General features: G+C 36.3%; 1 protein-coding gene and 1 long non-coding RNA gene across 3 annotated transcripts; both read right to left on the bottom strand.

The window, feature by feature from the left end:
* Window positions 1-27,465: 27,465 nt before the first annotated feature.
* Window positions 27,466-34,247, bottom strand: LOC139317981 (uncharacterized). The gene is made up of 3 exons (XR_011600485.1): window positions 34,165-34,247; window positions 32,937-33,007; window positions 27,466-27,492 (listed from the first exon to the last, which is right to left on the bottom strand). It is a non-coding gene; the product is annotated as an uncharacterized lncRNA (long non-coding RNA).
* Window position 34,248: 1 nt separating this feature from the next.
* Window positions 34,249-41,084, bottom strand: ADRB1 (adrenoceptor beta 1). 2 transcript variants are annotated; one of them, XM_070945203.1, is made up of 2 exons: window positions 39,679-41,084; window positions 34,249-34,335 (listed from the first exon to the last, which is right to left on the bottom strand). In XM_070945203.1, exons 1-2 carry the CDS (start codon window positions 40,969-40,971, stop codon window positions 34,297-34,299), a joined length of 1,332 nt encoding a protein of 443 aa, XP_070801304.1. In that variant the 5' UTR covers window positions 40,972-41,084; the 3' UTR covers window positions 34,249-34,296. The 2 variants fall into 2 exon arrangements, with proteins under 2 accessions (XP_070801304.1, XP_070801305.1); XM_070945204.1 differs by lacking the exon at window positions 34,249-34,335 and adding an exon at window positions 35,607-35,652 and having other exon boundaries at window positions 39,663-41,084.
* Between the last annotated feature and the right edge of the window lie 31,005 nt (window positions 41,085-72,089).

Below are 72,089 nucleotides of genomic sequence, written 5' to 3'. Positions count from 1 at the left end.
GGGCCAGACTGTCAAGATGGAAAAGTTGGGGACCACTGCCATAGTCCATTAAATAAATGTGAGCAATGCCAAAGTAAAAGAGTACACATGATACACTGAGATGAGGTGGGGGCAATAGGGAATAAGAAAAGGTCAGATTAGAGATCAGCTGCATAATGGGCAAAGAAAAGTTAGGTTAGGGTTAGGGCATTTGCATAATGGGCAAAAAAAGAGTCAGAAGGGACTCTCCCTAACTCCTTTGGCTTTAAAAGTGATGATGGATTATTTGTACTTTCAGACTTGCAAAATTCTGTTAATATCTTCTTACAATAAAGTAGTATTAGCTCATCTGTCCTATCTGCCTGGGAAGGCTAACACATGGGGCCATTATTTCAACATTTAAAGTCCCTCCATAAAACATGAAAGGAATTGTTGACTGAGACAGTTCATGAAATACTCCTCCTCTCAAAAAAAGAACGAATTTCCTCATCTCTCAAACCACTTCTGTTGTCAAAATAAGAACATATTGCCGAGTTAATATCATCAGAATTGCAATTATACTTCATGATACACCTGCTAAGGATTTGTTTTTGCGATTATTTTAATGTTATTGTAGACAACATCATTGCTATGGGAGCTGTTCAGGTGTTAGCATTCCTGAGTAGCAATAGAAGTTGTATATAATCTGTTTTTGATCTCTGCAACCTTCCTTGTCAGAGGATTATTGCGCAGTTAGTCTTTGTTTTAAATCTGCCAGTTCTGAATGTCAGCAACTGAATAAAGAGCTGAACTTCACCTGCTGCAAGCAAGATATCATAAACATTGAAGGTTTAGCGAGTTGATGAAAACTGGTTTGGGATAGATGGAAGGATAGCATGAATGGGATGGTTTATTTAGCCATGGTTCACTGAAAACAACCACAATATTATTTGTTTATGAAAGTTTTGTATCAGTTCAATTCAATCAGTTCAATTCAACAACTGATTCTAAATAGTACAATTAGTCCTCGACTTACAATCACAATTGAGCCATAATTTCTGTTGCTAAATGAGATATTTGCCCCATCTTATTATCTTTCTTGCCATAGTTGTTAAGTGAATCACTGTAGTTGTTAAATTAGTAACACAGTTGTTAACATAAAACTTAAGGGATGCTTTTGTTACGAGATCGAATTGTAAATAGAAGTCAAAATAATTTAGATAAAGATGTTAGTTTAAGATAGAGATATTTAGAAGTAGAATTTGTGTAAAGAGGTTAAATAGGCTAGAGATACCCATGCAGAAAAGTTGTTCTTAGTATTGAAATTTTTATGTTTGTTTTTGGTTGTTTATATTTTTTGTTTTGTGTGTGTGTGTTTTTTTCCTGGTTTGTGTGTGTGTGTGTGTGTGTGTTGTGTGTTTCTTGCTTTTTTGTGTGTATTATGTTTCTTTTTGTACTGTGTATTTTAACCTTTGGAAATTTAATAAATATTATTTTTAAAAAAATTAGTAACACAGTTGTTAAGTGAATCTAGCTTCCTCATTGACTGCTTGTAAGAAGGTCACAAAAGGTGATCACATGATTCCAGGAAAATGCAACTGTCATAAATATGAGTCAGTTGCCAAGTGTCTGAATTGTGATCACATGACCACAGGGATGCTGCAATGGTCATTAGTGTGAAAAATGGTCAGAAGTCCCTTTTTTTAGTGCTGTTGTAACTTTGAAAGGTCACAAAATGAACTGTTGTAAGTCAAGGATTACCTTTATACAAAAAGAATACAAATAGTAACACTATACATAATGAATGCTAGTAAAATAAACAAACCAGTACAAAAGATGCCATCATTCAGAATACATCACCTTTCTTGAAGATCATGAAGGAAAAGGACATTCACAACTCTTGGGGTAACCTGTTTGACTCCATAGGCAAACTCTGTAGGATCTTCTATGGAGAATATGCTTGCTTTGGTGTCCCCACTCACCAGCCAGTGGTGGGTTGCCCCCGGTTCGGACTGGTTCACAAGAACCAGTAGTAAAACTGGCAGGAGGCTACGCCCACCGACCCGGACATCGTCAGGAAATTTCTGTGCATGCACATGCGCAGAAGCATGTGCGTGCGCGTGAGTGAAGCAAGCGAGTGTGCGCGGTCCTGTTGTGAACCGGTAATAAAGGTAAGTAGAACCCACCCCTGTCACTAGCCATATTAATATAAAATCTTCTGTTTGAATGGATTGGTTATTCAGAATGGAACAGGATACCCAGGTCCCAAACAATGTACAAATTCTAGAAGATAGAACACCTTGGATTAAACCTGAAAACATACCAGTGTAGAATTACAGCCAGTGTAGTTCCTGTCATAGTGATGTATTATGACAATAATGGATCTGGGGTATTAACAGATGGGCAATTGCACTTGGGAACAGTTTAATTTGTGGGTCATCTTCAAATCAAGTAAAACATGGGTAGTTTTCAAATCAGGTCAAAAATAGCCTTCCAGTCAAATAAAATGAGTCAGAGAAGTCCAATCAAGAAAAAAAAATATGGCACAAGTCACTGTATTCTGTACTATACTTCCCATTCCAGGAAAACAGGAATGAAAATAGCAGCAGGCTTTTTAGCCCTGTTGCTGATGTTCCTCCATATTTAAACTGTTGATCTCTTACCAACTTCCCACTGGGTTCCATTTGGGTCCAGGGGCATTGTTGATACTCCTGCCCATGGACACAGCTATTTTAACTAGCAGCTCGATTGGTTTCAAAACACTATTCACCTCACTATGTTTGCCTGCCTCACAACTGACAGCATACATCTAAATTCCTTAACAATATAATTTGTTTTTTATGTTAGACTCAACATACTATAATTTACATTGATTTAATCAATTTTATAGCCAGTTTGTAGAGTAAATATACTAAATAAAAATAAATACTGTGTTTCCCCAAAAATAAGACCCTGTCTTATATTTTTTTGAACCCCGAAATAAACTTGGTCTTATTTTCAGGGAGGTCTTATTATTTTGGGGCGCATGGAGGAAACCAGAGGAAATGGCAGGGGCCGGCCTCACATGCATTTAAATATTTTCAGGGAGGGCTTATTTTCAGGGGGGGCTTATTTTAGTGCATGCGCTCAAAAGACTGATTGGGCTTATTATCAGGGGATGCCTTATTTTAGGGGAAATAGGGTAGTAAAATGTCACATCTAAAAAACTAAAATAAATCATCCCACTGGCAACATTTTACAACAAGCTCAGTTTGTAGACACTAAGCTAAGTAACCATGGTTTAGAAGCAAAATACCTGTATTCAATGTCATGTGCATGAATATCTGTCAGTGTACATACATTGATGAGAAGGGGGACAAAAATTTAAAAAATGTTTAATTCTTTGGATGTATACTGGGAACAGCAAGATGACTCAGAGCCTCGTGTTTCCTATATTGCATTAGTTCTGTTTCACGGATTTCCTGTAGGGTACAATTTCTGGCTTCCTTATTTGCTGGGTTATCTGCTTTGCATTTTTTTCACATGCTTTGCCACAGATTCACCGACTGGTTTTCAGATTAGTCACTCATTTCCAATATTTCATTGCCTACAAAACCACGAAATGTTCTTTTAAAACATTGGATAGAAATTTTGAGAAAAATTGTATGCAGAAACTCACAACCTTGAACTTTTCATTCTTGTATTGTGATCCACTTCATGTAGATAAACAAATACACAAGTTGACTGTTGGACATTTCATTATGTAGCAAAGTCTATAGATTATACTATTTTTTTGTGTTCCTTCTGGCATTGGGACAGATGCAGTATATTAGTGCTAGGATCCTGGAAGATGGAAGAATTGGTCCTTTTCCTATGGATGATGGTGATTGTATACAACCATAATGTTCAAACAATCCTAATACATACTTTCCTCTAATGTTTCTTCATCCTGAAATTGGAGTTGATTAAAAACAAGCATGGGAATAATGCAGTATAACTATTTGCCATAGTGCCCATATCTACTTTGTGTGGATGTTTGTAAAGTTATTGGTACAGCCCTACTTCAACTCAAAGTATCCACCCTTGGGAAAATGGAATGGCAAAGATCAATTTCACTAGGATTCTAATATATTTCATTAGAATATTTAAGACTACTTTACAGAAGGAGCAAAACTCAAGGCTCTTATCACACACCATACAAAATATGTCAAGCAACTATTAAATGCAAAAATGTTTGGGTTGCATATAAAGGTCATCTGACATTTGATCACTTTTACAGAGATTTGGAGCGCACATCTGGATCAGCAGACCACCTTTGTGCGCTCCAAATCTCCTAAAATGTCCTCAGTGTTTAGTAGACAAATTGGTTTCTTTTGATTTCAGCTGCATTGTAATTGGAAGTACTGTAAAGCATATTTGTTTTGTCAAATACAAGGAGAGCTGGGTAAATCCTCATATGCAAAACTCCCACCTCATCTTTCTCTGAGCTCTTTAATGCAGCAAAGCTAGTGATGCTTTAAGGGGAAGGGTGGTTTAATAGTTTTCCAATTCCAGTTATATGAGCTGTGGTGATTTTTAATTAATAAATTAATTTATTTATTTATTACTTTTTGCATATATGCAGGGCGTAAGCATGGGAGAGTTAGGACAGGTAGTGGTGATAACAAGTAATAGAGCAATAGAGCCATGATGGTGCAATAGTTAGAATGCAGTATTGCAGGCTTTTATTGTTGCTCTTGATGCAAAACCTGTGGAAGATTGAAACAGGCTTGCTAGATCTCTACCCAGCATTTTGGAATTGACAGAAGTCAGTCTGATCATCTTTAAAGTATTTTTGAAAGTTTGGGAACAGATGTGATAACTCTGTGGAAATAATTTATTTCTCTTCTTTGCTCTCTTATCAGCATTAATGTGTGTAGTCCTCTTCTGGGATTGTAGGCAACTGATGAAATAGACTTTGTTAAACCAAAGCTAAAATTTCCATTGTATATGCTTTGGTAATCTTGAAGGTGCCATAAGATTTTCTACTTGTAATAATCTTCAACAACATAAATAGGAGAACAAGCTAAAATCCAATAAAAAGCTGTTGGATTTCCTCCAAGCAAGATAGGAAATTGATTTTTCTGTTGGAGTCGAACTCTCAAAAAAATCTCAGTGCATTTACTAAAGTGCACTTCTTACAAAGACTTTGGGGAGAATCAGTACAATTAAACCAGTTTAAATTAGGACAATGTTTTGTAAAGCAGGACAAGATTGTTTGGAAAGACTTTAATAGTTGTGTAAAAAAAAAACACAAGAAAAGCTTCTGGTAAGTGTACTTTGTCATGCACACTGTTCAGCAGTGGAAGCTTCTTTGCATATTACAATTGTGATTGCGATGTCTGTGTTCCCAGATATTAACCTTTGAACATTTCAAATGGGGGGGGGGTTGGTGGGTGAGGGTTAGTGATATTATCCATTCTCTCTCTCTCTCTCTCTCTCTCTCTCTCTCTCTCTCTCTCTCTCTCTCTCTCTCTCTCTCTCTCTCCAATGGCTGTGCTGGCCTACATTTGAAGGGCCACACTTTTCCTATTTTCGCTTTAATAGTGACAAGATTGCTGTTTGTTTTGCTAGCTAACTCCTATGTTTTACATTGGAAAAAAAAATCTTTGGGTGCTGAAGTTCCAGTAAAATGCAACTGATAATTACATAGAAGCACTACCAAAATCAAGGCTGGTTATGGTAACATTGAGAACTGAGTTTTATCCATTATCAAACGTAATAGAAAAATAATCTCATTCCAATTGCCCCTCGGTTAAGAAAGTAATGTAGTATTACCTCCATATAGAAAGTAATGGATTTTTTAAATGTTTCTGCATTAGGTTCAGACTTTTGCCATTCATACTTTCCAAAGGGCTACGTTATGGCACAGCAATTATACTTCCTATTAAATTGCACATTCTATTCATTCTGTATTTGCATGAAGATGAGCATAGCATTTACCATTGAGTGTAAGACTACAATAAGAATCTTTATAGCATTAAACCCAAAAGATCTTGCTGGAATTTTATTTAAAGTAGTTTACCAGAAGTTTGAATTAATAGAAATCCTATTTACCCGTTATAATTATGTTGGAGATAATCTTAATTGAAATGCCAATGACAATGATGTCTCTGTAACATTTCAGATTTAATGGCTTCAGCATATCTTAATTATGATTCTTGGATATCTGAAAGTTGAACATGTTATTGCCAGTGGCTGGAATCCAGGTTTGTGTGGTCAGCTTCCACTGATACCAGACAGCAAATAATTCTATTGTCCTGAATCTCCCCTAACAGGTTAGTTCCTTTGTGCCACAAACAGAGCAGGATGGTGCATCATGCGGAAGAACAAACTTATTAAAACACTCCCAGATGGTTCATGATCAGGATGCCCGTGTGATGAGTCAGTACATCTCTTTGCTAAAGATAGATGCAGTTCCACTGAGTTATTATGTAACTAAAACAGAAAGGTCCAGACATTGGAGGAATCAGATTCTGCTATTGGAATATTGCTTTGATAGTATACGGTAGGTTGTGAGGAAGACTAGCTGGATTCAATAGCCAAAGATCAAAAAGAACATTTTTAAAAAGAGGTGGGGGAAACAGTAGAAAACCTTTGACAAGAAGCACAATACAGACCAGGATAAAGATAATTGTGGAAATAATTTTCTGGGTTTGCACAGAAGGGTGGAGTGAAGCTGTGATGATGCCCACTATTTTAGCAATTGCAATTTTTATTATCCGTGTCTAGCAGTTTTCACTGTTCTTTTCCCACATAATTATTATTTTTTAATCAAGTTTTATTGGGTTCCGCCCCACCCTCCCCACATTCACCCACATATTTTTTTAACAGAGTATTGGCCATATCTTATCTTATACAATTTATCAAATTCAAATACATTTTACTCAATTACAATTTTTGCCACAATTTTCTTTCCCCCCCCCTTTTTTTAATCATATGTTAATATTTCTTTCCTTCCTTATATAAACAACATCTTCATTCGTCCTCAAGTTCTAATTTTCTTGCTTATTCATATTTATTCTTTTATTTTTTAACCATTCATTCTTTATCTTAATATATTTATATATGTTCGGGGTTGCCTTTCTTCCATTTCATCTTTTTTGTTGTACAGCAATCTTTTTTCTCAATCCTACCATCTCCCTCTCTTCTTTCCTTCTTACTTTCTTTTTCCCTCCTCTCCTGCTCTTCTCTACTTCTTCTTCCTTTCTCCTTCTCCTCCTTTCTTCCTCTCTGTCTAGCCCTCTCTCCTACTCTGATTTCCCCTCTCTTCCTTCCTCCCCTCTCTTCCATCCATCCGTTTCTCTACTCTCTACTCCTCTTTCATCTCTCTCTATCGCTGTATTCATTTTCAATTTAATATTTTCAACTATGGTGTCCAGGCAACCCCAATCTTTCTCATTTATTAAAAATATTACTCAAAATTCCCCTCCACTTTTTAATTATTAACAAATATTTCAACTTATTGCATTTTTTTCCTTGAAACCTTTGTTAAAATAATCTTCCAAGCCTTGCTTTTTTCCCTTTTCAAGTCTGTCATTTACATCATTTTTCCCACATAATTATGTAGAAGTTGTTCCGTGCACATAATTTACCTCAAGAGTGGACCACCAGATGATCCTACTTTAATTCTGAAACATTAAATTGAATGTTATAATTTGCACTGATCATTTGATCATTGTAGCATCTGAAGGCATTATCTCAGTCTTTATTTATGAGAATGAGTCTATATTAGCTGCTGCTTAAAAGTGTATATTCCCACCTAACATCCTGTTTTAAAACAGCACTGTCAAATGAGAACAAAGAATGGAACAAAGAAAGAAATGGGACATACTCTGTACAGATGTTAGGCTTTATCTGATGCCTAAAGGTATGGGTGATTACTAGCATCAGGAATTAAAAAAAATTTTTTTTGGATTTTTGCAACTCATAGTTTTATTGTGTTAGTGCTCTGTGCAAATAGAGGTGATTACAGCTGACTTTATTTACATATTATACTAAATCAAGATATATGCTCTGGTTTGTTGAACAACTCCAGCTGTTGTTTTTATTATCATAAATCATGACTTCTAGCAACAGCTCTATAATAAAATAGTGCATCCTCTCTATCTTGTAAATAGTTAGCTGGGTCAGATTGGAATTGTAAGTGCCCTTCTTAAAAACAAAATCATCATAGTGAAATATTGTGTTTATGTTTTTTGAGTCTTGCTTTTGATTTTATTTTGGGGGGGGGGGCTATAAATTGCCATGACTCATATGGTTTTGTCAGTGTTTAAATTAAACATACAAATGAACAGAGTGAATTCATAATAATAAATGGGAAACAACTAGATGATCTCTAGGTGGGAGAAAAGAGGATTCCATGCATCACTTTTCTGCTATCTAGCAGCCGTCCAACTTGTTGCAACACTGATATGATAGACATAAAGTGAATATAAAACTATGTTTGGTTTTCTAAAAGATTACACATAATAATTCTCAGAGACTGAAAAGTGTTAACAGCCAAAATGGGTCAAGACTAAAAATTGCTTGTTGAAATACATCAGATCCTCTGTTGAATTTTAATGCTTTCTTCATTTGTAACACATTGTCGCATTTATTAGATTGGAAGTGGGATCCTCATGGAGCACCCTACCTCTGCCAAGTCACCTAAGCCATTGTACAGAAATATTATACCACAGTTGCACACTTTGACTGATTAAAGACAGATTCCTGGTTCAATTAGATCTGTTTCAAGTATTCAGAATAATTGCACTGTCAACATCACAAATAATGGTGGGAATGTAAAGTTGTTTGTCTTTGTTTTGTTTTGTTGCTATAATACACCTTGTGTGTTTGATCAGAGAAACTATATACAAAGGATTGATCTTTACATGTTTGAATCACTCTTCCCCTCTGGATTTAGGAACCAACTGTTGTTTGCCTCAGTTTATATTTCTCTGCAGTAGGAATTAAGTTGCTTAGCTGCTGGTTGTTTGTCTGAAAGACTGGTTTTATAACATGATTTTATATTAGTAACCTTCATAGTAGCCTTTTGTTTTAAAGTTCATGTATCTGGAACTTAAGAGATGGGAGTGGTCGATAAACCCCACAATTCTTCTCACTTCTCTGTGGTTTTACCCCAGCTTCCTTCTTCTTATCTCCTGATTGCACAGCTTCTAGATATTGAGTTGCCCAAGCAAATGGTGAACTCATGCATGCTAGCTGATATTTGTAGCACTAGTAACTGTTTTCATTTCCCTTTAATTGTTTCTATTCTTGCTGCACACCGGTTATCTCATATTTGTTCGATGTTCCTCTCTTGCTCTTAAAATAAAAATTTAGAGCAGATCCAAACCACTTGGTACTTATGAGACCCTTTTGGCTACCATATATACCCTCCCTTGCCATTTGTCATGCTTGCTGGACCTGATAGTTTTAAACTCCAAAAATCTGGGTGTGTGGCACTAAATCACTTAGTCCTATCCAGGACAAAGCAAACACTGAACAGATAAGGAAGTATAGAAAAACTATTTTGAAATAACTATTTTCCTTCAAGTGACTTGTTGCTCAAGTTGAGAAGTCATGTCACGGTTTGATGCTTGGTAAGTTCAGGCAAAGACCTACAGTATTTCCCTTTTTGTGTCAATTGAAAATTGCAGAATTAAATGCTCTAGTTCTTAAATTTCAAGAGGTCTGTGAAATTGAAAAGGGAAAAAATACCATTTGATTGTCATACGGATCAGTTGTAGGAGGCCTGGCTGTTTATTAGTATATCTGAGATTTATTTATTTATTTATTACATGTATTTATATGCTGTCATTCTCCCAAAGAACTCAGGGCGGCGAACACAAGTTAAGAAAGAAGTACAATAAAATCATAATTTAATCCAAATAATTAATTAAGATGGAGATGGTGGTGATGATTGTTGACAGTGGTTTCCTCTCAGACCTCCAGTAAAACACATTTAGGTAATCTGCCAGTTGTCAATTCCTTTCAGCATGGAAAGGAAGTTTTCTGTAACCAGTGATTTTTTTAAAGAATTTCCCACACATTTGCTGAATGTCTATGGAGATTCTCGGACATCCAGGTTATGGTTGTCCCAAGCTGAAGAAGCTTCTTGGATGAGAAGTGAAATGTCTTATAGATCAAAACATTCAGGAAGTCCTAAATCTCGGAGAACTTGGTCCATTTTTCTTGTCTATGCTAGATTAATGAAGTGTTTTGTTCTTGTTTCTGGCACTTGAATAGTCAGGCTATAAGGCAGTTGGCTGTCATTCATAAGCATGAGGGGAAGGATAATTGATATCACATGCATCATGACATCATTCAGATACACCTTAACCATATTTTGTGTCATTTGTGCGATTGAGACACAATGCATATGATACCTCTGCCACCAGATGCCTATGCAGTCCCTAGCAAATAAAGTTTGTCTAAGTAAACTATTTTGAACTTTAAAACCAGTATGAACTTTAAACTCTGTATTTTGAAACCAATATACCTGAGTTATGATTTCTCCCAAGTGCCTTTCTATTCATTATTTTAATTTGGAGGGAGGGGTAAATGACCTCCCTGAATTTTGGCAGCTATTGTCTCCCAGATTCTTTGTGCTGGAAATGCTTACTTTATGGCATGTAAGAGCAGTGTGTGGCTCTGCAGATGTTATCAAATTCCAGTTTCCAAAGGTAAGGGTTCATCCGAGATATGGGCCAACACTATCTGGAAGTAGAATGATATTTCCTTACCTTGTCCCGATGCTAACTGTTTCCAGATGTAGATTCTTTATTAAGGAGTGTCTTTAAACCACTTGAATCTAATATTTATTTCATTGAGGAGTACAACTTTATTATTTCTTTATTCAATTTCCATATTCAATTGTAAGCCACCCAGGGTCAGTCAATGACTCTGGGTGGTTTACAATAAATATATATATATAATCAAAATTCTAAAAACATTTTAAAATGATAAAAAGCAATCATATTTATTATTAAGGAGGTATGTGTTGTCCGCTCTTTATTTGGCATTTTGTGGACTTAGTATTTTAGCTTTCTTTAATGCTAATTGGGTTTAATTTTGCATTTTTATGATCTGGGATGATAGTTGCTTTGAATTTGTTTTATTTAAATGGGAAATACGGTTTGAAGGTAGTAATAAAAATAAAAGAAGAAACAAGAGCAAATTACTTTGATTATACAACAGTTCTTATCACCTAGAACTAAGTTGTCTCTTGATGAAAAGATAAAAAGGCAGGAGATTGTCTCTCGTTCTCTGTGTGTGTGTTTATTGTATTCCCAGTCTTTCTATTTTTTCACTCTGTTTCTTTGCTCTGATTGCTGATTGTCAGCAATGGAATGGCAGGCAGGGAACATTTTGTTCAGGGAAGTTAAACTTTCACACGATCTAAAAACAATTATTACTTATACATTAAACAAAATACAAATTTGAAGAGGACTTGATTGAAGTAGGCACAAAATTCCAAGACAATGTCTACATCCGACTGCAGAGCCATATTCAGGAATGGGAAACTGATTAGGTGCTTGACCAACCAGGGCTGGAACACTTAAATTGAATTCCTACCCTTCCAAAGATTTCGGGCCCATCCCAGGGTATATATGGGTGAGGCATGTCCTGAAAGGAGTTATTGGGGTACAACTGCAAAACGAAGCTATAAATGCTGATTGCAAGCTGGTCCAATTACTATTATCAGATCTTTGCTCTGAATAGGACAGCAGGCGGCTTCATTGCCTTCGCTGTTGAGACAATTTGCCCTAACATGAATTGAATTGCTATGCACCTCAGCAAGGCCATTAATGCTACAAATGCTGTCTGTCACATGGCTGAAAACTCTTAGCACAAGTAGTTCTGAGACACAAAGAAAAAAAAAATCACATTCCTCTAATGCTAGGCTGAATTTCATCAGAGTTACAAAACCCACTTGAAGAAAATATATTTGTGTGCTCTACTAAAAAATAATTCCATGGGGTGATTTGAACATTTCAGAAACCAAATCCATTATCCATTACATTTCTTATATGAAGCCAGTCGAAACAAGCTTCAGGTTTTAAGCAAAATCCATCCTTGATGCAGCAACCAAGTGGATTTTGAATCACACCTCTTGTGGATGGGCCTCTGCAGTAAACAAAGCATCCCTTGCTGGGGTCATTTAAAATCAGTCTGCCAATTTCTTTGGGTGGCTGACCTCTGAAAAAATGCAGCCCTGCAGCTTCAGGGTTGGGAAGGTTTTGAGGAAATGCCTTATCAGAAAATAGACAAGACGCTTGAAGGCAAGAGAAAAAGTTCTCTAGCACTACATACTTTCCATTTCCCCTACCACATTTGGCTGCCAATGGAACAAGAAAACAAAGGAGGTGAATTCTGCCTTTGGATGCAATTTACTAGAGTTCTGAATCCTAGAATCATAGTGTTGCAGATGTTATTTCAGCTACTGAGTCAACCTTCATGTTTGGGGTAAGAATTCTCAAACAATGTTGAGGCCCAAGTTATAAGTTACTGCATGGCTGAAAAGTTTGTCTGGATCACGATGCTTGGAAAATGACAGTTTATTGCATTCACATGCCAGCTTAATTTAACAACTACATTATTTTCTGTTTTTAATTCAAGAAGCTACTGTAGATTCTTTTATCTTTAGAATAATCTTATAAAATAAGTTGAAATACAGTGATTAGGACAAAGTAACTCAGTCAGTTACCAGCAGTCTTGGGATCTGAACATGGACTCCCAGTTTATTTGTCAGTACACAATGAGGTGATACTGTCAGCTGAACAACATAAACACATTTTTAGGAGAGGGGGATGTAAATCTTAAACAATCAGAGATATACAGAGATTGCATGTATTATTCTATGCATATTTAAATCAGTGTGGCAAATTTGTTTTGCTCTGTTTTATACCTATGGTTCAGATAAGGCTATGCTCAGGATCACTCTTGGCTTTTTAATGGCATTGGGCCAGGAAAATAAGGAATATTCTTGGTGCTCTCTGAGCTTGCTTGTTTCTTGCTTGTTTTCTTGCTTGTTTCATTACCCAAACTAGGTAACATCATCAGTGCTAGTCGATGCTAGCACACATGGTAGGGGAGATGAAAAGTACATAGTCCTGGATGGTATTCTTTGGGAAGTAGAAGCAATTTCGTTCTTGTTTGTTTGGCAAATCTATTTTTGAAATTAGAAAATGTCTGGGTGTCTAGTACTCAGTATTAGGGAGGTTTTCAATGACTTTCTGAAGATGTTTTGTGCATGTCTGTATTTGAAAGTGTATAAAAAACATGCTATCATTTTTTTAATACTGCTTTCAGAAAAAGAGATCATGAAGTCACTAAATAATGACAGTGCTTGGTTAGGCCTTAAAATGGTTGGACATGAATAAACAAGGAGAGACCAGTTTTACTGTACAGGTTTCTGCAGGAATGAATGAATGAATGAATGAATGAATGAATGAATGAATGTAGTTCACTATTAAAAATAGGTTCTAAAATGCTTACAGTTGTGTCTCCAATCACTTCCTTTGCTGAGATCCTTAAAAATTCATATTATCTATATCTCCTTCAGTATAATTTTTATTCAAAATTTTAAAGAAGGTAAAATCTAACATGCACCAATAGTTAGTAAGAAAGAAAAAAGGAAAGAAGAATGAACAAAGAAAAAGCAAAAAGGGCAAGAAATGGGAAAAAATATAGAAAAATATGGGGGAAAGTATACAGAAATGACTTACAATGTTTTTTTCACAGAAGTAATAAGTACAGAAACCAAAAGGTGCCTCGTGTCTAAAGGCAATGTTCAGTCCTTGTCATTCAAACCTTAAGCGTAACAAGAATTGAACACTGTTACTTCCTAGCTATATTACTGTGGGTACCTAATCAAGGAAACTTGACTAGGCTACTGTACAATTATATTAGCCAGATAAGAGACTTTGTGGATTTTGTAATCATGTTGCCAGTCAAACTTTTCATATATTCAAAACCTGTCACCAAAATGGCAAAAGAACAAGCAGGTCACCTTGAATGAATGAAATTAGACAGAGTGGATAGACTAACACAGTTGCTTAGATGATCGCAGACATGCACTGCAGACACCCACGCACTATCACATGTGGTACAGATTAAATTTCAGTGGCAAAGAGTCTTTTGGTGACATGCCTGAGATAAGACGACTGATGGATGAACTTCAAATACATCTGAAGAGTTTAGTGTGTGTTTTTTCCCCCTTTCTTTTTTAAAGCACTCTCTTTAGCAATATTTAGAAACTGAGTTTCTTGGAAGTGGGCTTATATAAAAGAACTTGTGCAGGAACAGTGACTGATACTATTCCTCATTGAAACAAAGTTATCCAGGCAGTCAATTAAAAACAATCCTTGACACATTTTACCATGCCAAGAAAATATTTAAGTCCCCATTTCAAAGACAACAACTGGTATACTGGAATAAGTAGCCATTCACAGTAATGAAAAACATATATAATTATGAGACTTAGGCAATACGTTTTGGCACAAGATTTTATGAGCTGTAATCTATATTCAGATGCCTCATTCAACATATAAATATTATAGGAAATTTGACCAGTATATTACAGAGCTTGGTTCTTGCCAGTAATAGGTAGTAGTGCTCCAGGATTTTAAATAGGATTTTTTCCCTCTCTAGTCATACATTGAACCCGGGACCTCTTGATGTCAAAGTTATGATCTATAAGTTTTGGCCCTGCCCCAATCAGTGTCAGTATTGAGAGAAAGAAAAATAAGTTTGCAATCCTCTTCTGGCCCAATTGAAAGTAAATGCCATTTGAACTGAATGAGATTTACTTCTGAGTAGAATTGCACATAGACATTTAAGAGCATCATATTTTTCCCATGGTCTATTGATTTAATAGGAAAACTTTACTGACTTTAAAAATTGGTAAAAAAGAAGGTGAAATAAAAAAATTGGATGGAAATGAGGCTACTAATTTTGGACCAATTGATAGATGATGAAGATTAATCTTTACTTTTTTAAAAAAAACACACACACTATGTGGGTTTTTCCCCTTTATCTTGGACAATGCATGTATTTTTATCTTTGTGTTATTTTTTGGTTTCTCTATCATTGTTGCAAAAGCATTAAAAAAACAAAACAAGCCATTTCAGAGAATTGAGAACACAAGTTGCCAATATTCATTCTCTCTTTCAAGAGGTAGAAATATCTTCCAAAATAAAATATGAATAATGGTACAAAGTTACTGTCTCGTTCTTTTCTAAAAACAGGATATTTTAGAGAGCTAATTCCAATGTAGCATGTTGTGCATTGTCTAATGCAGAAATTGTGATGTGTTTATATTGTGTGTTTTGTTTTGTTTTTTGATAATTCAAGGGTGTCTTCTCATTTTTTCCTTATAACAACAGCCCTGTGGTTAGAGATAATAGAGATAATACCTATTGGTATTAGCCATTTAACTAATATATACATTCCTCTGTGTGTTTGTGTATGATTGTGTGTGTGTGTGTGTGTGTGTGTGTGTGTCTGTCTGTCTGTCTGTCTGTCTGTCTGTCTCACACTCTATCTCACAAACCCAATCATAGTCTCTACTGAACTTTTGTTGAATTCTTATTTCTCTTTGCTGCCACAACAATCACAACCAACAAAGGATGGTTGGATCCTGAGCCAGGATGAGAGGAAGCAGGAAATCAGATGGGCCATCAATTATAAATAGGACTGAAGAAGGGTGGAATCCTGGCTATAATGAAAGAATTATGATAAATAAGCAGAGAAGAGGGAGATATGGAGAGGGAAATATTGGGAGTACAGAGTAAAGTGAACAGTATACAAGTTGAAAATAAAAATAACTTAATGGCACATGGCTGAGTGGATGATAAGGGAAAGACAAAGAAAAAAAATAAGGACTCCTGAACATATCAGATACTAGCTGGATACCTGTTCTTCGCTATGAAACTATGTGATGGGGCTGGATAAATTAACACTTAAAGCTTGAAAATTATTTATTTATTTATTTATTTATTTATTTATTTATTTTATTAGATTTTTATACTGCCCTTCTCCCACTGGACTCAGGGCGGTGAACAGCCAAGAATAAAAACATCACATACAAAATTTAAAATTTTTAAAAAGAATTAAACAAATTTTGGTCCAATAAATTTAAAACACCCCAACTAAAATCAATTAACAATTAAAACCAATCTAACCACCACCTTTAAAGTGCTCCATGACTTAGGACTGGGTTATATACGAGACCGCCTGCTGCCAGCAACAGCCTCCCACTGGCCAATACGCTCCCACAGAGAGGGGCTCCTCAGGGTGCCGTTGACCAGACAATGCCGACTGGCGACACCCACAGGGAGAGCCTTCTCTGTGGGGGCACCAGCCTTCTGGAATGAGCTGCCTCTTGAGATTCGTCTCATCCCCGACCTGCATACTTTTCGCCGCGCCTTGAAGACCCTCTTGTTCTAACAAGCCGGCCTGGCCTAATACGAATTTTAGAATAGGTGTATGTGTGTTTTAATCTATGGGCCAAATTTTTATATATTCAATTTTAAATTGTTTTAAATTTTGTATATTTATATGTGTTTTAATATGGCTGTACACAGCCCTGAGTCCTTCGGGAGAAGGGCGGTATAGAAATCTAATAAATCAAATCAAATCAAATCAAAAATATCTGGGGGGGGTTAAGCCAGCCCAGCTTGATGAAATAAAAAAGTTTTAAGGGCACGGCGAAAAGCACGGAGATCTGGGATCCTACGTATCACTACATATGAGTAGTTTAAAAAGTGACTGTATTATTTCATTAGAGATGGTAAAGTAAGTTACTACCATTAGAGATGGTAAAGTAAGTTTCTATTACAGATGAAGACATTATTGTAAGTGTAACAACAATAAAATAGATGGGTTTAAGCCCTTTAATCCCAGCAGCAACCGTAGCTGTTTTGTCTATGTAGCCAGGCTAATAAGTTGCATAGTATAGACTTTCAATTCGTCCCTCAGATGAATTGCTCAGGATCTCTCTGTAAACAACATTCCTGGTTTTGCTGTCTGGCTAGATGATGACCAGGCTGTCAGGTGAACTGACTTTGGAGCATGCCACATAGAACTGGCCATGGGAGAAACAGTCACTCGTCAGATGCACACCAGCCACTTTCAAAGTCTGTCCCTGTGCCTTATTGATGGTGTAGCACACCGTAACGGGAAAGTGTAGACGTTTGAACTCAAAGTGGTAGTCTGATGGGATCAGAGGAATTTGGGGTATGAAACGGTTTCTCCCTGATTGATGCCTGTGAAAATCGTGGCTTTGATTACGTGTTTGTACGTGTGTGTATGTGTGTGCATCTTCACCTGAAGCCTGGTGCCATTGCACAGTTTCAGATGGGTTAGATTGCATAACAGCATGATTGGAGTGCCAAACTTGAGGTAGAGGACATGAGATGGATATCCTGGTGGGTTGAGAATGTGCAAGAACTCTACAGGGTAATGTACAGCATCCCTGATCTCCATTACTGAGTCAACAGATTCATACTTCATATGTTCAGTGGACAACTTTTCCAGCAGAAAGTTGTTGATGCTGTTGGCTGAGTCATTTGTTGGAGTGAGTATAGCTCTTTCGCTCAGCCATGAACTGCAATCTACTCCAGTCTGATAAATGTTGGGGTATATTCTGTCAGTCAAGCTGATCAGATCTGTCACAACATCGCAAAGATTACTAGATTACTAGATTACTAACCAGAATAGTTATTCTTCCCCCCTCTTCCAAAAGCTTGCAATCACCAATATCAAGTAATAATTTAGAAAACTCTTCTGCCTTCAAATCATGTTGAAGGTGGACATGCATGTTAACTGTCAAGGTCAGGAGTTTGACTTTAGGCCATAAAATGGATGACTTGAGACAGGCCTTGACTTCATCTGCACGTGTCCCTTGTGGCACAACAGGCAAAGTCTGTCTGAAGTCACCAGACAAAAGCATCGTAACAACCTTGTCCCTGTAGTAATCAATCTGAGGTTCATATTTAAAACCAGACAAATACTTACTAGTCCAAGGCATTGACATTTGTGACTGATTAATGTAGGGATTATTAGATGTCTATTGTCTTGGGGCTGAGTTTGATGATACTTGTGTACAGCTTTCCTTACTTGTGTTTTCCTAATCACATCTGTAAATCTTTTTCTGCGTTTTTTGCCTCTTCTCCCTTAACTGGTGTTACAGTAGAAGGAACAGATTCATCTGAACTGAGGAGGAAAATAAGGTGGCGAGGGGGGGCTGGAAATCTGCCTCTGCCTTCCAGCATCCATCAGTATTCATCTGACTAGCATCCTGTCAGTGTGTGAGAGAGTTGAGGGGTGATTTTAGATTCCATGCCAGGTATGGCAATCAAAGACTAGAACCCAGGTAATAATAAGATGCATTCTGAACAGAGTTTCTGAACCTCAACAACATTAAGATGTGATTCCACAATATAATCAATTCAATTCCCAGAATACCCCACCAAGATGATCTATATGTTCTGTGCATTAAAGGCCAATGACCACTTCCATGGAATCAATTGATTCCACAATGGTGTGGTAGGACTCAGAGTAACATGGGTAGAGAAAAGTTTTTTGGGGAAAAGGTGGGATAAAATATTTTGTTTGTTCCTGTTAAATCATATTTATCTTCTGGAAATAAGAGTTGGATGCATTTTATTTTTATATTTAATATGCTACATGACATAAACTTTTTTTCCCGTATTTATATTTCTTAGATAAACCAAGATTCCTCTTTTTTAAAAACATGCATCATGATAATTATGCTATTGTGGGTGACAAAATTAACAATAAAGTTTTGCTATTAATCTAATAAAAATTAAACATAACATTAACAAAATACAAAAACTAATCATTATATTCTTTATCTCTTTTTTAATTAATTGAACAGCAGGAAATAAACTAATAGCTACTTAATTAATTTTTAATGTCACACTGACAGATTTAGGCTCCCATGAGGTTACAAAAAATACATCATTTAGAATAATTTATAATTATTGTTTTGTTTCACGTAGAATCCAGGATGCTGCTGTAAGCAGATCGAAAACCAGCAATTTGCAAGGCAAAATGTCAATTATGTCAGCAACTAATAACTGTTTGATTTCAAGATCTTGAAACTAAGGGCAAGTCCATTGAAATGGGAGAAAAGCTAGAAAAAGGATGGATTTAAATTTTCTGGGCCAGCGTCTTCAACTGGCAGAGGACAACTAACTTTTCAATAGGATTTTGTTCTAGTTTGCAATATAGGTTCTTCTCTGACAATACTGTCTCATGTGACCAAACTCAGTCATCTAAATCTAAGAGGCAAATTAAAGCATGCAAAGTCAGGGGACTGAGATTTTCTTCTGATTCTTGATCCAGGGGGCCTGACAGCTGCCTTCTATCGAGACAGACCCTTGATTAATCTGATTCAACAATGTTGGGTAACTATCACCAATTCTCCAGGGGCTCAGGAGGAGTCATTTGTGATTTAAAAGGAGATACTTAAGACTATACTAGTTTCATGATGCCTGAAGGGTTTTGTTTTTTTTAAAGAATTACTGTATGGAATTACCGGTATTTAAAATATCAGTTATAAATGCAGACAATAAATAGTGTATTCCCCGCAGAGTTCATATTGATCCATTGTTAGTTATGATAGCTTCTCCTACCCAATATATAACTGCACAAATCAAAAAGAAAGTTTTTTAAAAAGTAAGTAATACAAATGTGGAGATACTGTTATTTTCCTCTATTTTTCTGTTAAGGACTGTTTTTGTTAAGAACTGGTAATTGCTTGGATTATAACACAAATGGCTCTTCTATAAATTCTGAATAAATGAAACACTGTGATTCCACAATATATTCTCATTAAGAAACAGTCAAAATCAAGGATATGGTAAATGGTCAAATTTACAGTGATCAAAAGAAAGAGAAAGAGGTCATGGTAAGTTTAGAAAATCATTATCCTCCTTACAGACCATTTATCTAATTTGTGAGGCATTCTGCAGAAGTCACCAGAAAGATTATCAACAGTGAGTGTTGCTGACATGAATATGCCAGCATTAAATTTACTGCTTAAGGAGCCTCCTAATATGAAGACAAAGGAACACTCCAAAACATGTATCCATTTATTATAGTCTGCTTGTTATGTGCGGGGGGGGGGGGAAGTAAAATTGAAAACATATGTTCTATATTTAGCCAAACATATATATGTATGTATATGCATATTTCCTACAAGGAAAGTGCAAATGTATTCTGCTTCCATAGTTCCCCAATCTGGTCCAATAGTTCATACTGTGAATTCAGTATGCAATTCAGTTTTTGGAATGTGCAATCTAATTATTTCTGATTCCTTCAAATTGGAAGAAAGGTAAAACTGAGTTTTACTGAGTTTCTCCTGCTCCTACTAAACCAAGAAGTCCTGGAACTGTTCAAGCACCAGCTCATCTCCCTTCAATGAATGTGTGAATTTATAAATAATAACAACATAGCTCTACCTTGTAAGTGAGCCTTGGGACTATATTGAATAAACTGAGACTTGTGCTTCTCTACTTCTTGATTTTCCCAGTATGGAAGACTGTGTGGAAAAGGGGAACCTAATTGTTCCATCAATCTCCTTTATTTAAAGGTAAGAAGATAGCCTTCAAGCAGTCTTCTTTCTCGATCACGCAACCTATACCTCCATGCTGACAAATGGGGAAGGGTGAAAAAAGGTTTATTATCAGATGCAAAGGACAAGATGATGCACTGAAGCTAACTGGATTGGCAAATAATCTTACCCATAGGACCAATTAGAACAGCAATTTCTATTGTGCCTGAAAATGATAGGCTAAATTAGTTGGGTCTTGCACAGGCCTTGGTGATATGCATAGTCCAGGACGTTGTTAGTATTTGGCACCTCCTGTCTAGACAACTGGATTTCTTGACAATGGTATGGCGGTTCATGTAGCAATGGGTGTCAAAGATAGAAGGAATAAAAAGAGCTGCCTATGTGTCTATCTGGACAGGTTTCAACAGAGCTTCTAAGTCTAATTGAGCATGAAAGTGTGTTAAGCCTTTTTCCATGAAACTGACGCAGTGGCAGAAGAAATGGATAGGGCCAGAGAATTATTTTTGACTGTTAATAAGAGATGAGATGAGTGGCACATAAATCAATCAATCAGATAAATAAATACAGTAGATAAGTCATTCATATTCACGATATGACAAGTTGGGACATGGTATGATGTGAACATTAAATACAGATTTTCAGACTAAGTTATTTTTTTACAGTTTAATTTTTAGGTTTAATTTATAGTGTTCCTACATTCCCCCTTGCTAGAAATAAAGCTATTTATTTATTTATTTGGACTTCTAAATCTCTTCAGTCAGAAGAGACTCTGAATGACTTAAAAACAATGAATCATAAGAACTAAACAGATTATAGAAAAGAGAAAAAACTTAATCCACAAGGCAGAGGAATAACCAGACACAGAACATATTCCAATACTACAACTTGTGTGTGTGTTTATGTGTGTGCATGTATGCATGTGTACTCATAGCAAATCTAATGTCAAGGTCCTCTGGAATAGTTTTAATGGCTTTTCAAAAAAAAAAAAAAAAGGACCAAGCTGGACCAATCTAATGTTGAAAGAAATGCTCTTCCATAGTATAGATGCTATATTTGACAAGGCTTGTCCCCATGATCCTAAAGATAATACTACATAGAGGGATGGACACGGCAAAGGTTCAGTGTGCCAGATCTTATTAAATAAATAGAAACCACTGCGAGTTGGTGATCTAGAGATATCCATGTCCTAGGTCATGTAGAATTTTGAAAATGACAACCAGCACTTGAATTGCACCAAGAAGGTAAATATGACCAGTGTAAATTCCTCAATTATATGTGTTATACCTAGGGACATGCAGCAATATTAATGTGTTCTGATAAAGCTAAAGCTTCTAAGTGGTATTTCAGGGCACCATGTTGCCTTAGCTTGACAAAAAATAACAACAACATGATAAGTGGATATGTTTCAGTTCAGGAAAGTATATGACATTTGCAGAAGATAAAATTGTACAAAGAGCTTTCAAGATATACTGTAAACATCACCTTCTGTTTGAGCAGGGTCTGAGAGTTCAGCAGGATTTCCAGGTTACAAATTACTTTTACCAACCCAGTGTGATCCACCAAGAATCAAACATGATCTCTTATATCAGAAAGCTTCTAAACCACAGTTTCTCTAATTTGCTGGGATTATGCCTCATTTTATTTTTCCACTCCATATTCTTCAAAAACCACAACACAATCTCAATCACTTCTGTTTAGTTCACAATTGAGATATACTACTAAGTATCATCTACTTATCATTTTATATCATCATTACGGAAGCAGAATACAGTTTAGATTGATCATGTGTTCGTATGGTTCAGACAGTACAATCTGAAAGTTGTTTTAAGAAACAATAATTCTGTATATAATCAAATGGTAGCTTTGTTTGGCTATGGGAGGTGGACTTCGGAAATGATTCTGAGCTATAACTTGACACAGTATGTATAAAACTGGTTTATGTGACATACTGAACTATATTTCCTTAAATAAGATGTAGTGGCCTAGCTCATGGATAACATAACCATCATAAATTATGGTTCATTAACCACAATGGTGGTAAAAAAAAAGATGCAGTAAGCAAATAAGTCTCTTAGTTTTGAAATGGATGTACAGAAAAGGACAGAATCACTTAGCTGGAATAAATTCTTGAGGAGGCTGATCTAGGCATATGTGTGATTAGTATACTTTGTTTAATCCTTGATCTATAGGCTTGTTCTCATATCTTTATGTTGCTGTTCCATCGGCAATAACATTTACTATACTATTTTAAAATATTATTTACTAATCCTGAAGCTATATACAACAATTTTCAGTTTGCTTGCATTTGTGTTGTGTTGTAATGTTGTAATGTTGTTTATTTTTCAGAGCCATGTTCATCCAGATTGTTCTGGATGAAACTTGAATAATTTGGGTTGGGATCATCATAGTTCAATAACAAAGCACAACTTTATAATATGTAAAATTAATCTAATGCATCATCTTTGAACTACTGTTGCCAATCAATGAGAACAGTAAGGCAGCAATTTGTCTAGATAGAAGAGAATGACCTTGGTTGTGTTACAATGATCCCTTTAGGCTGATCTTTGGCCTCCAAACTGATCCCTTATTTCCTTACCCATTTACAGCAATCTCCTCATTAATTTGAAACACTCAGTATGCCAGGAGAAATGGATGATGTTAAGCACCTCTGCTCCTATAGTGTTACAGGCAGGATTCCTTCACATTCCTCTTGTAACACGCTCATTACAAGATGATAAACCATCATAGACATTATTTGCATTTGAACTGATTGAATAACATCAGTTAATGAATGCAAATGTTAATTTTGGGAGGGGAACACAATATTTTCATGAAATAAAAGTGCATATTTAGAAATCTTACTATGGAAAACAAATTGTTTTGTATTGTCTACTATAATTTCTGTCACAGATTACCATCGAATGACTACAATTTTTGAAAAGGTTTAAATATGAACCAGGAAGTTCCCGCCCCAGAAAATAGGTACGTCTCTTTATATTGATTTTATCTCCATAATTATCTGCCTTCCATGTCAGCCAAAGCTATAATTTTATTTAAAAATCAAGAGTCAGGAAGAGCTCATATTTGACAAAAAGAATTGGCATAACAATGGTCTCCATGTTTCTCTTCTATCACGAATTCTTCAAAATCTTGAGCAACTTGTTTCTCTTAAGTTAACTTGAAGGCAATTGCAAGAATTCCCTATCAACACGATTAAGTTGGGAAAACCCAAAATTGTAGTAATTTCTTCTTCTTTTAATTAGAGCTCAGTAGACAAAGTGTGGCCTTTCTTCTACTATAAGATTTTATTATCATCATAGCATCTTGTATGATGGAGTTAATCATGTTTTGCTCCCAATAGCTCTTTTCTCTAAGATACTAACAGTGAGTTTGTATGTATCTATCAAACCATGTACAGTATTTTAATTTGCATTTCATCTTGCATTGCAGCCAGTGATGGGTTGCTACCGGTTCTACCTGGATTGGCGAACCGGTAGCAGTGGCGGGAGGCTCCGCCCACCCACACCGGACATTTCTGCGCATGTGCAGAAGCATTGCATGCATTGAGCACACATGAGCGAACCGGTAGTTATGGGTTTTGTAACCCATTACTGATTGCAGTGAATTTCATAAGTCCGTGAGAGATAAATTAAAGTAGCTTTCTCCATCCTAGTGCTTTGTACCTGGTTTTAATACCTGATAATAGTTTAATGGAAACTCATCTGCTTGCTAATACTGTCTCTGACAGTATGATCACTTTGGTGTACTTGTTCTTAGGTAATACATTGACTACATTTTAGATGGTGGCAGAAACTGTGCGTCTGTCTCCTTCTCTCCGCTTACTGCATAAAAACTTTTTGATGTTGACAACACAAGTCAACATTGACTATCATGGGTGGGTAGGTATAGGCATGCATTCTTCACTGCGGAAACTGTTCAAGCTTATTAACAAATATTTCAGTTCTTAGTAATTGCTAGTAGCTTGGACAGATTGGTGCTATCAGATTTCTATTATGTATAAATTACAATCCCCACAATACCATCTGCCTGTTTTTTTGACTGATTTGGCCACTCCTCTGCTATTCTTTTTTTTTTTAAATAGCTTAGCTCCATTACTATGCAATGAGCAATTCTAAAACTGCATGAATTAACTTGTTTGAAGGAGCAACATTCTGTCCTCCTTTTAAAAAGATTTTTTGATGAGATTAGATGCTTACATACCTGAACAAACCCATCTATGAAATTATTATGGCAGTTTTAAAATCTCTGTAATGTTCAAGGATGATATGATACAATCTGTTAAATGTGTGGTATAATGATGGCATCTTCACTAACATGGTATTAGTTAAACAATACTTCATGAACAAAACAATAACTGAAGTTCAGTGTGGCTCAACTAATGTATGCTAGCTTCCTGTATCTCAGTGACATAGCGTAATATCTGAAACAAAACAAAAAGTTTTGTGTGGGAGAGGAGAAGAGGACATGACATGTCTCATCTACCAGCTCTAAGGCGATATCAAGTACATAGCTAAACCATTACATCAGCCCAATACTGCTTTATGTAACATGTCATATTAAACACAGATGTATGTTTTTGCTGGATCAGAGCCTGTAGGTTTTGTTTTGATAAGACTGTGAGTAAAATTGTACTTAGTCCAAAGAGTTCCTGGTTGATGGGGAAATAGGTGGTTGGAAAAATGCACACATACACACACATGTTAACAGTAACCATTTACAAGTAATCCTGTTTATTTAATGATCATTTAAAGTTTCAACAGCACTGAAAAAAAGTGACTTATGACCGTTTTTCACACTTATGACCTTGTACCATCCCCATGGTCACACGACCAACATTCAGACTCTTGGCAACTGACTTGTATTTATGATAAGTGCAGTGTCCCAGGGTCATGTGATCTCCGTCGGATGAACAAAATCAATAGGGAAGCCACATTCACTTAACAGCCATGTTACTAACTTAACAACTGCAGTGATTCATTTAACACCTATGGCAACAGAGATCGTAAAGTGGGGGAAAACTCATTTAACAACCATCTCATTTAGCGATTGTGGTCATAAGGTGGTCAAGGAGTACTTGAACTTGATTCCTGATGTGGATTCTTCTTGCTTCCAGAGAATACGTGCCTGCAATTATATGAGCAAACTATTTAGCTTCTATATTATCAGAGCTACACAACATATGTAAAGTGCTGGAATAAGAAGATCCTTCCCTTGCAACCTACCTATCCTTTATTGCTAGCTTTGCTTAAGAGGTTCATGTTTGTTGAGCTTTTTTATTATATTTTTCTATGATATGATTTTGAATTGTACTCTGCTCTGAAGCCCAGAGAGGTTATATTGCATAGTGGTGTGATTCATGGTGATTCCAGTCTAGACTGCATTCACTGAGAAAAACAATCAAAAGGGAAGGAGCATACTATGAATTGGTAAAATGGATTGTATAACCCTTGAATGTTTCACCATGACACATATTGTTTAAGACAGCATTTCTCAACTTTAGCAACTTTAAGACTATGGACTTCAACTCCTAGAATTCCCTAGATACACATTCCCTAGATACACCAGTTACTATGGTTTTGAAAGGCTGACATAAGGACTAGTAAACTAGATAAAATGCATCATATTTTATCAATGTAAAATTGAAAAAAAGAGGGTGCTGCCTTTGATCCAAACTACTTGGTCTCCTGACCCGAAGGTTTCCCATAAGATCTGGCAGCTGTTTACCAGTGTTTCAGGCAAAAGGATTCCAAGCTTACTTTGAGGTAGCCAAGAAAAAAGATCAGAACTTCTGGAAACAAACAATATGTTCCTTAACAAGTTATAGTTATTCAGTCTTTATTAATATAACTTTTGTCTCTTTTAGACTTGTGCACCTAAACAAGATGTTATAACTGCAGTGTACTGTATGAGATAGCTAATAAGCAGGATTGGTTGATGGTCATAATATGGTTGGTAAGCTTATTTATCTACAGTTTTGAGATCCAATAAGTTACCGTATACTCTGAGTCAAATTAATATTAATTAATGTTAAGGCACCAGTGTAGAAAGAGGGAGACCGAGAGTTTAAATCCTGCCTTAGCCCTTAAAGCCAGCTGGGTAACTGTGGACTAGTCACTTACTCTCAGTCCAACTCGGTTCTCAGGAGAAAATAGGAGAAAGGAATATTGGGTATGCTTGCTGCCGTGAGTTATTTGTAAAAATAATAAAGGTGGCATAATAAACAAGCAAATAAAATAACAATTTTGACATTGTAATACCAAACAAACAAGAACAAAAACACACACTGGAATTTTATGTCTTTATTTGTAGCTTATAGTTTTCTTCTTACAGTGTCGTATACATACTCTGTGCTGCACACCTCATAGGAAAATAACTCTGGGTGAAGTATATGTACACTGAGAGCATGTGCACCAAAGACAAATTCCTTGTGTGTCCAATCACACTTGGCCAATAAAGAATTCTATTCTATTCTATATGGTTGCCATGTGTGCGGGTTCATTTAAAGACTGAAAAAGGTTGGTAATTAGAAGACTGCATTTGTATATGCAAAACAGAAACTCATTAATAGACAAATTATGGCCGTTTTTATAAGCCACCGAGAAAACACTTAACAAATCGTAGAAGCCAGGTTTCCTAAAGCAGTTTTACAGGGTTGTTTAAATGATACCTAAAAAGGAATGGAGAAAACAACTCCATGATTACTTGTGAAATGAATGGGAGATCATTATTTATTTATTACTTATTATGTATTCAGTCCACCCAATAACTGAAATGATTATACAATACATGGCATGAGTCACTATTACTGATTTATACAGTGTGTTGCTTCTGTAGATCCTTGTGGTTAAATAAACATTGGCATCATACTTTGGAAATGACCACACACATTTTTTCCATGGAAGCTATATCTGTAAATGAAAAACAATGTGTGTGAACTTGTTGTTAAGATTACCTGTTTTTAATGAATCAAATCAAGTGTGAAACTTTTTCATAGCATACTTATTGACTATTCATAATTACGTTTTAATAATACAGTTATTTCTAGGATTCTTCAAGCAATTCACAGTACAGTAAATGTTCAATTTTACAGAACCATGTTGAACAGATGTAAAACAGAATAGACACAATTTTACATAAAGTCTTCCTGAAGCAGTCTGGATCACTGATATAATTTAATCTCATAATATAATTTTAGTGACCTCTGGAAGTCTCTCTTTCTAATGTTACCTGGCTTATCTAAATTTTATCTTGCGCATCCAGAGAATGGAGTGCTACTTCATAAGTATGTTTAAAGTTAAATAAATAGTTCAAAATACCCATTTTATTCTTTGTGCATTTATCAGCCTGACCATTGCAATTGTAAGGGAGGACTTTCAATTGTACGTGTTGTCCAGTAACTTGCTTTTGTTTTTAATCTTTATTCACTCTACAGGAGTATCAAAAACCACCAACAGAAAGAGGACCATAAAGGAGAATATTTGTAGGTCAGGGCATGGGATGAGGGGTCCTTGGTGCTCTCTGAGCTTGGATGTTCTGACTAGAGCTGATGATGTTACCTAGTTTGGGTAACAAACATCTTCAAGAAAACAGTCAAGCTCTGAAAGCACCAAGATCCCTAAAGACGACAGAATGTAAGAATAATTTCATTTTATTTTCTTAAATAGAACTCCTCAGTTTTGAGAACTTGGCTAATAGACCATTGATTCAGGGTATGCAGGATAATGCAGCAGCAATTTAAAATTTTCCCTACACATGAACTATTTAGTTCTTTTAAAATAAATCTTCTGAGAAGATGGATTTTCAGCAGTCTGGCCCTATCCACTATGACCAGAGGGAATTCTGGATTCTTTATTTTGGATTTCCATATATGCCAAACCAGTTACTCTGTCTTGACTAAGGGCAGTTTTCAACATGAATTCAGCCATGACAGAATCAGCCACTGCCTGCATTTCCAAGAACTTGCTTAAACTTAACACGTTATTACAGAAAATTCTGAATTCTTCTCTTGAAATTTGAGTGTCTTCAGTGTCTTCATTTCCTTTTCCTTGTGAGTTTGTTTTCTAAACGCTTTCTTCACCCTGGTGTTTACAGAAGGCTTAACCAAATAGATGCAATATAGCAAATTCATGACTGGTTCTTCCAATGTGTTTTTATCCAGCTAAAGGCAGACGTGAAGAATGAAAGGGTCCTTGGGGGAGTATTGTCAGTAGGTGGCAGGAAGGTCATGGTTTCCCCATGCTGTTTTTACAGATTTCTCTCTCTATGAGCTCACATTCCCCTCCCCCATGACCCAGTGCAAGGGGGGTGGGGAATCAAGGTCTCTGCACTAGGCCGGCATTTTAGCAGCTTCACAAGGAGAATTAGACTAAGACCAGAGGAAAAATACTTGGTGAAGCAGTAGGTGTCTTTGCTCTCAAATGGTACTTTCCATTAAAAAGGGGAATGTACTCAGATATCTAATCTTGGATCTTCCTGATAACTCTTATTTCATAATTTAGAGACATTTGGGAGGGCAAAAGGCCAGCTGGCACAAGAAAATAATAATTTAAAGGCAAACATTTGTCTTTCTTCGTGTGTTGTGATTGCTTGGATGGATATCTCTAGTACTGGCATCTACTGCAATGATTGTGATAATATTTCTCCCTCTCCTTTTCAGCTGGCTGAATCAGGCACGCAACTCTGCTCTCTGTATTGTGGGCTGTTTATTTAGCAAAATAAAAGGAACTCTTTTAATAGCACTACTTTGAATGCTGTTCCTGGTTTTTTAAAAGCCAAATTATTATTTATACAAAAGCAAGTATGTATACTTCCTCTTTCTTCCTTCAAGATTTTAGCAGCTTCTGAATGCAAGCCTGTGAGCCATAGTAATCCACAATTCTGTCAGGAGAACTGCTTGCCACCATTTAGGAAGTTCATAATACTATGTTTTTGATGCATTATATGTGAAGAGTTTTGGAAAACTGGATTGTCCAAGAAGAATTGAAATACTAACACTGTGTGTTTGTGTGCCACGATGGCTGTGTGAATGAATTTCATTTCACTTGCTGATGTGACCATAGCAGATCTATTTTTAGATGTCTAATCCTTCCAGTAGAACATGTCTTCTTTTTCTGATTAGTACAAAGCTGGCTGCTACTCAAATGATAATTACATCCCAGCCCATCACCTATCACAAGCCAACAAACAAGATGTTAAGCTATTTTAACTCTTGCATGCCAACCAGCTAATGTTGTTGCTGGTTTTGTACTGAGCCACAGGCAGCTCTGCAGAGATACAAAACGCTTTGAGATAACCATGGTAAAATCAATCACAGCAATTCTCCAAATCAAAACAATAAAAGGATGCCTTTCAACCTCATTTCATGAACTTTATCAGTAGGTTCAGGAAACACATTTAAATGTTATGGACTTGCTATTTTGGAATTATAAACTTACTCTTTTCCTGTAGTGTTTGAGTCCTTAGTGTCACTCTGCTACATAGTAAAAAACTCAATGCAGATTTCTTTGCCTCTGCCTAAAGAGCCTATCTCTCCAACGTGACATGTTAAAAAACAAAGGAGGAAATCCACCCACTTAGTCAGATGAGTAAATGCTTTAAAGTAGGAAAGCTGATTTCCTTAGAAGTTACTAATAAAATCCAAGCTTCAGATGGGGCTTAAAAAGGAATGCATAGAAATAACATAGATATATGGTATGTATTTGTACTTGAAATTATAGCTGTCCCGAGTGAAAAATGTATCTCACCATAAAAATAGCACAGGCTGCTGCAAATGATTGATTGATTGGATTGCACCCCATGGATATCACAAAGGCCAAATTGGCATTCTTTGCATACTGATGTGTGTGGCTTAGCTAGTCATGACTACTATTCCATGACCACTTTGGCAGAATCTGCTCCTGTACTTCCTTGTATATTTTCAGTGTAAAGGTCAATACTTCACCTACGTGTACCCTGAAAATTGGCCATTGCTCTATCTGTTACCATTTAGAATAATTCAATGTGATTTTTTAAAAATCTTATTCAAATAGAAGTAACTTTCAAACCTCTCTTTGTCCAAGAAAGTACATATTTTTTTCATTAAGGAAGATAAAAATATGTGGGCTTGATTCATTCCTAATACAGTTAAGGATTTCTCTGTGGTCTTGTGAATATTATGTAACCTTTCAAAATGGCTTTGTCTTTCTGTGAAAGGATGATCATAGTAATGACAAACTAATGTTAATAACCTTTATGTCAAGTTTGCCATTGATTAAAATGGCACTGGATCTGTAATAAGCAGCTCTGAAACATTCCTCCGGATCATTGGTAGCTAGCAGGTGGCCAGAGCCACCCTTATTCTAACCATTCATGTTCCTGAACCTTCACTGTATGGATGTTGACAAGCTCTTGCTGCTTTCACCAAAAAAGCAAAGGCACTGTCATGCTACTGGTCCAAATTTGTAATGTATATTGCAATGTACATTGTACAAGGATCTACAAAAGGGAATGATGCTACTTTCATTCTTCTGTGTCCCTTGTTCCTCCTTGAAGATATTTCTGCTTCACTACTTTTCTCTTATTCTCAGTAAGGCTGATTTATTGCTTATTACCAGTTTATTTCTAATTAAAGGAATAACGCTTATGTTTTATTTATTTGTTAATAAAAAAAGCTAACTGCAGTTTTGTTTTCTCACATTAGTCGGGTAAACTGCTTCTGAAAGTATAAAACACTTGTCAAAATCCCCCATTTACTCTTACAGGCGATGAAGGATTGTTGGATCAGACTAATCCAAAACACAGAGGCCAAATATATTTTCATGCTCATTCTGGCTGTGCTTACATGGTGTCGGTATGAATAAAGAAACTGGCAAAAATACAGGGGATCATGCATTTAGCAATGACCGAAACCCCTGCCATTCTTCTTCTTCCCATTATCATTCCTGCCACGTGGAATATAACATCAAAGTGGACAAAGTATTTTTGAAGTCTCCTTTGGAATTAAGTTAAAGAAATAGGAAATACAATTGAGGTCTAAAAGGAAGGGCTAGTGATAATAATTTTGACATAATTCTCAAGCTCATCACATATCCTATTAGAATAGGATGGTCAGTGTGAATAGGTTAGGATATAACAAGGTAAAACAGAAAACGCCGCCTCCCCCCACTTGATTAGGAACTAAAAACATAGTCTGAGACAGGAAAATATTCTTATTACAGAGTGCAGAACTATAATGAGCGTATTTTTTACAAAGTTAGAGGCATTCATTATTATAGATGCTTTGGATATTACAGTATTAATCTTTCATTATTAATGGAAGAAAATAGAAGAAGACCTATTAAGGTCAACATATTTCGGCTGCTGTGATTGCTGGTTGTGATTTATTATATTCTTTTATCTCTCATCACTCGGTTAGTTATCCAAACTTCAATCCAAATGTATATGATATTTTTGCACTTTTGACTACAGCTCCTTTGTTAATTTATGTCTGGTTTGCTTCAGAAAAGAGATCTATCATGGATGTTTGGATTCTCTGCCTCACGCTATTCCAGCTGTCCTGCAACTCTTTCTTGGGCATGCTTTTTCATTTTTTAAGAACACGCTGTACTGAAATAATAATCCAGAATAAAGTGTTTGCCAATAATCTTTCCATATTTCCTGTACACATGGAGACAAATGTGTGATAGAATCCATATATTTAATTCTATTTAGTTAACACTGCTTTGAAACTAATGCTAGGCAAATAAAATCAGTCTTAGTTGTACATGTAATACAGGGTATTAAGTTTATTAAGCCTCTGTAATTAAAAGCATAAACCGTAGCTGGACTTTTGCAAATGTCACCTCACAGATGATAACAGGATTAAAGATGCAAGACTGTCTGCACTTACCTGGGAACAAACTCACAAAACCTCCATAGGATTGTGCTGTGAATCATCTTAGGAACAGCTAGTGGGCTGCATTTTGCAGATAAGCATTTTAAAAGACACAGATTCACAGTTTAAATTTGTTAATGGCCATTCTGAATCTTTGAGTAGGTTATAAACAAAATGTTTAAGTTTAAAATAAACTCAAAGAATGTCACTACATTAGGGCATTATTATTATTTTTTATTCAGAAGCCAGGGCTGAGTTTATCAAAAAGTGTTCAACAAACTCATAGCTAAACTAGGCTCATCTTGATGTATAAATTAGTTCATCATGATGAATTAGCAACAGGGAGGAAGGAAATGATGCATGTTTGCTAGAATATCAGTGAAAACTCCAACCAAATAGTTCTGCAAGAGCGTGCATACTCTCCAATTATCTCACTTGCATTTGAGTTATGTACCCTTCCTTGAACGTGTTCAGTGGTTTAGGATATGAGGACTCGCTTACACATTTATTTTCGAAGAACTTATGTTCCATAGACGCCTTCCACATTTTTTTTTCTTCACAGCAACATCAACCTAGTAAGGTAGGGAAAGATTGCTGGTTAATGCATAGCTTGAGTTAAACCAGTGAACTTCATGGCCAAGTCAACAACTGAATTTTAGGTCACCCAATGTGCCACTGCAGAAGATTAATTTATTTTTTTCCAGGAATGGTGTACACTCTATATCATTGTAGCAAACATGCTATTTATTAATCTCTGCATTAATCTTTGGGTTGGAACAAATGGTTTTTACACAATAGATTATACAAATCTGATTAATTCACTATTAGTTTGGATGCAAGTTATATCGTTAGCTGACTGGGAAGCTGTCCATGCAGATACTGTAGATATTGTGAGTTATAATGGATGAGAAATTAACAGGGTGATAATGTTTACATGCATAAACCAATTCCAGAATATAGGCAAATCAGATTGGTAAATGCATACTTATAATCACACTTTCCCAAATTTTGTATTCATTTCAGCATTTTTAAATTGTGCACAAATTTATATTCAACAAAATCTGAGATTCCAAAAATATCAAAAAACAAAACAGAATTATTTCTTGCCATCATATACTTTCTTCATGGGTGAAATTCTCTGTTAATAGTTGGAACAGCAGAATTGTATTTATCAGAGCCAGGTCGTGTATTTGCTAAATTAAAATGACTTTATTAAGAAGTGAACTTGAATACCATATTTAAAAAAAGCCCTACAGCCTGGAATGTATTCAATGAAATTTACTCCAACATGACATAAGTACATAAAAAAGCCTTCAAGTTCAAAGTAAGGATTTTCCATGCCATATTATATTCCATTCCTATGTTACATTTATTGGATTGCACCATTAATCAATTAATCCACTGACACTCATATATTTAAGATTAAATTCTCCTTAATAGACTAATAGTCTTAATATTCATGAGTCATTTGGAAACTTAATAAACTAAATATAAACTTTCAAGAATTTAGAATTTAGTATTGGGGAATTACAGTCAAAAGTAGCACCAAGGGTGGGGCATTTAATGGTCTTATAGGTGTCCCTGACTTACAAATTCCCAGCATGCTGCATGAGATTGCTGGAAATTATAGTTCAGCAATGACTGCAGAGCATCAAATTCCCCAATGCTGATTTAAATAATTCTCCATCACAGCAAAGCACATATTTTACTTAAATGACAAGTGACCTACCTTCACCCAATGTTGTTCATATTGGGCATCCTTAGACAAATGCAAGACCATTCTTTTACAGATTCCATAATGGAGGCTGTGATACGGCTTTGCATAGAAATTAATTTCTGGTGCTTTTATACTTCCTTCTTCTCAAATTGATGATAAGCAAATTCCATGTACTGTAAGTATCTAAGCAAAGGGAAGTGGAAGGAAAGCATGTAACATTAAATGATGCTGAAAAGATCTTAACAGCTGCCTTGAATTGTGGCGTTTCTGATTAAGCATCATCTCTACAGTGCTGTGAAGAAGAAAATATCACACAATAGATATGTAGAACATCAGGGCAAAATGAAAGACATCTAGTTCAGGCCATTTGGTGTTCAGCATTTCTGTTGACTTGAAGCATATAGCTAAACACCAAGCTATGCTTAAGTCAGTGCAAACATGGACCCAGATTGTTGGGGGCAATATGCTGACTCTGTAAACTGCTGAGTTTACAGAGGGCTGTAAAAGCACTGTGAAGCAGTATATAAGTCTAAGTGCTATTACTTGTCTGGAAATATTTCCATATCACCTGTATGTGAAAAACTCTCACATCAAGGGAAAAGCCTAACCACAAAATACACACATGAGAACAGGATGATAGCTTGGTTGAAAAGTCCTTATTGAACTCCAGACATCATCAGGTCTAAAACAATGGAGAGTCGGTAGATACACCCTTGGGATAAGCAACTTCCCCTGTTTCTATTCAGAAAGCAATAAATTTCTGATGCGCCTTCCAACAAAATGCAGTTCTTCATGTGCATTCCGTGATTGTGTTACAGATTTGTGTCATACTCCCTTCCTGGACAGCTGAATTTGCTGTTAAAAATGGTGTTAATACAGTGCGAAAAAGCATCACATGTAAACAAGCAGAGAACTCACATAACCGTAGCAAAAGCTTTATTTTGGTAAGGATGGTATCTGATTATCAACTAATTTTTCTTTTTCTATACTACAGATACAGAAATATTATCTGTAAATAAGATTTCCTTACCTATATTATAATCTTTTCAGAACTTTCTGCCATGGAAATGACATTACAACCATCCAAGTCTAAATGAAGGGAGAGATTCTTCCACTCATGCAAAGCAGTCTTTTGGTTTCCTAAATCTGGTTTCATCCCAAAATATTCCTCTCAGTTCTGAAAGCTTGTAGCAATTTAAGATGAAAGACTCAGTTGGGTAGAAAAATTGGTCTCCAAACCACACCTTGTGGAACTATGGGGCCCTGTGCATCAACAGCTCCAAACTCAAGCTTCAACATAACTAAAATGTCCAGCCAGCAATATAAAATGAATATTTTTGATTTCATGGAATTTTACCCCTCACAAATTCTATCAACACTAATTATTTGGCTTTTAAAAGTTGAACTGTCTACTTCAGCCAATGTGCCTGTATACCTGAAAAGGATAGAAGGTTCCTCAGTGTGCAAACTTCCTTTTTGGCCATGTCATCTCTGGCTAATCTGTGGACATAGGTTTCAATAGATGTATCAAAAGTATGCATATTTGTATTGCTTCTTATCAAAGTACATGAAATAACTGGAAAAGCTTTTGTTATCATTAATCACATTCTATATATCAGCAGAAAACAAGCTTCATTGGCATTTTGCCAGTGCAGTCTCCATAGTTACCAAAATCTATTTCTCTGGACCAACTCTGTGTATTTGCCTGTAAGTGTTGTGTGAATATCATAGCATCCCAAAACTTTGTAGTCCACACAAGTGACTCCAACCTAGCACTGAAGACAAATTTCAGGGCCAAACTTTGATACATGTTAAGCTCTATCCATGGCATTGTGATACTCAGCCACTGCTGAGTGAGGCCCAGATTATTTAGTAGATTTAAAATAGTCCAAGGCAATTTATGAACATCATACCCTGTAAACTGCTTCCCTCCAAACTTGATATAGTTAGTACTTGGAGCCGATGTACCATCCTTCAGTCAGGAAAAAAAAGAGGAATTTTTGAATATGTTGACAATAATCTTCTCTCTTTCTTTCACGGCCCATTATTATCAATAAAAATCACTTCAGTTCTATCAGTTTCTTTCCCCTCCCCCATATTTTAATTTCAGTGTTGAATGAAACTGAAAGCAGCATATAAACTCATGCCAAGAAGCATGATACAAAGCTCATAGCTACACAACTTAATACATAGCATAATGTGTTCCTAATATAATGGAAGACATAAGAATACTTAAGGCTATCTAGAGGAAAATCAAGACCAAAATGGAACCAACAAAAAAAATAGAACCAAGGGCCAACTATTATAAGAAGTAGACAGCACCAATGACATTTCTAATCATCATACTCTCAATTCATAGTGTTGTGTCTACCATATTATCAAAAGCACTGTGTGAAAATCTTTTAAATCAGCCTTATCCACACCAATGACTTTCCAGCATGCAGTTATGACAAATTCTAGAATTTTCAGGCAGAATTCTGATTGGCTCTGCTGATTGGGAATTCTTATCCCAATGCTATTAGAGAGTAGCAGCCTGGTGAAGGCTAATGCAGTAGGTAGCAGTCTGCTTTTTAAAATAAATTGCACTATTGATCCAACATTTTTTTTTACCTGGCTTTCAAAGTCGAACACAATCATAGTTAAAAAGCACAAGCAATTCTTTTATCCTGACTGGTGTGCTCTCTAGTTTTAATGAAACATATTCAACATTGTCTAGATCTCAACAGATTACTCCAGATCATGAATTCAAGACAACAATAAGCTGATGATAGCCCAGTTTCTATTTCTTTTCTCTGGAAATAATTTCTCTTCATAGTTAATAGCCATGAGACCCTTTAGGTGGCAATGATTTCTAATAGCATACAATTTCATTTGAGATTCTGCTGCTTTACTGTTAATGAAAGTGGAGAAATCCTGTCAGGAACAGTATCAATGAATAAGTATCTGAAATTGCGAGATAATCAAACTAGTCTATTCAAAATGTTCATTAAACACAGTGATCACATTGCTAGTAAAGCTGGCATTCACTCACTAGTGAACTTGAAATTATGATGCCAATGGACACATTTTTGAGGGGACAGTTTCTTAGTATCATGAGATTTAAGGTTAAATAACACTTAGTATCATGAGATTTAAGGTTAAATTATCACCAGCTTCTATTTAAAAATAGACAAACAAGCGGCAATAAATTAAGAAACTTCACAATAATTAGTTTGTCTTTCTCAACTGATTTCTATTTTAACGGTGATTTCTGTTCTATTGTACTGCAACTTTTCAAAAGAAGCACAGCAGTAAAGCAGTTAGAAAAGTCCTTATTCTGAACTGATTTAAAATCTTATTATGGATTATCATGTAGCTCAAGTATATCACTAGACATCTGCATGATTTATTGTACGCAAACAATGTATGGCTTGTGCATATCAAAGCACAGTTAATCTCTCCTTCTTAATAGTTCTCAAATGAAATCCACACTGTTTATGTACCATCTCCAGCCATTTCATTCAGTTTTTTCTTATTATCAGACTACATTAAATTGATAAAAGGAACCTATCAGAAAAAAAGTAGTTAATGTAATTATAGGCAAGCTGGAAATGATTTGTTTTTAGCCCTGGAATTTCAGGAGAAGTCAACAGTCTTCAGTGTAACAGGAATGCTGCCTTATTTGGTACAGCAAGCTTATTTTTTTTAAAAGACAATTATGTCAGGAAAAGCCATTAAGTTCATCTGTATTGGTAACATGATCTATATTTCCAGAAAAACAGTCACTGTTTTTAATCAAAAATGGATATAATTCCTGCACTTTTAAAGACACATTGTAAATACACTTACTTGTGCTGCAGTGTTTTTTATTGCACATAGACCAATGACATACAGTAGTAAATGGCACCCAAAGAATATAAATACAATATAAAATGCATGTGCATACAGTCCCTCGGCATACACAGACACACGGACACATAAATGCACAGAAGTAAAAATGAAGAAAGACAATGAAGCACTAAATTCACAAAAGGTTCACATGAATTTCTGGGAGTTAGAGAAGTTACTAATAGAAACTCTTGGGTATGAACATACTTACAGTACCTCCATTAAATCACATAATATTGTTTTAAAAAATAACCATCAGCCAGTGATAGAAATCAAGTTGGAATCTACTTTGTTTTCCAGTGGGTTTGTCTATAAGAATGTGTGTGTTTGTGTGTGTGTGTGACAGAGAAAGAGAGAGAGAAAGATTACAGAGAGAACTTTGTTAATACTGTGCAAAAAGGGGAAAAAATCTCTCATTCTTTTCAAATGTGCAGTCATATTTCTGGTGCTTGTAGCCAAATTTTCTCTTCTATTTTTCAATGTGAACAATTTGTCTATTGAGATACTCCTGACTCTATTTTTATTTTTTTAAAAACTCTTAACTAGCAATACATAAATAAGCTGTTTAATATAAACACATTTTCCCTGTACAATATGCACAGCTTGAGGTAGATGTTTTATAGCCTTACTGCTGATGTCTCATATGATAAGAAAAGCGATATTCCTCACCCCTGACATCACTGGGCAAAAGGACCAAACCCAAAAGAAATTGGATCAAAACAAAATACTCTGCATTTGCAGTATTTCTGATGGATCTTCTTCTTGGATATTAAGGAGCATGTAGGTTTTCAAGGCTACAAAGTAATGAGCACTTAGCTGTATACAGGAACAAGTTTCTTCAAACTTGCTTCCAACTAAACATGCATTGGATGATCAGACTGCGTAACAAAACTCATTAGAAAATGTTTCAATGGCTTATTCCAAAGTGACTTTAAGTATGGTTTCTAAAGTTGTTTCCTGCCTGAAATTCACACCGATGTCAGGAAAGATAAACAGGTGGCCAGCACTTCTTCTTTTCTTTTCAAGGATTGAATAAATTAAAAGCAAAAAAAAAAAAAAAAGGCTACTTGTGCTACTGTCAGACCGATAGTAGTAAAAACAACTAAGGGCGTTATCTCTAGCTCTAAAATTAAACTGTCAGCCAAGGGCTTCTTCCTATTTCCTTCAGTATCAGGACAGCCTGCTTTGCTTTTCCATTAATGTTTGGCTGAACCCTTGCTACAAATTCAGCTTTTCCTGAAACATTTCTTTTACAAATTTCTTGCAACTTGCTTTTGTTCCTTTCCTGGGACACCACTCCCTACTTACCTAACCTGCCCACCGCCACCTGTGCAGCATACAATCCAAAAATAATAATCCAAATGACTTGGAAAATGAATAGTTTCCTTTTTTTCCCAGTGGTTGGTCTCTCTTTTGTTTCCTTCCATTTGTATAAGAGGTATGCTGTATACAAGTTCACCTGCTTTGTACTTCAGGTAAATAACATCTTCTTCCAACTGAGAAAAGTCAGTCTGGAGTTTTGAATATTAGCCAGTCTCCCGATGTATTCCTTTAAGGGTCCTCCCACTCCTATCTATTGTCTTGGCTCCCTTTCTTGCTTTGTAATATGCAACATACCCTCCCATTTCTTTTATCCCACTCACCACATGCCCTTTATACCTTGGACTCTGAATAGGAGATTTTACTGTTCCCTTCCTCCAAGCTGGAGTCACTTCCATCCTGCATACCACCATTGTAATCAGACCATGTCCCTCCAAGAGTACATGGAGCTGTATTTCCCAGGGTACTGATGAAACCTCCAGGGTAATGAGAGAGCTCTCCAGTGCTGGCATGCAACCTCCGGTCTGCTTTTCTAGGACAGCACAACATCCTTTTGAAGGCCTTACGAAAATCAGGGCTCCTGCAGTAAATGATGGGATTGAAGGCAGAGTTGGCGTAGCCCAACCAGTTGAAGAATACAAAGAGCTGGTCTGGTACAAGACCTCTATTAAAGACTTTGACTATATTGACCAGGAAAAACGGTAGCCAACAAAGAGTAAAAACCCCCATGATGATGCCCAAAGTTTTAAGAGCTTTTTGTTCCCTTATAGCTAGAATCCGGGATGTTTTTCTTCTATTAGTTTGGCCATTACCCAAGATAGGCAGGTGCTGGTGGACTGGATGCTGGTGCTGCTGGTGATTATTGTAGAACCTGCCCTCACACCTATCAATCTTCTTCATCTGCTCCTTGGCTTCTCTGTAGACTCTAATGTAGACAAAAATCATAACAAAAAGAGGGATGTAGAAAGAGATGACAGAGGATGCAATAGCATATGCCCTGTTGGTGACAAAGTCACAGCAGTTGGGGTTCTCGTAGCAGTGTCGAGCCTCAGGGGCTTTATCTCTCCACCAATGCATCATGATGGGCAAGAAGGACACCAAGGCAGAAATAGCCCAGACAACACAGACGATGATCTTGGCACGTCTCTTCGTCATGAGGCTCTGGTAGCGGAAGGGTGAAGTAATGGCCAAATAACGGTCAATTGCAATGATGCACAGGGTCTCTATGCTTGCTGTCACACACAAGACGTCCACCGAAATCCAGCATTCACATAGGAAGGAACCCCAGAGCCAAGAACCTCGCACTACTAGGGTGGCACCAAAGGACACCACTACGGAGCCCATCACCAAGTCAGCACAAGCCAGGGAGGTGATGAAGACGTTAGTGAGGGTTTGCAGCCGTTGCGTCCTCCCAATGGCCGCTATCACCAGACCGTTGCCCACCACAATGAAGGTCACCATCAAAGACATCAGGAGGCTCATGCCCACCACCCACTGCTGGGACAACTCTTCCGTTTTCCAGCCAGGTAGATCCAAGTCAGTGGAGAAGTTGAGAGGTCTCAGGCCAGCCTGAGCAGTCAAGTTGGTTCGGTTGGGAGGGCGACCCTCTAAGAAGAGCCATCCCTCTCCCATGGCTGTGCAGCGAGGCAAAAGGGTCAGTTTAGGGCATCCAGGCTGGAGGCATGAAGGCGAAGCGGGTCCCTCTCCACGCCAGCGCCGTCGGAACGGCGACCGACTCGCTTCGAGGCTGCAGCATGTTTGCGAGCGCTCCTCCGGCGGGCTCTGGCGTCCAGGACACCTCCCCGCGGCCCGCGCGTCAGGCGCTCAGCAACCAATGGGCGGCCGGAGTAGCAGCAACCTCGTTACCTCCGGAGCGGGACTCGCCTGGTGACCGAGGGGGCAGAGCCGCGGGACGCCCTTCTCTGAGAGGAATTGGCGCCGCCGCTCTCAAGGACCTCACGACCCCCGCCAAATTCCCGGGGAGCCCTTCGAGCGGTGTCTCTCCCCCTCCGCTCCCGCCCCTCCTGTCCGAGACTGAGCGGCGGGTTAGGGAGTTCAGAGGGAAGCCTTTTCGGAAGGGGCGCGGAGAGGGTCTGCCTGCCGTCTGGCTTCCCACGGAGGAAGGTCCCGTAGGTGGGGCGGCGTTGAAACGTTGCGGCTCTCGGGAAAGGGGCGTGGAGCGGCCTCTTGCGTGTCCTTGGGGCATCTTCTGCTCCCGCGGATCTCTCCTCCTGTCTAGGCAGGGTGGATTAATCAGCTTTTTGCACCTTCTCGTTGCTGAAACTAGACGAGCCGCAACACGCCGTCGCTTTTCCTGCCGTCTCTGGCCAGCGGAACAGCCGCTCCGTAAGAGAATAGCAAGAACGGGGGGGAAGGAGGGGTGGCGTGGGAAGGGGGGGGTGCCGAGAATAGCCGAGGGCAGCGGGCGTTCAAAGTTGCCGCTGCCTCTTCCTAATCCGCGCGTGACTCTCGGGGGGGAAAAAAATGTTGCCGTCTTTTCCAGACAGGACAGCGGTGAGTTGGTTGGTGATGTGTTTGCGGGGCTGGAGAGGAGACTCATTTTCACTACTGCCCCCGGATCATCTTTTCCACTTTCCGCTTTTTGTTTTTTTCCCCTGGGCTGAAGTGCTAAACATAAATTTTCACGTCTTCCAGATCAGTTCGTGGAATGAGGCGATAGGAAAAGCAGCCCCAAGAGTTCTGGAAAGCTCCAAAACGTGTGCTGGGTGTTGGGTTGTTTCTTGCTTGCCAATCAACGATGGTCGAACAGTGAATTTTTGGGGGGTTTCCATTCAGGAACAACGCTGTGTTTACTTTTTTAACTTCTCCAAACTGGTTTCCAGCAGGTGTGTTGGAGATGAAATGAATTTCCCTCCACTTCCTCTGCCATTACTTTTGCCAGCAGTTTTAGTTTTAGATTTGAAACTAGCTGTCCCAAACATTTTACTGCCTGAGGCAATTGAAAGGACAATGGCCTTCTCCATTCCATGCACAGAAGACAACAGCTGCTGTACAGGAAGTCCACACATAGGACAGAAAGAAAGCAGATCACTATTGCCTATTTATTTCTTAGGTGTGTGTCCTGCCCTTCCTCCTAAGGTCAAGGCATTTTTAATGGTGATTTCTTTTGATTCTGATCTTTGACTACAAGTTCTTGCAAAGCAGGCTGAGCTAAGAGATAATAACTGGCTCCGAAATTACTAGTTACCTTTAAATAACTTAAGAATGGACTTGAACCTGGATTTTCCTAGTCCTAGGCCACTGCTCTAACTGTTTGGTAACCATTCATATCCTTATTTTCCATAGAATTAGGTTCCAAGTTGTTCCCTAGAAAGTTTTGCAGAAGACATGGTGTGGTCGAAAGATCATGTTTTCTTCTCTTTGTCTTCTGGCCACTTCATATGGCTTATTATGACAGCACAATTTCATAAAAGACATAACCTCAAGATAATTTTATACATGATATGATAAGCAAGAGAGTAAATGTAAAGATTGAATTATGAATTAATAGTACAATGTATAACACTGTAGTGAGAAAAAGAGCGTGTAGCCTATTTAAGCCTTGTAGCCAATTTAAGCCTGTTAAGCAGTATTCTGGTGCATGAATCGGAATAACCGCATCTGCATGTCACTTCCTCTTTGTTTGCATGCAACTAGACTTCTAGAAAGACAATGATATCCCAGTGATACAATAGCCCATTGAAAAACTTACCAATGCTGTTGGCTTAATTTCTTGTCCATTTTACATGCTAGTCTTTTAATTGTTTAAAACACCAAATGTCCTCAAGGCATCCCACAAAATAATGTAAAAAATATATGTGGCAGTGGCAGTGTACATAGAGAAGTTACTGACAGGAGAGAGTAGGGGAGGGAGGGAGGGAGAGAGAGAGATGTCAAGTTAAAAAAAACCCCGAATTATAGTCAGAATCTGTTGTATTTTCAAGCCTAGACAGCAACCATATTCACAGATCTGTTAATATAATAATGTGTTTTATTTGATCTTGGTTCAATATGTAGAAATCCAGACTTTGTCTCTGTAACCTTGATTTATATTTTGCTATTTTGCAAAAATAAAAATAAAAATAAAAAATACAGTCAACTCTGCATTATTTAATAAACTAGGGTTCACCACCTTATGGCTATTATCCAATGTATAACTCTAATCATTGGCAAAAGAGAAAAATGTCACAATAAATTATCTTTTTCATCAGCCTCGGTTAGAACACCCTCAGAATAATAGAATTACATGTGAATGGAAAGTGAATATACACCAGACTGATATGTTAATAATGAATTAATCGTTCTATATAGATGCCTCCTTAATTTCATTGCCATTCAGAATTCCCAGTATCCTGCTCTTATAACTTTCCCATTTCCAAGTGAATACAGATGGCTGGGAGCCAAAGTAAATGAAATGTGTGACTTTAGTTCCCATGGCTTATTTCTTTAAAAGAAGTAGCAAGAAAGAGAAATATCAAAATAGAGATCATGATACCAAAAAATATTTGTTTAAATTATTCTTTCCATGCTGTGGCTTCAATAATAATACTACCCTCTCTTCCAGATTCCTGTTTATTCCAGGATAATAGCTAACTTTAACATCGGTGCTGTTTTTCTCCTGGAGCAAATAATATCTGAGTGGATGCTTTTAATTACTAGGATTGAAACACTGCACATAACATGAAGATTATTTCTCCATCTGGCTCAGAATCCTAATGCAAGGCAAGGGATCTTTAATCCTTTGTCTGCTACCAAGCCAAGCTGGACTGGGTACCATGCTTGCCTTCTTTATTTTAAAAAAGTAAAGTAGATAGCATTTGTAGTTACTGAATGTGATCTGTATCATGTTGACTTTGTGGATCCAGCTATTTCAGAAGTAAATATACAGGAAAAACTAGACATATTTAAGGCCATGTAAAGAGTCTAGCATATTTTATTCTGAATCAGATCAGTGGATTCTTTGCTGTTCTGTTTTTTTTTTAAAAAAAAAATTCAATTTCACAATACTTCAAACCCTTAAATTCTGCAGGTGATGTTTCCCACTTGGAAACCATATACAGAATCAGGAAAAGAGAATGTAATTGATCCTATCCCAGGCCCCCTTCTGGAAGGTCAGATGTCGTTGTTAAGATCAGGATGAAAATCTGAACTGTGCCTCTATCTGAGGTAGGCAGGAAATACAGTTTTTGGCTGCTGTGCAATTTCTCAGTAGAAGAAAAAAGGAATCCATGTATTCATGGCTGCAGGTAATTCAAACTGAGTGCCTAAATATGTGAGTCCTTCTCAAGATCATATCCCTCTTAAGTTCTTGATGTCAAGATGAGGAAGACGATGAATATTTGAGGAGGGTTATTCCAGTCCTTGCATGCTTCTTGGGGAAGGGAATAGGCATTACAGGCCAGAATGACAAACAACTGTTTTCTCCACAGGCATTCTGGCTGTTACTTCTGGCAGTATTTCCACACATCTGGAGGACACCAGGTTCAAGAAATCTGGCTTAGATTCTAAAATCTCATGACAGAAATGATTCATTTGTCCTCTTTGTTTTTCAGAAAGATTGATTTAGATTTGTACTTTTTAGAAAGGCTTATGATGCTGTTGATTTTTGAGTATTAGGGTTTTTTTAATGGATAGGTTGATTAGACGTGTGAGAACACTTTGGGGATTGCATGAGCTGAAAAATCATGTGTAATAATTATATATAAAATAATAAGATACTTGACATTCTGTTACTTATCTAACATTCTAGCTCCTACGTTACAGTGGACTTAAATAAGAATATATTATTTAGGATTTTATTACTATAAATATTATTATATTATATAATATTACTATAAATATTATTTAGGGTTTTATTACTATAAATAATTACTATTATTTAGGGTTTTATTACTATAAGGCACTATATAATAGTCTTCTCCAGTTGAATGCATCTCCAGATGTGTCAGCATCACAACTTTCAGAAATCTTTGGAGCGATTTTCCAGTGGCTGAGAAGCAGGCCAAGCATATCTGCCTAGTTAGAAAAAACAAGATTATTTGTTTTAAATATATTTATCCTGCTTTTCTAGTTTAAGAAGCCCTAAAATCATGTCAGTCTTATTCACACCACATAACAACTCAGGCAGGAAAATAATAGCCTTCAGGTTTACATACTGTATATCACAAAAACACCAACCAAGATTACAATATTAGCAGGCATTGCTATTCATTTTTGAAATGCTAATGTACAATGGTAATAATGTTTCCATTTTATCTATGGCAAATAGATGGATGGATGGATGGATGGATGGATGGGTGGGTGGGTGGGTGGGTGGATGGATGCATAAATAATAAAATAAAACAATAACTCCCTTCTTACTCCTATTGGTGGTATGCATTTTCCTCAGTCTTGAGTCGTCAACCATAGGCCTAAGGTTGGAGGGTTCTGCCCAGGATGTTAACTTTTCCTAACATGCACTCTTCTGGACAGAGAATTCTGATGTTGTTCCTGAGATATGCTGGAGCCACTTTCCAAGTTTAGGATTTCCCAGCCCCAAGCGACTACTATCACTGCACACACCTGAGCTTTGATTTAACCGCACTGACGTCTTACTCTCTGACAAACTTCTTTCCCCAGTAAGCCAGAAAACTTTGGCTTCCTGTTTTGTCTGAGGTCACTTGAGAGTCTCTGTGATAAAAGAGACCAAAAGAAAATGATAAGATCTAGCCCACAAAGAATCCATTTACAAGAAAGGTCTGCATTGCTGTCTGGATTCAGAAATCTGTTCTGCCTTTCTGGCAAGAGTATTTGAATGTCTGCTTTATCTGTTTTCCCTTATGAAACTTCTAAATAAAGTAGTCATTTCTATTTGAGTCCCTCGGAGTGGCCCTCAGAGTGTCTTCTGACTGAAAATTAGTAACATGGATTTCTGTCATTTTGAGATGAGAAATATGTAAAAAGGACAATGTAAACCCTAATATATATATATTATAGTTAAGAAATAGACACCCTCCAAGTTCCCTTCCCTAATTTTGCCTTATCCATATAATGCATAATATGGCTTTCCATTCCATTTTACGGCCTCAATACTCCCCTCCACATGTGAACTATAGAAAACCATTGAACTCTGAAAATCTTTGTAGTAGATAAAACTAGCACCGTTAGTGGTATAATAACAGTTATTCTGCCTCTACAGCAATTTTGAGCACAGTGTGTTAGCAGGACTGTTATATTGCTGTATAGTTTGGAAGCCCCTTAATGTGTGATTAAGAATAGAACCCTGAAACACTTTTAAACCCAAGACAGAATAATGGCATTTACCAAGCCATCGATAATTTATGAGATGTAATGTTATTGGTAAGGTTCAAACATTTTTTAAACCATGGAATAGTGTATTCATTGTGGATTAGTGATTGGTGTATTTGTTACGCCAAGCAGCTATGTTTTATTCAATAAATTATAATGAAAGAAACCATGACTTAGCATTACACATGAATCTGATTGTTCTGACATCTCCAATTTTTGTTCTACAACTGAAGCATACTTTGAGAAAGCTGCACACACAATAATAATTTTTCACGTAGATGAAGTCATTTTACTAGTATGTACATACTTTGATTGTGCTGGTTGTGCACTATAGAAATTGTTTGGGATGATAATGGTTAAAGAATGCATGTAGCAGCTTTTGTAGTTTGTAGCCCACTTCATTAGATGGCTCAGATGAAGTAGATTCTATTCTATAAAAGTTGAGACCAATTTTTTAACTTATTTAGGTTCTGCAAGACTTTTTTTGTTTCTAATAGCATTAAAAAAATTGTACAGGCTATTTACTTTTTGGTAAGTGACACAAACACACACTGTTAATTTCATCAGCCAAAATTACTTGCTTGTTAATATCCATCTGGAACACTTGTCATTTTAGCTAGATATGAAATGTGAAACATTAGCTTGTCACATCACACAATAAGGTAAAACAGATACTACCTTTTGCAAACACGAAACAAAAACAGACTGCTTTGAAGTCAAGAGGATATTTTCTGTAAAGGATATAAGAAGGAGTTCAGACAGATCTACTGGGTGTAAATTATTACAAATGGAAAAAAACAAAACGGAAGAATAGAATTAAACACAATAAAGATTGTCTTGAGTCTCACTGTATTATATCACCATAGCACTCAATTTTTTTTCTACAAAAATTCTTATAGATTGCCCATAAGGATCTTTCAATAAACTTTAATCTGGGGAAAATTCCCTGTCTGAAAAAACTGTTTGTTAAAATATGTAAATAATATGAAGGCATGCACCAAACATGGAAAGGGATTATGGGATTGTACTAGCTAAACTGGAAGCAACAGGTGTCAGCCACACCTTTTGGCAACGTGAGATTGCTGGGCTACATCTTTTCCTGATATGTGTTGCTGTTGTGTTTGCTCCTATAGGCTCTTACCCATTCTGTACACAAACAGGCATGCATCCTACTGACAAACACTTTTTGGCATGTATGTATCCTTCCAAATATGTGGCAGATTAGAGAGTGAGGATGCAACTCTGTGTTACCAAATACATATTTGTGTAATAGTCTTTTATGTTATTTTTAATTAGGATTCACTGTATGTCTATATGTTTAACCTTGCACTCACCTAGACACCTCCATTATTGAGAATCAGCCAGAGTTTTAATGTTTTTAATGGAAAATAATAGGGTTTTAAAAGTTATATCCTCTAATTGGGTACATCCAATCCATAATGGTATAATCTTACCATTAATTTCTGGTGCCTAATTCCAAGGAATTAACATGTCATATTAGCACAGAATTCAGATATGAATGAGAATGAGGTGATATATGATATATTCATAAATAGTAAGAATGAGATGGTAGTACTAAATCCTAGGAAATAGATGATGGTTGCATCTTGTCAGTGTGTTAGCCTCTCCACTTTGAACACAAATCCCATTTATTTTCTGATTACATATCTCCCCCAATACTCTTTTCCTCTGTTTTTATTACTGTAATCACAGCTTCAGTGCACTGCCAAATATAATGGTGCTATTAGTTTTACTTGCAGCATGCTGCTAGGCAAAAATAAGTATATAAAAAGAGGCTACATGGGATTAAAATGACATTAACTAATCAAATTGCCTTGTGAAATTGACTACCAGGAGAAAGTGATTTGAATCTGTCCTTTACCTCCCTCCCTCCCTCCTGCCTTACATACATACATACATACATACATACATATTAAAAACATGGCATCAAGGCAGTGGACTTGTGAAGGCTCATTGATAGAAAATTGTATTTTCTTTAAAAGAACAAGCAAATATAGCAGATGGACCCAGGAACTACCATGCTATTATTTATCAAAACACATGGGGAATTTCTAATATTGACCTTACACAAGCAGAAAGTCTCATGCTGTATTGTTTCTCAGATATTTGTGAGTAGCAACTGCACTTGGAAATCTCCCTATGCCTACTGTAAATCTATCGTGGTAGATTCTACCATGAAGGTGAACATGTTTGGGGGAGATTCTTTAATTGAAACCTTGAAGCTAGCTTTGCAATGCAAAGTGTAGCAATTGCAGGTGCAACCAATTGCTACTCCCTCTTTAAATACTTTCTGACCGCTTAGTTCCTAATCAGTTTCCACTGTTGAGTTATCTTTACTAGTAGGAAGTTTGTCTAATATTTAACCAAAATCTGCTTCTCTGACGTTTCTACTCACAAAGGCATGTTGTTGGTAGACCTGTCTTAATAAAAAGAGTTTGGAACCCAAGTTCATCCTTTTCTGTTTCTGTAAAGATGACTTTAAATCTCCTTCAAATGATTGTAAACCTCCAAGACTGTCACTGGATGATAACATGCAAGAGGGCCTCAAAGGGCACGTAGGAAGGAACTGAAAGATTTATTTCAAGTCGCTTACCAACTCCCAAACTGATTAAAGTGAAATCCCTCTGGTGCACAAAGCAACAAAACAAATAAGTACATCAAATCCCAAACCAACAACAAAAATTTCACAGTGAAAAATGAACCTGTCAACATCTCATTTATTTCTTCATACTGAGACCAACCCAGTAGCTGAAAAGATGGCTTCTAAGACATTGAGCCAATGTTTAAATCAGCGCACCTGCTCTGCTAAGCTTTTGCTTTGCCAGACCTTAATAAAGTCTGCTTTTTTCCCTCATGTGTTTTTCTTTTAAAAATGTCTTCATGAAATTTGACCTTGACCCAGTAATCCATCCTGAGGCCACTAGGAATGAACACATCAGAACTGGCATCAATCCTTCTTTGTCTGTTTATGTATTTATAACCATAATAGTATTATCCAAAGTTCATGTTTGCCAGTGAATAACAACAATAGCCAGATTTCTTGTTTTGCACATTACATTTATAATCATAAGGATTACAGCATTTAAGATATCCAAGCCTAGAAATTACAAACCAGCATCAGTTTTCTAAGACCATATATCATTTAAATACTTCTTCAGAAAAGAGGAACTCAAAGCTATGATTCAAATGACTGTCTTTGTCTGAAAATATTTCTACCTGCCTAAATATGTGACCATAAAATATCATAGCACAAAAATAATATAGATCAGATTTACTATAAACAGTATATCTGTGGTTATAAAACTACATGCTTATCCATCAGCCTAGTTCAATAATATTGTTAACCATTCAGACTACAGCTTTTCAAAAGTGAGAATGAGCATATGTATAATCTTAGCAATAAAATGCTACAATAGTTTATGTGATGTAGAATAACGTTGCAGATTAAGTAGTAAGTAGAAATGAAAGAAAGAAATCCAAAAGCAAAATGCAATAAATTTATCTACTGTAATTTAATTGAAAAATTATATAACTAATTGTCCTTTGAAATAATTTTACTGTTGAGAGGTTTATAGTAAATTGATCAAAATGAGATTGAAAAGAATCCTATTCAAGTTTTTCTTTCCATGTATTAGAACATAACAAGGTTGCACATTTTAGCTTTCCTGTGGTTGTGTCCCTTGTTCCCCTCAAACTCATTAAAAATACTGTAGCAAAATGTAGCACAAGTTGTGAAACTTCTTGCCAAGAATCATAAGTATGTGATACATCTGAGATACTTTAAGCTCTTGAAATGTTGATTTCAATATGATTTCATAACAATTTGAAGGGCAGTGTGGTGTCATGGTTAAGAGACTGGACTCCAGCAGAGAAATCCACATTCTAGTCTACTTTTGTTACAGAATATAACTTGGATGACTTTGAGCCGGTTGTTCTGTCAGCCCAACTCAATTTTTTTGTGGGGGAAAATTAGGATGAAGAAAAGTATTTTTGGATTTGAGACAGAACATGTAACATGATTGTTCTCCAGGATTAGAATGTACAGAGGATATACTGTAACAGGAGATGAGAAAAGATTTAGAAAAAAGATGTTGGTAAATATTTCCTTTTTCTAGCTTTCTATATTACTATGGAAGCCCATGCAATCACCTGTCATGAAATACTCCATACCTGTTGAACTACAACTTACTTTAAACCTAGTGATGCTAACAGAGTTCATGAATCATTTTAAAACCAATGGCTGATTTTTGTAACATGCAAAAGCAACAAATAGAAAGCAAATTTATCAACATTGGAAAAAGGCAACACATTCAATATTGTGTCTATTTAGCGAACTCTGATCATTAAAGAGATAACAATCCAAGATTTTGGTACATTTGTAGCACAATATTTTTTACCCTCAATGGTGATATAAAAATATAAAAGTCACAAAGAATTTAACCATGTCCCATACTCACCTGTAGTTTGGAAACCCACATGGATGTATGTAGCATTTTAAACATGGAGTTGCTTTTATTCCTTTTTATTTTTTTCTGTTATTTTATGTTCTATAAGTCTCCTATACTGAAAATTCACTACAATAGAACTACTTAGAATATTGACTGTCAAATAACTGTTGATACAGTAAGAGAAATGCCTGTCTGCATCAGAGCATAGCTCACTCTTAACAACCATGTCAGTTTCCAACTTTTTATCAGCAAAATGATAATATAGAGAGCAATCTTTGTGATCCGGGGGCCCTCAAGGCATGATAAACAACAACTTCCATCATCTTTCACAAAAAATAAGTTGCTGAAGAAAATTGTCCCAAATTAAAGCCATAGTTATAAATCCAACATCAAGCATTTTATTACTTCTAGATGTATTTATCTTGTATTTCTACAATCCTTAATTAGCACAATCACTGACTATGCTGTGTAGGGATCTCAGGAATTTAAATCCTCCATACTTGATAGCTATGTTGGGAAAGCTGGTGTAGACAATAATAAGCTGTAATAAATAACTCATGTTTTTTTCATTTTGTAGTATTTTTGTGATGTGCTGAAAGTATAAAGATTCTCAGTCATCCAGGTCATGATTGTCCCAAAGGTGCTTTTTCAAGAAGCAACTGGACTTCCTTTGTTTTTCCTTGAAGATGTTTCACTTCTGATCCAAGAAGCTTCTTCAGTTCAGTTCAGAACTGAGAAACTTCTTTGACGAGAAGCGAAACATTTTCAAAGAAAACTAAGAACAGTCACTTGTCTTTTGAAAAGCACCGATGGGACAACCATGACCTGGATTATTGAGAATCTCCATAGAATGGTCAGACATATGGCAGCCAGGTCCGCAGAAGTAATGGGGATGTGGCAAGCATCTCAGAAGAAACCCTCCCTAGTTTTTTGAAGGAGGATAGATGCTCTTTCAGACTTGTAAGCTTCTGTTAACATAAGTTTACAATAAAATTATTGTACTTCTGTTTATGCTTATAAAATAAATCAGTGTGTGCTTATTGTCTGGACTACCTTACAAAGCTGAAAAGGATCAGCACTTAAGGAAGTTGCTAGAGGTTTAGGGTAAATTTTCAGTCATCTTAAAGCAAACAAATTCTGGCAAATATTTTTGCAATCCATTTTACCAGATGCAATAAAAATCATTCCAATCTATTGTTTATTTGAATTTATTGTTCCAGAATTATGCTAGATCCAAAAAATTAGGACTTTGGACAAATGGTTCTTTCTGATGTTCATTATATCATTATACAGAAGATACTGTGCTATACTAGTTTTTTCTTATTCTGTTTCATGACTCAAGAAAATAGATTTATAGTATACAAATTCATTTTAGCTTCAAAACAACTCTGTAAATTAAATTAGTTTGATAGGCAGGGGCACTGTTTACACTGCCAAAATAGACCAGAGTGCCTTGCCGTTTAAAAAATCTCACTCTGTTAAGGGCCATATTGGGTCATTTGGAGTGAAAATGTGTGGGATGAAGCTGAGAAATAGTTAGGATATTTTTTACAGTCCTATTTCAGTATAGAAAGATGGCTCAAATAAATTCCTAAAACTCATTCCTATTCAGTACATATAAGTATCTGTTCTGCATTTATATGTTGGCTGTTGCTGCTTTTTTGAGGGCTAACTCTAACTCGTTATTAGGAAATTTGAAGAAAAAACAAAAAAAAAGGACAAGAATTTTTCAATACTAGAGGTTTTCCTACAAAACGAAGAAAAAATTACTCTTGTTCTAAGTATCATGGCACAAGTGTTCCCTTCAATTTGCTGGTTACACACGTCACATTTTGCCTATAAGAACATTAAGGACAGCATTGTCCAGTTCAAATTTCTTTGAATGCAAGACAATGATGGAAAAGTAAGGGATTTTTATTTGAAATGTTTCCTTTAGTAAAACTGCAAGCAGGATAAGAATGAATGTGATGAAAAATTCCTGAAAGAGTGTCTAAATGGATTCTCAAAGAGATACCCAAGGTTCTGATAGCCTTAGCTTAATGCCCTCCACATGTGTTGAGCTACAAATTCTTGCCATTTGGGCACTAGGTTGGGGAAGGTAATTCTGTCACAGCTTTCTTCAGATGACATCCTGTCCCACTCAGATGTGCTGATGGACTCATTTTCATTGAACAGTGCCCTCATAATTACTCTGTTTATTCATTAAAATGTTTCACCATTTGCTATTAGGTCTTTTGTTTTTAGGAGTCGTTTTTCCTTAGAGAAATAAACTGATTACATGGAGAATACTGATCTCGTATAATTGTGTTCTCCTCTTTCCTTCTTTCATATTTATCTGGACTGTCTGCCCCCATTCATTTGCTGAGGCATTAAAGGTGACCCCATTCTCATATTCTGATCCATGTTGTCATGACAACACAGGCCTATTTTGTTGTCTACCATTTTACCATGCCCTTGAAACTGAGGTAGCAGAACTATAAATCATGTCAGTCCAAATATCATGTGAATGGGAGTTTGGTGTTCTTCTGACCTGAGCTATTTGCTGTGACTGAAATGTCCATTTGGCCCCTTTCAGTCCATTTCCCAGTTTACATTGTGGGAAAGGGGTGAAGTGGTCATATAATCAAAACACACAATGGTAGCAAAGGCCAGAGTGAACCAGATTAAAGCAGGAAATGACAAAGAAGGAACAGAGGTTGATGTTATCCTCTCAAAAACTGCAAACCTACCTACTCAACCTCTTTTCTTCTGGCTCTTCTTATATGTTCACCAATTTATGAATGATTTGATTGACCCTTTAACAGTTTGTGTCCAATGTAGTGAGAATCTCATGTGGGATGCAGATCTTAAATGTAGACCATTTAATATTCTTAATTTCCTTAGATCAATATATAATTCAAAATTTGGCCGTATATGTGCAAACAAATTCAGTTCCTTGAATTATAAAGAATTAGAGTTCAGATTTAAAACCAATTCTGAGGAAGAATGGAATTCTGTTGTGTCTAGCATGTATCAATTCCCACATAATATGAAATTAAAACAGATACAACAAAGACCTTTACAGCAGATTTTTTTTTCAAACTTGGCAAATTGAAGATGTTCTGACTTCAATTCCCAGAATCCCCCAGTCAGCATGTTATTTGCCAAATTTGAAAAAAAAAATGTTTTAGAACATATTAGATTCTAGCTAAACACCTTATTTGGTATTTCTTTTTATATGTGTTTAAATGAAGCGCAGATGTCCTTTTTGTTTTCAGGTCTTCAGCTAAACTTTTTGTCAAGCTACATTAGGATTTTTTTTCTGTGCTCCATTTTTCTCCTCCCTGTAATGTAGTTTTAAATTATATATCTCCTTTTTTATTTTTAAGGGGCTTCCATGTAATAAAACTAATTCACATTTTGTTACCTTTCACATTTTGGATTTTATATATAAATTATGAAATAGTTGAGAGAATATAACCTTTATAAACTAAATATTTTTATCATAATAATGAATAATAGGCAACTTTTCAATAAATATAAGATTGAGTAATGAATAACTACAACGGCTCTTCTGAGTTCAACTTATATATCTTCTTGACAATATAAATATTACAAATTCAGCAACTATATCAATTTAAGAATTTAATACTTTATTATCTAGAACAACCAAAAAACAATTTCAAAAATGTATTGAAGTTGTTACTCAATCAGAAATAGGTGTTCCACTACATAATTTAAAGGAAGCTTGGGATACCGAATTTGGTAATCCCATACAGAGCAAATTGGCAGAAGTTATAGAAACAGGTGGATTCACTTCAACTTCAAAGCAAGAAAAGCAGTGGAAGATTATGCATTGTTACTTCATTTCTGTTAGTCTGGCACATACATTTCAAAAGTATTCTTCTAAATGATAGAGAGGCCATTAAAAATGACTTTTTTCATTTGTGGTGATCATGCCTACTCTTTTGGTGTAAAATTTTTGGGGAGATAAGCATCATGATTAATCAAAAAATTGAGTGTTTCCCAGAATTAGGCTTACTGTATTATTTACAGTAATAAGCTGTAATAATTTACAATCATAAGCTTAAAATAACTTTAATAATTGTGGAACATTCAAAGCAGTGATGAAATCCTTTTTTTTTTACTACCGGTTCTGTGGGCGTGGCTTGGTGGGCGTTGTGTGGCTTGGTTGGTGTGGCAGGAGAGGGATACTGCAAAATCTCCATTCCCACCCCACTCCAGGGGAAGGATACTGCAAAACCCCCATTCCCTCCCCACTCCTGAGGGAAGTATATTGCAAAATCTCTATTCCCACCCCACTCTGGGGCCAGCCAGAGGTGGTATTTGCCGGTTCTCTGAACTACTCAAAATTTCCGCTACTGGTTCTCTGAACTGCTCAAAATTTTCGCTACTGGTTCTCCAGAACCTGTCAGAACCTGCTGGATTTCACCCCTGATTCCAAGCAATTTTGTTTACCTAGATAGCCTGAAATTCCTCACCATAGTCCTGCATTTGATCCTGTGGTCCATCTCCCATCCCAATAGGAGCAGGTTATCCTAAATAGGGTTGTTGGTTGCTATTGACAGATACAATAAGGCTGGAGAAACATGAACTTGTTTAGCTGTTTAGCTATGAAGCAGGACTATTGAGTTGGATTACAAACATCCAGAAGATGTTTACATGATAAAAGTTTGGGGATTCTGTATCTCTTAGTTAACAATTAAAATCTTTAAAATAATCTTCAATTATCTTGAATTTTTCAACCCAGATTTGACAAAATTTCTTGAAAGTTGATAATAACCCTCTCAAGAAATATTGAAAAAGCCTTCATATAACCATTTTTAACCTACACACAACTCAAACAGTTGTAATCATGATATGGCTTTTAGTTTAATTGATAGATGCAGTCTTGCTACCACTAAACTACCTGTTTCCACTACACAATTTCCCAACAACTTGAAGGCAACTGCTATCACTTTTACTTTATTGGCTTTACAAATGTAAATAAAATTACATCCTATATACCCTACCAATTATTTTTATTTAAAGTCTGTGACTAAAGATTAATGTTTCTGAATTATTCATGCTTCAGGTATCAGGTTGGTTTGGAAATGTTAATTTCAGTTAAGTCTCTCTCAAACCAATGACACATTTTAGTTTCAAGCATTTAAATCCCACTGATTTTAATGGATTAAGATTTTAAGGTTCTCTAGATTGGGGTTATGATTTCATAAAGCTTCATAATCTAATCCAGGAACAATTAAACAACTCCCCCAACCTGCACATAACTTTATCAAAACACTAAATATCCAAGGCTTTCTTCAATCAGGCAGAATTTTCTGAAACTTGAAAATAATATTTTCTTCCTAACCAATATAATTAGATGAGTTAGCTATTTTTGAATGCTAAAACTGAAACAAATATCACATAGGAAGTCTCCAAGAATTATAATGGAACGTTAGAGAGGAAAATGTAAACTAAAAAAAAGTGCCTTTAAGCATGAAAAAAATATATTGCAACATGTACAATAGTAACATATAACATCTCTATATATGTAAGTTTGAAAGTCTTTTTAAATATAATTGTTTATTTCCACTTTATTACTAAAGAAACCAGTTACAGTACTTGACAGGTACCAGCTGATCTTGGAATAATAAAGAATATTTATTTGGTTTTTATACTATTTTTATTACTGTACAAGTAACTCAAAATAACAAATATAGCTGATACTCCTTTTTCCTATTTTCCCCACAACAACAACCCTGTGAGGTGGGTTGGGTAGAGAGAAAATGATTGCCCCAAAGCCACCCAGCCATCTTTCTAGCCTGCCAAAAGCTAGAACTCACCATTTCCTGTTTTCTAGGTCAGCACTTTAGCTATTACACCAGATAGATCAGAGTTGAAAGTTAGGTTGTGGAAGTTGTCTGAGTTTCAAAAATCTATATATATAAAAGCGAAAACCACTCATGCCGTAATCACGAAATCTCCAGAACCGTAAATTTGAAATTTGCCACGTATGTTACTCTTGGCTTCTAGGTGTTCACTAAGAAAGGATTTTTTGAAATGAGCATCAGATCATTAGTATTTCCTATATTATTATTATTAACACACTCTAATGCTAAGGAGTTCTACTCCCCCTCCCCACCTGAAAAGAAATATTCAATTGCAATTGTGTTCCAAATGCAAAACACAAGCAGAGGAATGGAGTTTCACTTTCAGTTTTACTTTCACAGCAGCAAGCAGCTTTACTACAGAATAATTGAGCTAAGCCATGCCCACCTTCCTTCCTGTCTCCTTCTTGCTCACACAGCAAATACTGTTTGAGTTTCCAATCACTCCTCAACTCTCTCACATGCTGACAGGATGTTAGCCAGATGAATACCGATGGATGCTGCGGTCTGGGACATTCTATTCCCCCTCCCCTGCTGTTCCAACTGCATTATATTAACACACTGTGATGCTACGGAGTTACTCATTCTACATTAAGTTTCAGGCTGTAAGTATCAATTTATCAAGTCCGAGCACATAGTTTCATAGTGAAACATGGGTGTCCAGCTAGTAAATAAATAAATCAAAGATCACAAAGAAGTAAGAACATCTAAAATCATAATAATCTCCCTGTTTAACACATAACTATCAATCAATATCCAGAGAAACAACAGATGATACCTGAAAAGCATAACAAGAAGTAGCATGTCAATGATATGTAAAACAATACCCAACATCCTAGTCTGTTCAATTGCTACAAGTCTGTTAGGACAGATAATTATATATTCTACACCTAACGAACATTACTTCTCCAAGATCATAGCATGAAAATGTTACTAGTTGAATAAAGAAAGGTCTACCAATGAAAATCCAAGCCCATAGAAACACTACAACCTACACAACTGATCTTGTCTGATATTGAAATCCAGATAAGGTTGGATCTGGTCAGTACCTGGGTGGAGGACATCAGGAAATACCAAACTGGGAAGAGAAAACAACCACAGCATCCCTCCCCCTCTACATCCTGAAGGAGGCTATCGCAAACCACTTCCGTATTCTTGTCAAGTAATGCTCCAAACCACTTCCATATTCTTGCCAAGTAAATGTATCCATTCAATCACTAGGCGCCCAGATCCATTCAAAGCAACCTTTATTTTATTGAAAAGGACAACAATGTTCCAGAGAACAGCAATATTTAACATTTTCAATTGAAAAAGGAAAGTTAAAGACTGCAAGAAAAAGTTGCTTTTTGGGTGTAGATTTCCCATGCTATCATTCTAAATCTAAAGGCTTCATATCGAAAAATATGCAGCTCTTTGGGAATCCTGGGTTTTTCACAGTAGCTAGTCTGTGAAACTGTCCCTCAAGAGAAAACTTCTAGCTACAGAGTTTACATTCTGTTTTAAGACTATCATGAAAAATACCTCACAGAGGTCTATGTACTGTTTCCTTCATCTTACCCAGCTCTGTGAAAAGTTTTTTATCAACCCTGCTGTTACTTCTTCAATCATCATGAGAATCTAAGCAGGAGTGTCAAACTGGCAGCCTGCAGGCCAGATGTGTCACACACAGACCACGCCCACCCCGGCTCCGCAAAGGCAAAAAATGTTGTGATACGTCACGATATGTCACATGATGCAATTGAGTTTGTCAGCCGTGATCTAAGGAGTGGTTCCAGCCACAAATTCAAGAAGATCCCAAGTTTTACTTTTTACTTTAATGAGACCAAGGGTAGAAAGCTCTATGTGCACTGAAATAGTGACCATATAGATCAGGGCTGGGGAACCATGGATCTTTTATGATTTGTGGACTTCAACTCCCAGTGTTCCTGAGCCAGTCATGCTGATATAAATGTACAGCTAATTTTACACAGATACAAGAATAACTTTCAAGAATGATAAATAAAAACTCAGTGCCTGGAATTTTGGTGCCAAGAGTCTTCTTCAGCATATTTCTCAGCCAACCCAGTGATAATGCATTTTCAGACAAAAAATATGCAAAGCAGAGCCTAGGCAAGAATGCTCAGCCACTGTTGCCTAGCAAAAGAAGCTCACTTCTAGAGGCTTCCATAACATCTTAGACTTCCTTCCTGCTAGTCCAGGCTGATCAAATTCTAGGTTGGTTGCTAATTAGTTCTTCGACTCTGCTAATGCCAAACTGCTTTCGGCGCACCTGTCATCTGTTGGTATTCCCAACAGTCTTGATCTTAACCCATTCTTCCCCTACTGGGTACACTAGGCAATTCCCTTTGTGAGTAGAACTTGTTGGTCAAGTTCTTCTGAACCCAGCTTTGCCAGGAAGACAGGCAGGAAAGTTTTATGCATTTTCCCTTTACATCTTTCTCCTCCTGACTTGAATATTTTAGTTGGTTTTGTTTTCTTAATTGCCGAGCCCATGAGTGATCTTTTTAAACTGAAAATCTTTGCACATTTCCTCATTCCTGAGTAATCTTTCTATCTCATTTTAAAAGTCTCGTTCCTTTTTATCTCCGCAGGTTCTATCTACTCATTCTGACAACTTTCTTTTCTTTTTCCTAGTTGTTTCTTCCAAGTTTGGTTCCCTGGGTCTCTATTTGCCTCTGGGCCGATGTTCCTTTGGCCTAAGACTGTTGCAATCACAATCCCATACCTTTTATATCTTGTTCCAAATTCCAAATTCAGCAGTCTGCAGAAACTTGTTATTATTATCACAATGGGTAAAGGGAAGTTGCTGCATCAAGCTATATGCTCTGCTCTTTTTGTACATACATATAACATGATGATACTTTTGTCATTGTGCCCTATTTGTCTCTCCTTGTGCCTTCCCCTCTTTTCCAGATGGTGCTATCTAAATTAACTTTTTCTTCTCAACTCTTTGAATGAATTTTCCTTGTCCTTTAGAAAGTCTTCAGTTCCAGGTTCCATTTTGCCCAAGAAACCTCTTATCCTGTGAGCTAGGGGTCTTTCCCTTATTCTATATTTGAGGCCACTTTCCTGCAACATACTAATTTTTAACCCTGGTCATCCAATTATTTCCTTCCTGTCCATGACAATTTTCACCAGATCTACTCATTCCCCAATTGTATTGTAATCAGCTGGGTCACTGGGAGAATGAATATCCTACCAATCTCTTTTTTTTTCACATAATTGATGTCCATGGTGCAATGCAATCATGATGGTAAAAACAAAAACCCAGAAATGAAACCTTCTAAAGAAGTTTCATCAAATCCAAAGATGCATAATCAAAACTGAAACTGAATAATAAAAGAAGTCAGAAAATAAATTAGACTTGTTTTACAATGTTGAAGTAGAAGAGTGTGAATACACTTCCGAAGTGACTTCATTCTTGCAATGATACTCAAGAAACCTGACACTGCTCCTGTAATAAAACATTCAAAGCTAGAAGCAAATATGACATCAACAGTCCCCGGAGATGTTGTCTGGAGATCCTGGATGATAAAGGGTGTGGGCTACCTAATGTCAACACTCAGGATTGGCATCAATTAATAGAGACAAGAGCTTGTGTCATGAGCCAAATAAATATAACACTTGAACTTTTCAAATTAGTCTGAAAATATTCTCCAAGCTAGATTTAACTTCATTAAATAATAATTTTCATTAAGCACGAAGGGCATCCACAAGCAATAATCCAGCCTTTTTCCATTGTAGGGCATTCCAAATTTACTGGACAATAGCTTCCCAGTTGGGCTATTAGTTGTAAAGGCCACCAGTTGGGGTCCAAAATCAGTTGGAATGCACTAAGTTAGGAGATGTTTTTAGTAAGATCACCTTCCATCACAGAAGAATAGATTTTTTAAAAAAATATATAATTTAAGGAAGAACATAAAAAATAAAAAATATACATCTTTAAAAGTAATGAATAAAATAAATTTGTATAAAAACAGGGAAAGTAAAAATTATTATAGTATCACAGCATTTATATAGCAAGAAGAATCAACAATTATTACTTTTTGTTTATTTTTATATAAAAACTAGACAATTTGTTCCCTTTTGGATCATCATTTTAGAGATATTTCTTTACCTAAACAAATTTACTAGGGGTGGGGGCAAAAAAGCAGTGGGAGCAGCAGCAACTTTTGACTGGCTTCCCCATTGATCTTCCTTATCAGAAACTTTCCTTCCTTCCTTACTTCTGTTGTGGCCCGCCAGTGACCTGAGCAGATTGTGGCTGATCCCGACAACGAGGAGGCTGGTATGGTGTCGTGCCAGCAGCCTGTGCAGCCGGCACTCGAGTCGGACAGCGAAGAGGCTGAAGAGGATGTGGTGCCAAAGGGAGAGACTCAGCCAGGGCCTTCAAAACCTCCAGAGGCTCCTTCAAGTGAAGAGAGTGAAGTGGAGGAGCCTCTTTTCAATGCTCGAGCACGCAGGGCTGCCAAAAGGCAGGAGTAGCTACTCAGGAGGAGGTCTCCTCGAGAGTAAGGCTTGGGGTTAATTGGCCAATCCCTTAGCCTATTTAAGTTCGCGCACAGATAGCAAACATTGCTGGAAACAATGTTTGGTCCTATGCAGAGCATTTTGAGAGTGAGTTTTTTGTTACAACTTGGTTTCTGGGCTGATTGCCAACCCTTGTCGGACTTTGTTTAATCTCTGTAATTCATAGCAGGCTGATAAGGACATTTGTGGTTAAAGCCTGCATTTTGAAAGGGGTCTGTTTGTATTAAATGGAGTTTTTGGAGCTGTGTGTGTGTGCTACTTCTTGGGACCTGTAGCTGGGGCAGAACACCTTCCTTCCTTCCTTCCTTCCTTCCTTCCTTCCTTCCTTCCTTCCTTCCTTCCTTCCTTCCTTCCTTCCTTCCTTCCTGACAGATTTTATTATTTGTGTTAATGGATCATAGTGGAAAATATAGCTTAATGAGAATTTTAGAAGGGCTAAGTGAGAATAGAAACAATAAACTATCACAGGAACCTGCTTCATCTGGACCCTGCCCTCTAAATATTGTTCTCAATTGCCCATGGCAAAGATTCCACATATTCTAGTTAATATTTTTTTATTATTCTTTATTGCATTTTATTCTTTTTTTTTTTTTTTTTTTTGTTCTTTTTTTTATACCGCCCTTCTCCCTGAGGACTCAGGGCGGTGTACAGCCAAGATAAAAAACATAGAATACAAATATTAAAACATTTAAAAATATATATAAAATTTGGCCCAAAAAATTAAAAATCACAGACTAATTAAAAGAATTTAAAAATTTTAAAAATTTCTTCTTAAGCCAACCCGGCTTGCTGAAAAAGATAGGTTTTCAGGGAACGACGGAAGGCATTAATGTTATTTTTCTTAATGTTATTTTTAAGCTGTCTTTTGAGATATGTATTCCCAGAAGACATTAAATCACTGTACTAAATAAATATTAGGGAGCTGACCCAGTTATAAAGGCAGGATAGAAATTCATTAATAATTCTTATGTTCTGCTAAATTGATTCAGATGTGCTCTCAGTAACTTCAAAAGAATTTCTCAATACCTCAAAGTCCTAATGCAGAAGATTTGTGAAGGAGGAAGTATCAGATCGGTATAATCCTCCTGGGAATCTTTCATTTTTGTGGCTGACTTTACAGACTTGAACTCATGTACTTTAAAACTGAGTGTACAGGTTGGCTAAGGAGTGTGAGAAATTAGAGCTCTTGTATAACCAGCATGCTGCCTTTGAAAGCCACTCAATGTTCCCTTAACTAAACATTTTCTTTGGATATTTTAAAATAGATGTTTGCAGATCTGTGTGGTTTGGCAGCTACTAAAACGATAGCAAGCCATACCGTGATACATACCACAGAGCAGTTTTTCAAGTTATTAAGTCACTGTTAGGAGATGAAATCTAGCCTTGCCGGGAGATACTGCTGTGGGCAAGAGGAGCTACTTTTCAAAACCAGTAATAAAGGAGAGAATCCTTCTAGACAGGGTATTTGGAACCGGACAGAGAAGTGAGTTTTGTATGCTTGAGAATTCTGAATATTTTGCTAAATGTTTGTAGGAAGAAGTAACAATCTTTTATGGTTCATTTGTTCCTCAAGGTCAAATTATCTCCTAGTGTTGCTGAACAGACATTGCTAGGAGTCAATGAGACTTCTTTATATACACCATGGAGAATTTGACACTTCATGTTTGTTTCTTTGCAGCTTGGCAAGGTGGGACTAATGAGGCTGAATGACTTGGAACAGCCAGTGGGAAATGTTACTATAATTTATTAAACTGACTGTGACCTGGAATGATACTTAAGAGGAGACAGGATGAAAATTCCAAATGCTATGTTTAGCAAGATGATAGCATTGTGTACAGATGGGTTCCAAAGCTCTAGTCTCATGGAATCTGTGTCATGATAGTTATTATAAAACTATATGGCAATCTAAAGCTTTAATCTCTATCTGCGGAAAGCTGCAAATTAACAAGATATCAATCGGAATAAATTGGACTTAATTAAGTCCAATTGATTGCTATGTGCTTAGTAAATTCATATCCAAGTCATTCCCCCACCCCCATTTGAACTATGCAGTCCAAAAAGTGAAAGAATAATAATTATATTGAGGGAGAGAGGGAACTTATTTTTGTTGCTGCTAACTCTGCAATTCCTTCTCAAGTGTTTTCTTATTAAACAATCCTATGCTTTTCTGATTGCTGTTTGTTCATTATGTGGAATTAAGAAACCACCAGAGGTTTTTATTATTACATAGGTAGAAGGGATTAGTACAGTTCATACTACATACAGTATTTATCTAAATACAGTTTAAATTTATTGACACTGTGTTTATGCAATCTCAAAGAACAGGTGGATTCAGCAAAAAGACAGATTAAAAATTATCCATTTCACAAAATAGATTAATCAGGGAATAGGCCCCTGATAATATATTCTATAGAGAAAGGCAAGCAAAAATATAATATTGCTCTATCATAGATCAGATAATTCCGTCAGTAGCTTGACAGAGATCATGAGTAATAAGTAAGTAGGATTGGGGTGATAGGGCCATAATAATATAATTTGGTTCCATAAGCACTTTTATGCTAGATACTTTAAAGCAGTGGGTCTCAACCCTCCTAATGCCGCGACCCTTTAATACATTTAACCATTTGTCTGAAATAGAATAGGGTTTCATGCCTAAGCAGGGGGTTGGATTAGAAGACCTCCAAAGTCCCTTCCAACTAGTCTAGTCTAATCTAGTCTAGTCTAGTCTAGTCTAGTCTAGTCTAGTCTAGTCTAGTCTAGTCTAGTCTAGTCTAGTCTAGCCTAGTCTAGTCTAGCCTAGCCTAGTCTATTTAGTGATTGCATAGATGTTTACTGGCTATGTATGATAGCCCTACTTATTATCTGTTGTATATTTGCTGCAAGAGAAGATCGAAAAGACATTGATACTAGTTAAACTCATTATCATAAATTATCTGGTTTATGCTATGGCAACCACTAGGACAAACTGGGGGAAGGGGGGAAATTAATGAAACATATCTGATGGACAAGAATTACTGGCAACTAGGAAACTGTAGGTGGATAAACAACTGAGGCATATTGGTCTGAAGCAAAGCTCAGAATGTGCTGAATTTCTTAAGATCAAAATGATATTTAAAAACATATTGTATATAAGTAGCAAATTAATATCAAATAAAGCTTATGTCCTTTCACAAGAAGTATATTATAGTATATATTTGACTTCCTGCTTTGTTTTACAGTTTCTTTTAATTTCTAATCAACTTCTACTCAAATATCATTTGTCCCATTTGACAAGTAAAGGCATAAAGAAATTTGGAAAATTGCCTCGGCACATACCAATCTTTTTGTCAACCTATCTGTGATTTATAAAAGAAAATGTTTGTAGTACTTGAGAATAATAAAAATATTAGTCCAGTGCCAAGGACAAGAATATTTTAGATTATACCCTTTGAAAATTACTTTGTTCCCAGCACTAATCAAATTATCTTCACCCAACTATTCAATTTCTATTTGTTTAAACCACAAAAATGTCTTTACTCTCTTATATCCCATTCTTAAGCACAGCTATGGATAACATTAGAATAACAAAAAGATCATGGCAATATAAATTGTCCCAAACTTTGCCCCTTTTGTAACACAACTGGACTCCCCTTGCTGTCCCTCAGATGCCACTGTCAAATATTGAATATATCTTGAACACCCACCTAAAATTGTACAGCACAGATGTTGAATTCAGGACATCACTCCACTTTGCTCTATAATTGTATATAATATGCCTGACATTGTATTATTAATATGATAGGCTGAGAGATGTTGATTTCTCTCAAATCATACATATCATACCAAGATAAGAATCTGTGAACTCAATATTTTCCACTTATGTATCAAAATATTTCGTTCAATGAGTTCTGTTGTCACTATTATTTCACTGACTGAGCCTGTGTATTACATTATCACAATATATGCATAAACATTCACATCTACACCCACCTGTCTACATTATTTTTCTCCAACTTCTTGTTTTCTGAATGTACTTTATTTTCATTACTATCATAAAAGAGGAAAATGGTGTAGTTTCTTCTCCATCAAAACATGCTGACATCAAGCTAATGTATAAGGCTGTACAAATAAATAAGAAGGCAACATTGCCAATTCTGCAATATTTTAAAACCCTGGCAAGACTGAGTGACTTTGGGTTTGGGGTCCTACTGGTTCTAAGACTATGGCATCTTTGGTGTTCGTTGGGGCACTGTACCAGACAGATTTGGTATACAGTCTGGGGGACTTCCTAGATTCTGACTTCTAATCAAAGAGTAGGTGGTAGTCAAAGCTAGGAGAGCATTTATACAACTTTATGTTGTGCATCAATTCTGTAATATATGGATTGCCTGATACCACCTCTGACTGAAATCCCACTGACAGTGACCATGGAGATGAAAATGAGTGATAAGGACATAAGGAGATGAATATGAGTGATAAGGACAAGTACAATTTGTTCTGGGAGCATCTGAAAGTCTGATCTTACACCATAAAAATGCCAATAGAAAGCTTCTTAGCCTTGGAAAATGGGCAGTATACCTATTCAGCATTTTCCTTCCAAATAAAAGGAACCAGGGAGGCTTGGCAATATAGGTCGGAACTAAATCTGAAGGGAAAAAATGGTACGCCTAGAACAGTTTCTTCAATCCATGCCCAATTAACTTTAACAACAGATATTTATCTTAGATCATTCTTGAGGCAGATAAGATGGTAGAGAAACTTGTAGAGGCTAAACTAAAGTTGTATCCAATTCCATCTCATGAGACAGGACTTTCCAAGAAAAATACCTCATTTCAGACAAACCAAAAATATGCCCTTGAACCCACTCAAGAGACACTGATTCAATGACAAATAATTTTTGCCATGAGGAAATAGGATTTGTTGAGTAGGAACCCCCGTTAGCTTCATAAATTCCCTAATCATTGACCCAGTGATAAAATCAGATCAAACATAATCTGCTTCCTTCAGGGTTCTCATTAGCTGCAGATCAACCACCTTCATAACAAATGTGCCCATAAAGGGAATGTTGGAGACTGGATTATCATTATTGAGAATTGTTGGGTCCAAGGATGGTCTCTTGAGGAAGAGACTCTTTCAGCCACTGCAGGCAGCAGAAATTAGGGAATGCATGAGATAGAAACTTTCTATAGGGTGAGCTATATGTGCCATTTGTCTATGCCTTCAGCTGTCCTGGTTTTTTGACAGCTATTATTTGTTTATTTTATGAAAGAGATGGATACACAGACTTGCTCCTTAACTCTGGAGCAACATTTCATTGCCCAAGGATTGTATTTTCAGGTTTCTTACTTGTCTTTTTGTTCTGTTAAAAAAACAGGCTTCTTAACTAAGCCCACAACCATCAGCAGAAGTCAGGGACCCAAATAATGTCTTTTGGTTAATACTGTATACCCCCACAAGTTAGTTTATTATTATTTCCTTATTATTTTGACAATAAGTCATCCCCCCCCAATTACATATTGCTTTTCTTTTAATGCAAAACCGGTAAGAACCAATACTGGTCTTTTACAATTTTCCCCTCCCCAATCTTGCTAGATTTACAAAGATGTAGAAATGAAAAGGCTGCAGCTGTTCTCTGTGATAGGAACATCTGGAGGATATCACATAAAACATTTACCTGTTAACATGTGGGCGCTTATAAGTGATGGTGGAGATGAAATATTTGCATTCTAGCATCTGTTTCTAAAAAACTCAGTGATTGCCTACTGTTTCATGTTGTGTCATGCTACGGTAGGGAAGTGAAGGAAGGAATGTTTGCACAAGTTTCTACTGTAAACTATTGAATTAAAAAATATTTTAGTTAGTTCGGCTATTTTTCCTGGATGTGGGAGATGAAATATGAAGTGCATTGATGCACAGTGGATAAAATTTATTTGTGAAAAGTTTCATTTTTTTTCCTTTTTCCTATATAATGTTCCTGAATATAAGGATCACTGAATTTAAGAATGAGCTGTCACTACCAAATTACTTTTAAATTAAACAAATATTTGAATAAATAGTATTCTAATAATCTTAAATATATTAATTACATGCCATATGATTTGGTTTCAGGGTGCTATTCAACTATCTAAAAATGGCACACCTCTTCATAATTTTTACCCTTTTGTACTCTAATTGCTGATGGGTTTTATTTATACTTGAAGAATAGTGGCTTGGCTGTTGTCCTGAGAAGCAGCAGAGATTATTATATTTAGAAATGTGCTAAGCAACAACAGCTATTTTGCAGAAAAAAGAATCACACATCTTAAACAGCACAATGGCAGCCTATGCCTTTTATTCTTTGATTCTAATTAATACCTTCATTGTTAAAATGGAAGATATTGAATAAACCATTGCAGACATAAATGAAATAAGTATGCACATCACATACGTTCAAATTTGCTCTGTCCTCCTTGGTTACCTCAATGCCCACTATCTATTTTCTCTTATCTTATAAAATGGCACATTCCATTTTTTTTTTGTTTCTTTACAAAGTAATTTAAAAATAATGTTGTTTGTGTCACACTGCCATTTATTACAGTGTTCATTAATAAAAGACAGTAAGTAATGCAAAATCAATTTTGCTTATTTCTTGGTTCTTCAACAATAGCAGCTCAATAGCAAGGAATTGGTTTATTCAAGATATACATATTAATTCTAAGATAATTAGAGGACTTTGTGATGCTATACTTATACAGCTCCTGGTGCTTCTGTTTCTCTGAATGATCCTAACAACCAACAAAATCGAAGAAAATCAGCTAAAATGAGAATAAGAACATTCATTTGGTTAAATTCAGTTGACAGGACAGTGACACCTACCAACCTTTTTGATTTTAGAAAGCGAAGAAGGTCACATCTGGTTGTCACTTGGAAAGGAACTTACCATAAAATCTTGTAGTTATGGCTAGATAATAAAGTAAGTAAAGTAAAGTAAGTAAAGTAAAGTATTATTTTCTTGTAATAAACAAGAAAAAAAAAGAAGTAAATAAAGTATCCTTTTCTATGCTACTGCCAAGGAAAGTAAATATGCATGAAGTAACCTGGAATGAAACTTGATTTGAAGAAGAATTACATACTTACACCTGAAAATTGATAGATTTCAGATTCAAGAATACAAGGAAAATAGTCATGACTGGGATCAGTTAACAGATCTTACTCTCCACTGGATGTACTAGGATACCAAAGAAGGATTCCTAGGATTCTTTGGTATCTCTGTTGGATGATATCTACCTGAAGCCATTACTTTTTGTTTTCCTTAACTCATCTTCTAACACTTTGATAGTTCCTGTCTCCTGCCAGATATATAATCCTTCATCTACTTAGGACACATACTCCTGAATATCTCTTTGCGGTTGTGCTATGAGAATAACTAAAAGTGGGTGGTAAACAAGAATTGCTTCTTCTAACATTCTGTCTGCAATCATGGCCCACATTGGAGGAGGAAGGGAGAAACCTTGCTTGAACCTTTGTGGGTGGGATGAGCTAATTTAATGGATTAGATTCAACCCCTGGGCTAGAAACGCTCCATCCCTGTTATATAATAGGGCTGCACAAAGTATTCAAAATGTTTTTGAATGTTTTACACAGCCTGTTATATAACATTAGATAAAAGAGAACCCAACTTTGCATTGCATTGTGCATTGCGATTTCCATTGTTTTGAAAATTAACAGGCGGACAACAAAAATTAATATGGTGTGCTTTCATGGTTGCAAGAACATTGGAATTATAAAACTGGCAGTATTGACTTATTTGTAAAATTTTTATGTGACTTCCCAAACAATATCTTAAAGTGGTGTATATTCCAGTTTAAAAACAAGAATAAAACTATTTTAATAAATTTAATACATACAGTATATTAAAAAATAAACTAGACACCAAAAATAACGTTATATTTTAAACAAAATCTGTTTCTATTACTCATACAAAATAAATGGTTGAAAACAAGGATCTTCCATAGGTGCCTAAATTATAGAATGATAGATGTTGTTCAAATAGTACAAAGACTTTTACAGAGATAAGATATATATATACACCATCAATTACACAATAGCCTGAGAACCTTTCTGCTCTTTCTATATTTGAATAAATATTCTATCATGTGTAAAGCCTCATTCAAAAAAACTGTTGCAAAATCTGGACCCCAAAAACGTTTAGTTTCCTCTTTGTTTAGTAACTGAAATGGCAAAATTCTTAAACATTACAGTGATCTGAATACACACATACATTTTGGTTAGATATGTGTGTATGTATACATGTGTGTGTGTGTGTGTGTGTGTGATGTGTGTGTTTCGTGTATTGACTTTTCACCTTTATGGATGCTATGTGTCTTCCTCAATCTCAGGTCCTTTAACAGAGGTCTGGGAGTTTGAGAGTTCTGTGCAGTATTTTAGATGTCCCTACCACTACACTCTTCTGGACAGAGAGCTCTCGTGTTGTTTCTGGCATTCGTTAGAGCCACTTCTCCAGTTTTAGAATCACAGACCTGATTGATCCTACCATCATTGTGACCACTTTGGTCTTTATCTTCCAATCCTTTCCAGTTCTTCCTTTCAGATCATGGTATATCTTCAGGTTCTTGTCTATGGAGATTCTCAGTCATCCAGGTTGTGGTTGTCCTAAAGGTGCTTTTTCAGGACAGAAGTCACTTCTCATCCAAGAAGCTTCTTCAGTTCCGACTCGATGGTCTGGAATGGAGGGATTTATATTCCTTGCAGACAGCTGGTCATTTGCATCCTTAGAGATTCTAGAGAGTATATAGGTATGCATTGTATATGTATATAAGTGTATGTATAAGTGTGTGTATATGTGTGTGTATATATATGTGTATTTGTTTGTATGTATGTATGTATATATGTGACTTTCTATTTCTGAATGTAAGCAATAAGATCAAAAAGAAGGAAAGATAACCAAATGAAATTCATTTTCTATTTCTAGAAAGTTCAAATCTCCAGATAGTTGTTTAAGATGCTTAGCACCCTTTGGTGATGGTAGTGAGAATTATAACGTCCTGTTTAATTTGATGCTGCACCTGGATTTTGTATGAATATGGAAGCAGAATGCATATTTTCAACTGAAACACAATCCAATTGCAGATGCAAGGAATTATCAGTTTTAAAAAATTCAGTTATAAACATTAAATTTTAATGTTGGTATGAATTGCAACTTTCAAGTTACTTCCTGTCATAAATCTGTTCTATTCACTATGGCTTGTACTCCTAACAAACTTTAACCTCCTTCTGACCTGCATAAGTCTGCATTCTTTCTAACACCCTTAGTGGGCAAAACAAATAAAAATGTTGACTTTGAAAAGTTGTTTATTAATTGCCTTGTAATTTTATAAGATAATTCTTATACAGATAGAGCAAGTCCCATCACATTGAGTTTCATTCCTAGTGATATCATTAGTATGTTCAGGTAAGTTTTTTGGCAGCAATACTAATATATGTGACATTTTCAATTTCTTAATGCCGCTTATAGTTTTCATATTTCCAGGAAGTCTATTATTCAGGTATTAATCAGATCTGACGCTGATGAAGTTCCCTGCCAAAAAAGGTCACCCAGGCACTGTGACCTGCTGAGACTATAGAAGTACATCTCTAATCTCCCTTTATGTTTTTCACACCATTCTCATTATATTGGAAATACTATCTTTTATTGATCATAGCATGCTACATTGGCAAAAGTCACATTATTGTCTGCTCTTAACACTAATTTGTATAAATATTATGACATTCCCATGAAAAGAGATAATTGTAAATTAAATTTGAATGTGTAGAATATTCATCTAGATCTCTAAAGATAATACGGTCTTCTAGTCATTTTATTTTCACTAACAAAACTAATGGAATGAAAATATAAATCCTTGACATACAAAAATTCAGAAATACATTGTAGATTTACTACTTTTAACTGAGGTCTATGGTAATTAGAGCTATCTTATTTTGTTAACAAGATGTTTTATTCTACGTCAGCAAGCAAGATATTCCTTATTTTAAAAAGGGAACTTAAAAATGAATCAAATTCTGTACTAGATAGGGCCCTGAGATAAGGCAATGTTTTGAAATAATTTTTAAGGCAAGTCTGCCATTCTCTGAGGAGTAAAAGAACATTAATTCTGCAAACAGAAGGGAAGAGCATGAATTTCCCAGAGAAGAGTAGGTCTCCATTTAGCATATCAATTCTAAGAATCTAAACAATATCTCAGCATTTCTTATTTATTTTAATGGGTTATTTCAAGTTGCTGAACAAATATCTTTCCACGCTACCAAATATGTTCACATCTAGTTTACCAGGTGTCTATAGGGCAGAAATAGATATGTGAGTCCCAATTCTTTTTCAGTCCCACGAGTGTGCAACTGAAATTCAGTGTTACATTTTCCAGGTTTCCCTAATCCTAACCCTAGAAACTTTTCAACATCTACATCAGGGAATGGCTCTCTGTTATTTATTGTCCCCAAAACCTGCACTGAGTAATTTAAATAAGTGATTTGGACTCTTTTCAAGGTGTAGAATGTGATCAAGGGTAAATTTGGCATCTATAAATCTTAAACAATTATTTGTTCATTTAATGCCGTA

This window comes from Pituophis catenifer, unplaced genomic scaffold (genome assembly GCF_029215685.1).
Source record: "Pituophis catenifer annectens isolate HBS135680 unplaced genomic scaffold, rPitCat1.0.hap2 SCAF_6, whole genome shotgun sequence".
Lineage (NCBI taxonomy): Eukaryota > Metazoa > Chordata > Lepidosauria > Squamata > Colubridae > Pituophis > Pituophis catenifer.
The sequence above is the reverse complement of the archived record's forward strand: the minus strand, read 5'-3'. Positions and strand labels throughout refer to the sequence as shown.

Coding starts and splice junctions, on each gene's coding strand:
- ADRB1 (XM_070945203.1), bottom strand. CDS start 40,971: ATGGGAGAGGGATGGCTCTTCTTAGAGGGTCGCCCTCCCAACCGAACC. Junction 34,336..39,678: donor TCTCCTATTCAGAGTCCAAG/GTATAAAGGGCA, acceptor CCCTTTGCTTAG/ATACTTACAGTACATGGAAT.